Genomic DNA, 63,194 nt, shown 5'->3' with positions numbered 1-63,194 from the left:
TTATGCCATCAAACAGCCTCTGCCAAACAAAGTTATACTGTCAAGTTTTAAAAATCTTGTTTCCTAAGGAAAACTATACCTAGTTCTATTAAGATTATAAAAATAATAGGCCTTGTTAAGAGCTATGTAGTGTTCATTTAAACTTCACAACAGTCACACGTGGGTACATTTTATATATGAAGAAAATGAAAGCTAGACAAGCTAAGCAAATATTAAGTTTTCAAACCTAGATCAGGGCTCCAGAACCCTCACTCTTACTTTGCATGATACTCATTATCTATCCTAATAGAGAATAGCCAAAAAAGGCACATGGCAACATTTTGGGTTCATCCATTCTTGTTGATGTTTATTCAAAATCTTTTATTCTCAAATTTTAGGATCCATCAAAATCACTCATATTTAAATGCAGATTCCCAGGCCTCACCACTGACTTAGAGAATTAGAATCTCTGAGGGAAGGGCTCTGGACATGCTTATTCTAACCAGCACTTGGAATCACAGGCAGGTGACACTAAGGCAGGTGGCTGTAAGCATACTAACAAATGTACCTGTGATAGTTCGTGTTTTCCAAAGTTGGCCACAACCATATCTGCCATCACACACATACTGTGCTAGTTTCTAGAATCTCTCCACTCCCTTTTCAAGAGGTGGAGTCCATGCCACATACCTTGGAAACTGCGTGGGTTTTTGTGATTAGTCAACCAATAAATTATCATGGGAGATGCAATGTGACTCCCAGGGCTAGGTCAAAAAAGACGATTCAGCCTCTGTTTTTGCTAGCTAGAATAGTCACCCATGGAATCTAGCCACCATGTACTGAGAAAGGCAAAGCTGCCCCAGGGAGAGGCCCACTTGGAGAGAAACTAATAGTCCCATGAACTTGCCAGCTATGTGAGCCATCTTGGAAGTGGATCTGGGCCCATTCAGGCTGCCCAGGCTGACACAGCACAGCATGGGGCAGAGATGTGCCTTCCATGCCAAGCCCTGCCCGAATTGCAGATTCAAGAGCTAAGTAAATGATTGTTGTCGTTTTAAACAGTAAGGTTGAGCTGGTTTGTTAGGCAACAAGATAACTGGAAGAACACACTTCTAACCTAATAGTCATGCTGCTTTTCTTCCTATCAGGGTGAATTCTCCTGGGCCTTCTCTAAAATATTCTGAAAGTATCCTTGTCCGATGTCATTTACTATCCCAGATTCTTCTAATCACAGAACCACTCATTTCAGGCTTCTGGTTATGTGAAGTTCTCATTATTACCTCTGAGGCTTGGTTTCTCATCTAAAAAGCACTGGTAATAAGAGAACTTACCTTATGAACTTTATAGATGAGGTAATCCATGTAATAATTTTGCATTGTGCCCCACACGTTTTCTTATCATTTTTACTAGGTTTCTTGCACTCATAGTCTCCACTTCTTTAATGCTCTCTTTCTCTACATATAAATAGATGTAGATACAGACATAGATATACAATTATTTTCTTGTAGTCCAGTGCCATTTCACAGGCTATTTATTTACTATGCCTGACATGCTCTTCCCTACCAGGTCAGTTAGACTCTCATTTATCCTTGAAGTACTTCACTTCTTCGGGAAACCTTTTCTGACTTGTCAATCGATTAATGCCCCTGTGGGCTCAAACAGCGCCTTGGAGGAACCTCTATTATACCCCTTAACACACTGGGTTGTAATTAATTGTTTACTTGTCTCTCTACTCTATTGGACTCTAAGTTACTGGCAGGCAGTTAGGGTCTTTATATTCTCAACCCCCAACACAGTACCTGGCATTCTTTATTCACCATCTACTGTCTGTGCTGTGCTAGGAAAAACTGGTTAAGCAGTTTAGGGGTCCATGTTTTGGGAGACACGCCTCGGATCAAAACAGCTCCATTTTCTCCTGCATAACCTTGGAAAAAGTTAACGTTTCTGGACCACATTTGTAAAGTGGACATTGTAAAGTGGAGACAACATCTTAAGATTGCTGTGAAGATGAATTAAAATAAAACCCGTGAAAAAACTATAGCAAGCAAGCAACCACCAGGATGTCACAAAAATGCTTCCCGAACAATCCCATTTTCAGGTACCGCCACTCTAATCTTCCTTTAGAGCCTTGCGCTCCATGGGTAATCCCTCTTTTAGGGATTACTCTGGGCTCCCTAATCCTGTCCTTGGTCATTCTTCCAGCTAGCAACACTGCGTCTCAACCACGAGGTCCGGGCGTTCAGAAGCCACTTCCTTGCCCCCAACTCTCTCCAAACGCTTTCTTTCAGCTTTCTCTGGGTTTTAAGGGAACCGATTTATGTGAAATTTAAATATCAAAATTTAAATATCAAAATTCTCTGGCTAGGGTTTTCGCGGATAACTTCCGAAGCCCGCATTTACGAGTTTGGCTACTGAGTTCCCATCTTCCACCTCCCTTAAAGGAAGGGGCCCGCAGCTCAGCTTCCCCGCAGTCGTTCACCGCAGCGCCAACTGCGGCCGCGCGCAATGCAGGAACGTTGAATGAACCAAAAAACTAGCGGATGAATGAATGGGCTGCGTCCGCGCCCGGGCCTCTGTTACGTCGCCCACTGGTGCGGGCGGGGCGCCGGGCCCACAGTCCCACCACCGCGCGGCGAGCTCCGCCACGAGCGCCGGAGCTCCGCGCCGCCCGGCGCCGCCTCCCCCAACTCCCTGCCCCACCGGGACTCGTCACTTCCGCCATCCCCAGGCCGGGGTTGGGGCGGGGAACGCGGGGGAGGGGGCCAGGTCCGAGGGAAGCCCGCCCGCGCGCGAGCAGGGACTACATTTCCCGAGGGGCCTCGGCGGCGGCGGCGGCGGCGGCGGCGGCGGCGGCGGGCGCGGCAACGTCCCCCGGAAGTGGAGCCCTGGACTTCCACTCGTGCGTGAGGCGAGCGGAGCCAGAGTCGAGACCAGAGGCCGAACTCGGGATCTGACAAGATGGCCGGGCTGCCCCGCAGGATTATCAAGGTAACCGCCCAGGCCAACCCCCGGCTCTGTGCTCCGCTCTTGCCCGCTCGGCGGACCCGGCGGCGCGGCTCCTCGCTTCCTTCGGCCCGCGGCCGGCGCTGGGAGGCCCGAGGCCAGCGCGGAGAGGGTCTGGCCGCGGCGGCGAGGGAAGTCAGGCGCTGGGGAGGGGGCTCCGGGGAGACTTCCGGCCGCGGTGGGGCAGCCGGGCGGCTGAGACCGGGGGCTTCCAGGTGGCCGCCCCGCAGGCTGGGAAGGCCCGGCCTGCACATTGGCGGAGGGTGGGGCCGCTGGGTTGCGGGGCTCTGGTCTCGGGTGCGGGCCGGTGCGGGCCTCTGCAGTCTCTCAGACCACCTGGGAGGAGGCCGCGGGCGCGCGGGAATCGCGGCGGGGCCCGGACTTCGGGCGGGAGCTGTGGCCCGACACAGCTCCTCAGCCCTGGAGCCTTCTTTTGGGCCGGGCGGGAGCGCGGGGGTGCGGAAGCCCCGGATTCAGAATGAATGAACCAGGAGAATGAGGCCGGGCGGGGCCCTATGCCCCGGGAGGCGGCTCCGGGAGGGCCGCGCGTCCTGCAGCAGTAAGGCACATGTCCGCCGCTGGCTGCTGGGGTCCGGGGACGTGGGGCTCCGCGTCCCGCTCCCCTCGCTTTCGTGATCTCCTCCCTTTTAAATACGTTTCCGCCCGTTATCTCTGTGAAGTGATTTTACTCTGGTTGGCAAACTCTGAGAGCTGTTTTTGCTCAGAGGGAATAGTTTAACACAGCATTGGGGGAGGGGAGGGGCAGCGCAGGTATGGGAGACTGAAATCCTTTGCCTCTTGATTTTATGCACTTTTAATTTTAAAACATTCTTCGGCTCTGTATAAATACTACACTTTGACAAATGCATATGGAAGCATGGAAATCGACATATTTGTTTTGTAAATTCTTTACGTAATATCAGGTCCTCAGATGTGCAATATTTCTTGCAGTGCACAAAAACAAAACCTTGAACTTTCTTGTCATTTTTAATCAAAATTTTCGTTGAACCTCTATTGCTCAGAACCTCAGAACCTCTGTATGCGAGTTAAAGTGACTAACTTGCAGCATCGTTTCCTTGGCATAGCCTGGTTCTTCCAAAGTTTGCGGGGAGATTCATAGCAAGCCCAGGATCTTTTGAAGGATGATGTATTGTGTAGTGCTTGATGCAATTGCACTTAAATATATCTGAGATGGCGAGGATATCTCTAACCTAAAAGGTGTTTGATTTGGAGAAATAGGACGTTTTATGTGGTAGAAATTCTTAGAAATCAGGGAAGTAGCATAGATTGTCATGGTATGCTGGAGTTTAATAAAGTGAACCTTCATAGTGAGAAATCTATTGTATTATGGATTTGTCTCAGATTCTGCACAAGGCAGTTTAATTGCTGTGTGCACTGGATGGTTCTTAACGATGTAGTTTTGCTCACGTGGCCCCATGATGTTTATTGAGGCCCAGTTGAAAATGAGGGATAGAGGATCCCTCATTTAAATTTTTGTTTTCTGTATTCGGGTCATCAACTACATAATACAAATTGATATTCAAGATAATTCTGCAGAACACGTAATGAATTAAAGATTTAACTTTTTTCTTTTCCAGTTTGCTTGACTCTGGACATATTCTGCAGTAATACAAAAGCCTTGGATGGAAAAATAAATTCTGTGAAACTTTGTTTAATGAAGTTACAGAAATGACTTATGACAGTGAATTGAAGGCCTCATAATTTAGTTCATTTGGCACACAATAATTTAGTTTACACTAGGTATTTTCATTTTACTATTTAACTAAGACAGTGATAACTCATGATCATAATTTTACAGTATCTTGTGGATAGCACATCTCTATTAAGGGGCTTGATTTGAGTTTTATCTTGTAAAAGTTAAGTGGTTTAACTTCAATGCCTTTTATAGCTTATCTTAAAAGAACTGTTTTCTCCAATCCCTAGGAAAGATTACAAGCCTGTAATGTTTTTCCTAGTGCCTGTTGTTGTTATGTATATTTTCCTTTACTCAGTAAAAGTGTTTTTAATGAATTTATTTTTTAATTTTCTAAAATTTACTCACAAGTCAGTTAGCATATAGTGCAGTAATGATTCCAGGAGTAGAATCCAGTGATTCATCCCCTACATATAACAGCCAGTGCAAAAATATTTGTTTTTTAATTAAAAAATTTTTTTAAGTTTGCCTCCTCTATCAACCACAATACAAGGTTCCATATAGAATGTGATGGTGGTGGTGGTGGTGGACAGCTAATAATAGGATGCTGTTTACCTCCAACTGGTCATTGTTTACATTTGCAAAATTCTTTTTTTATTAAGTAATCTCTACACCCAGTGTGGGGCTTGAACCCACGACCCTGAGATCGAGAGTTGCATGTCCACTAACTGAGCCAGCCAGGCACCCCTACATTTGCAAAATTCTTGAACCTTTTGATACTTGCAGATCTTGATCTTGTGAAGTAGACTACCTTTTATAGTCTAGAAATCATTCAAATGACTTTCCTGGGGCCTTAAAACTGGCAAGAGGCAGAACTTGGATTTTCACCTGGTGTGACCTTCCCTTGCCTCTTATTATAATGAAATTACATAATGTATGTAAACATACCTTGACAACTGTAAATAACTATACAAATATAAGGTGATTTTTTGAATTACTCTTCACACATTTACTGTCCCACTCAGATTCCCCTATACAATCCACTAGCAAATTCTCTAGGCACTTAACTTTTTTTTTTTTTTTTTACTTTTTTTTTAACGTTTATTTATTTTTGAGACAGAGAGAGGCAGAGCATGAAGGGGGGAGGGTCAGAGAGAAGGAGACACAGAATCCGAAACAGGCTCCGGGCTCTGAGCGGTCAGCACAGAGCCCGACACAGGGCTCGAACTCATGGACCACGAGATTATGACCTGAGCCGAAGTCGGCCGCTTAACCGACTGAGCCACCCAGGCGCCCCTTAACTTTCAAAATATATTCTTTTTTTTAAGTTTGTTTATTAAAATTTTTTTTCTTATGTTTATTTTATTTTTGAGAGAGAGAGTGACAGCGTGAGCAGGTGAGGGGCAGAGAGGGAGACACAGAATCTGAAGCAGTCTCCAGGCTCTGAGCTGTCAGCACAGAGCCCAACGCCGGGCTTGGCTCAAACCAAGAGATCATGACCTGAGCTGAAGTCAAGGGTTTAACCCACTGAGCCACCCAGGCGCCCCTAAATTTTATTTTGAGAGAGAGAATGTGCATGCACGCCCTGCGTGAACACACATGGGAAGGGCAGAGAGAGAATCCCGAGCAGGCTTTGCACTATCAGTGCAGAGCCAGATAATGGGGCTTAAACTCACAAATTGTAGATCAAGACCTGAGCTGAAATCAGGAGTCAGACAGACGCTTAACCTACTGATCCACCCAGACATATTTTATCAGACACATTTACTCTTCTCTCTGAAACCACTTTTCAGTTCTATCATTTGCTGCCTAGTCTACTGTATTAGCCTCCTAAGCAGCAGCTAGTGTTACCTTTTAAAATACAGATCATGTCACTCCCCTTCTCAGAACTCTACAAAGGTTCGCCATCACATTTAGAATAAAATCTTGACTCCCCCCACCCCCGCTTAGTTTCAAGGTCTGCCTTACATCTTCCTACCTCGGAGGTCATCTCCTGCGTGTCTCTCCTTGGGTCACTCCACTGCATCCACACTGTTGCTTTGCTGTACACTGAACAATAAGAGACTAAGTTTGTTCCAGTCACAGGGCTTTCCTTCTGTTTACTGCATTGCTTGCTTTGGCTTATTGTTCAGTTCTTGACTCACGTGTCATCTCAAAACACAGCTTTCCTCTCCCCCTCCTCTGTAGTTCCTCTTTATTCCCTTTATTTCCCTCTCTGTGTAGCAGTTATCACTATTTGAAGTTATATTTTATACCATTTATCTCTGTTCCTACTAAATCTCCATGAAGACAGGGATTCTTAGAAGACTTGGGCATTGCTCTAATATCTAAAGGATGTGGTAGACATTGAACTGTTGGTTGAATGAATGAATGTGCTTTAATTTCTGGAAGACGTTTTAGGAGAGTTATGCTATATCATAACTTGACATTGTTATTGCTTAGTAGATTCTATCTAAACCAGGGTCTGAGCCAAAAGTCAATCTCTGAGCTAAAAGTTAATCTCTACTTCATTGAAAAGTAAGTCAATTTTTTATTCTAATTGGGAATACATACATAGAGCACAGCACTTGAAAGGTTCTAAAGGGTATATGGAGAAAATTAATACTCTCCTCTGTCCTTCAGCATTGAAGTTCTCCTGCCCAGACAACCATTATTTTTATTGTGTTCTTCCAGAAAGACAGACTTAGTATGTATATAGTAGGTTTGTTCCCCTCCTCCTGTTGCTAATACCTTACTTAGTCTATTCCCTCCAAACCAATACATCTTTGAAGTGACCCATTTTTTTTTAATGTTTATTTTTGAGACAGAGAGTGAGCAGGGGAGGGGCAGAGAGAGAGGGAGACACGGAATCCGAAACAGCCTCCACGCTCTGAGCGGTCAGCACAGAACCTGATGCTGTGCTCGAACCCACAAACCATGAGATCGTGACCCGAGCTGAAGTCCGATGCCTAACCGACTGAGCCACCCAGGCACCCCCGGGTGACTCCTTTTTTAAAGGGGTTCTTTGTGGAACCGTATGGTTAGACCTTATTGCTGACTTTTAGATTGTCCTCCAACAAATTTGCATGCAAACAGTGCTGTAATAGTCTCATAGTTAGAGGTATTTTGTACACACGTGAGTTACAGTGAATCTTGGCAGTTTCATGTTTTGCTAGAATTTTTAGAATTTGCTTTTTTCTCTTTTCCTGGGCCAGAGCTTTTTTAGTCTCTCAAAGTGACTGAGCAATTAAAGCTTGAAATCACATTAAAAGACACCTAAAATAAAAGGTCCTCCCTAACCTACTTGTCATAAAGAATTACAGTTACTTGGGGGGCAGATAAATGAGATCTGTCGTTGTGGCCTTGGTCAAAAATTTATTTCAGATTTACATGTTACGTTAAGAGTGATGTTCTTTTGGGGTGCCTGGGTGGCTCCGTTGGTTGAGTGTCTAACTTCGGCTCAGGTCGTGATCTTGTGGCTTGTGGGTTTGAGCCCTGTGTCGGGCACTGTGCTGACAGCTCAGAGCCTGGAGCCTGCTTCAGATTCTGTGTCTCTCTCTTTCTCTGCTCATCCTCCACTCAAGCCCTGTCTTTGTCTCTCTCTCTCACTCTCAAAAATAAAAAAAATAGAGTGATGTTCTTTTGTTTTCTCAAAATAAATCATGAAAACTAAAATATAGCCTTAAGAAACAGTAAGTTAACAGTAGTTAACTTACTCAAGGAGTTGACTTATTTGATTAAAACCTGGCAAACCAACCTGCTTAGATTAGATTTTTATTCTTCTGTTGGTGAGGTTTGGTTCCAGATTTTTAAAAACCTGATGTGATCTGACTCTGCATTTAGGCTTGAGTTGTGTATACTTTTTACTTTAATAATTTTGATTTTTAAAAATACAGATGTCACTTTTTCCCTATCACTGTTTATTTTCCTTATTTATTTTTTGAGAGAGGAGGGGGGGGGGGACAGACAGAACACGTGCTTGTGTGTGTGTGTGAGCAGGGGAGGGGCAGAGGAAGAAGGAGAGAGAATCTTTTAAAAAAATTTTTTTTTTCAACGTTTTATTATTTATTTTTGGGACAGAGAGAGACAGAGCTTGAATGGGGGAGGGGCAGAGAGAGAGGGAGACACAGAATCGGAAACAGGCTCCAGGCTCCGAGCCATCAGCCCAGAGCCTAATGCTGGGCTCGAACTCCCGGACCGCGAGATCGTGACCTGGCTGAAGTCGGACGCTTAACCGACTGAGCCACCCAGGTGCCCTGAAGGAGAGAGAGAATCTTAAGCAGGCTCCATGCCTAGCCCAGCCTGAGCTGAAATCAAGAGTATGGTGCTTAACCAACTGAGCCACCCAGGACCCCCCTCCCCCAGCACTATTTAAAAGCCACTCATTTGATCATTGGATATCTATTCTAGTATATAAGGTAGTTTTTACTAAGAAAAATTATTTAGGAAACTGGCCCTTTTTTTAAGCCTTGAAAGTTCAATAATGTTTTTTTCCCATTAAAAAAAAAGCCATGAAATCTTACGTGATGAGGATGGACTTGTTATATGTAATTAAAACATCCTTAGGAAACTGATAAATTTTTATAGTAAAAATTTGACCAGAAACAGTGTGATTCTTGGCTCTTTTGGTTGTTGTCCCAATTTAAGAATTTTCTGACCATCCTAGGAAAATAAGCCTTACTTTTGCGGGTGACTTCTGGGGATTCAGATTTTTTTTTTTTTTTAAGTTCGTTTATTTTTAGAGAGTGTGCACATTCTAGTGCTGGAGAGGGGCAGAGACAAAGAATCCCAAGCAGGCTCTGCCCCGTAGAGTATGCCAAAATCGAGTCAGGACGTTAAACCAGCTGAGCCAACCAGGTGCGTTGGGATTCAGATTCTTGACAAGCTTATTTGTAAATCATCTTGGTCTCCATGGATTCCAGGTTAAGAATCCCTGGACTACTTTTGGTAGTGATTAAACTTTCAGGTTATAAGGATATTGTTTAATATACTGCCTAATGTTTTGATTATGAAATGTGGGCATAATTGAAAGTAAATTAAAAATACTTATTTATTTTTTAAGTTTATTTTGAGAGAGCATGAGCAGGGGAAGGACAGAGAGAGGGAGAATCTGAAGTGGGCTCTGTGCTGTCCGTGCAGAGCCCGATGCAGGCTCAAACCTATGAAACTGTAAGATCATGACCTGAGCCAAAATCTAGAGCCTAATGCTTAACTGACTGAGCCATCCAGGTGCCTCTGTGGTGTTATTTAAGCTTCTCTCTGTCAAGCACTTTCTTCAGTCCAGGTTGATCAGCTCTCCCACAGTAGAAACTGAGTTTTGTCAGATTATCAAGCATTGCCTGAGTATCCACCATGCTGACTAATTATGGCATCAGAAATATGCATTTGGTTAGCAGAAGTTCATAATTTTTTCCACACTTGTGACCACTTCACAGGCATAGAGTTTTACACGTTAGAATGCCGATTGTTTTCATTCTCTGATGAGTCTGTAGGCAAAGAAGTTGGATAACTAGGATTCTGCTTACAAGTTGATATCTTTGCTTTTCCCCTCTATACCTTATAGGATGGTTTACTTGTGTGTAAGTGGTTTTAAGAAGAAAATAAGTTGTGCTACAGATTCAGGTAGTATGGATTGTGAACATAACATTTAAATCTGTTATCATGAGTTACAGATACGTATGCACTAGAGAAATACAGAAACAAGGAGATGAGGATAGCATCCACCAGGGCTTTGGGCATTACAGTTGTAGTAATCACAGTTTTGATGCAGGTGCCTAATTACTATATAATTTCATTTTCCAAAAACAAAATAGATCTGAAAGGCATATGTAGTAATTTTATATCAAGAATACTCCTGTATGAAAGATGAGTTGGACTTGTATCTTATTATATAGTTAAAAATTTCTTTGCAAATTTAGGGTATGAAGGACATCAGCATGAATATATAAATTAAGAGGTGGAATAATAGGGAATCAGTTAACTTCACCTGAAGTCTTAGCAATTTCTAAAAATGCTTCCTAAGTGAACTTTTTTTTTTTAATGTTAAATAGTTCTCTTTAATTTGTGGATTAGATATGATGTAACATCACCATAGTCTGAGAACTGGTCCTAGCATCTCTGGTGGCAGAAACTATTATGTGATTGGATGAGCCCTCAGAGAATCAACAGAAAGACTTCTTTGTCTTTCAGAGCTGTACCACACTATTCAGGGTATTGTATATTTGCTAAAGTCCTGGTTGTAGCTATTCTAAAATCCCCTGAGAATACTTAGAGATCAAAATTTTTATAATTCTGACTTGGCCTACAACTCAGATGTTTCTAAATTATTAGGATTCAGCTATAAAAGTCCTCCTATGTTATTTATTATAAATAAATAAGTGTAATCTCTGTGCCCAACTTCAGACTCGAACTCATGACCTTGAGATCAAGAGTCATATGCTCTGTTGACTGAGCCAGCCAAGTGTCTCTAAAGTGCTTTTAAAATTTTTTTTTTTTTCAACGTTTATTTATTTTTGGGACAGAGAGAGACAGAGCATGAATGGGGGAGGGGCAGAGAGAGAGGGAGACACAGAATTGGAAACAGGCTCCAGGCTCTGAGCCGTCAGCCCAGAGCCTGACGCGGGGCTCGAACTCCCGGACCGCGAGATCGTGACCTGGCTGAAGTCGGACGCTTAACCGACTGCGCCACCCAGGCGCCCCTCTAAAGTGCTTTTAGACATTGGTTTCAGAATCTAATGTTGACATATTTTGCTTTTTGGCTATTTCCTGTTGAGATTTTAAACTCTTAGTTTTCAGTATGTGTCTCTCAGTAATTTGGTCTGTTTTGGGCAAATCTGTTTTTTATTTTCAAAGTCTTTACAATCTAGTAACTGAAGGCATTGTACAATATCAGGAAAATACTAGAAGGAAGCATAACATGTTCTTTTTATGTTTTGAGACTATGGGTGCCTTTATTTCTTCACAACTTTTAAAGATGTTTTAATTTATTCTAAGGAAAATGTCCCCATAAAGTCTGTGTTTTTATGACCCTTAAGGACATTACCATCCACTTCACCCCTTAAAATAGGGCAGGGACAAAAGTGACTTTAGTAAGCTATTTAAGAGCCCAATGCCGAATTTCATTTTTCCATAACATTGCAATTTGTCTGCCTTTTTATTATCCTTTTAAAAAAATCCATTCTTAAGGCATGTTTCAGTTCAATTAAATGGGCATTTATTGAAATGCATAATGCATATTTAGCTCTAAGCTAGGTGAACAAGAAAGACATTCCTGTCTAAAGACAATCCTGTCTAAGAAACACGTCATGAAACAAGAAATTAGGTGAGGTGAGTTGTGAGAGAAGATATACATGAGACTTACCCTAGTTTGAGGGTCAAGGAAAGTAAGGATGAGAGAATGTTATTAAAGTTGAAGAGAAGGAGGGAGTGAGTTTGGGTAGATGGAATAGCAGGTAGGAAAGCTGGAAGGAGAAAGGGAGAGGGAGAAAGTGCATAAAAGTATAGCATATTCCAGAAATCCAGTATGTGTGATGGATAGGGTCTTATATATAATTATCAAGTTCCCACAAGAACTATTAGTGTCCAAATACTACGTGTAGAGAGTTGACATCAAGAACTGTTGGGCAAAGAAAGCATTGTTAAGTTTTGAATTGTTAAATTCAGACTTAGGGTATGAATCATTCACCAGAATGCCGTGTGACAACTGTTCTTGAAGTGAGATTGGTCATACGGTTTTTATTATGTAAGGAAGACATCTTTTATTGAGCACTTACTATGTATGATGCATTGTTCTAAGCATGTTACATGCATTAATTTATTTAATTCCAACAGCAATCCTATGATATGGATGTTAGTATTAGTCCTGCATTACAGATATAGAAGCCTGCACAGAGGTGTTAAATGGTTGGTGGAGCTGTGATACGAACCTCTGCAGTGTAAATCTATAGACTGCAGGTGCTGTAGATGGAAGGCGCCAGAGCTTATCTGCCCCTCGATAATAACTGGCACTGTATGTATTTGTATATTTTATCATTTGGACAGATGAAGTGGAAAAACATGTTCATGTGCAGAGTCTGAGTGCTTAGCTTTCTTCTTTTTCATCAGAAGTCTCCTTATTGCAGTTTAATTAGAGGCTTTTGCACAAGTGAGTCCCTGTTTAGTAATAGTTTCACATAGGATGGAATGCCTCTGGTCTGGGGCGGTATATTCCTCTCCTGCCCTTCTGAATCCTTGCATTTGGCGAAGTTTGGGGTTCTGGTGAGAAGGAACTAAAGAGCAGCTATTCCCTTTTTTCTTGCTATTTCTTACTAGCAAAATACATTTGAGGTATCACTGCATCAGAGCATAGCGTCTCTAATGTTAATTTTAAACAATATTTTCACCCAGGGGCACCTGGGTGGCTTAGTTGGTTAAATATGCAACTCCTGATCTCAGCTCATCTCGGGGTCATGAGTTCAAGCTCTGCGTTGGGCTCCATGCTGGAAGTGGAGCCTACTTAAAAAAAATTTTTTTTTTTCACTCATTAAGCCTAAAAATAGATTAGAATTATTACACTCATTTATACATTAAATTGAATTTTGTGTTTTCAACCCACGGTGGATATTTGTGTCTGACTGTTTTCCTCACTCTCATTTGGAGAGAGTAGGGAAAAGTGCTGTTCCAGTAGAATTTTCCCTACACACCTGCATATACTAGAATTCTTGTTTTGGCTTTTTAGAAAAGTCATTTTTTACAGTTGGAGGCACAGTGATTTACAGCTGTAAAGCTTGCAGTTTCTTGCCTTTACATTTTTTCAGATAAAGCACTCTGTCCACCCTGTCTTTATTGGTGCCCTTCAGGAAAGGGTTAGGCTGAAAGTGCTGCAAGCTCCATTCAGGTTCCTACCACTGATACGATTGGGGATCAGTGAATACTTGGCCAAACCTCGCCTGTTTCCTGTCAGAATCTTCTCCCAGTTTCATTGGGAAGGCTGCTGGTGTATGGGTGTAGAAACTAGAAGATATTTTCTGTGAACACTTGTTTATGATCTGAGTTCATGGTTGTACATCAGAATTATCCGGGGCATTCATAAATTTGACATATACATGTCAGCCTAGCATGGTTTGTTGTTGTTGTTGTTATGCTTTAAGATCTCCAGATGGTTTTTATGGGCATTTGCAGGAACAATGGCCTTGTGTGTGCTCCACTTCAATGTAAAGATGGGTAGAATGTGGGGGATACAGGATATAAGTAAAGTCACATAGCCAGGACCTTCTCATTTGTAGAAAGCACGGCATCAGTGGAAACGCCAAAGACATGACAGTTTGGGGGTGGGGAAACCTTCAAGACTGGTTTAGGGAAACAGTTTTTAGAATGACATTTGAGTTCACATTTGAAGGCTAAGTAGAAAAGTGAGGTGGGGGTGTGTGTGTGTGTGGAGACTAGAATGTCATTTCAGGTTAGGCATCTCAAAATCTCCAGGAAGATACTTGAGCAGTGCTAAAGCTGTAATGTGAGTCAGCACTTCTTTGCTTGGACCACAGACATTTTAAATGCAGTCTTAATTTGAAAAAATTTTTTCTCCAGAAGTCTAGTTTATGAATGTATATTCATTATAAACATTCAATTAATATACTAAGTATGTTCTATAATAAAATAATACAGAATTATTTCCTCCTCATTTTCTTTTGCTATTTTAGTCTTTAGTTCATAGGTTGAATGACTAAAATCTTACTGAATATGGAAGGAAAAACCTAAATGCTCCATTTATTTTTTTGAGATATAACTTGTGTTCCATAAAATTCATCCATTTGAAATGTACACTTCAGTGATTTTAATAATTGACAAAGTTGTGCAGCCATAACCACTAATTCCAGAACATTTTCATCACCCCGAAAAGAAACCCTGCACCCATTAGCAGTTAACATTCACCCCTTCTCCTTCAACCTCTGAGAACTGTTTATCTACTTTCTGTCTCTCTGGTTTCATCTGTTTCTGGACATTTCATATAAATGGAATCATAATACATGGCATTTTGTGTCTGGCTTCTTTCACTTAGCATGTTTTCAAAGTTCATATTGCAGTGTATGTCAGTACTTCATTCCCTTTCAAAATTTTTAGCTGAAGTTTCCTAAGTTAATAACTTTTAAGAAATGACAGTGCTGAATGAAACAAAGCAGTACTTTCAGCAGGTAGGTAATCTGTATTTATTCCCCCAAACTAGTCACATTTGAAACCTGCATTGCTTTAGAACATTTAAGAAATATTCTTGAGCCTTCTAAGCCATTATTGTTTTTTTAAATTGTCAAAGGTAGTAAATCTTTATCTTTAAAGATTAGATTTGATTGCTGGGCATTGAGAAAATTAAGCCAATGCTGGTGAACAATGGTTAGGGATCAGCACTGACTTTTATTCTTATCTCAAGGATTAAGAAACTTTGTGACCTTGGCCAAGTCACTTACTTTCCCTGAGAAAACAAGCAAGGGAGGGAGGGAGAGAGGGAGAGGGAGAGGGAAAGGGAGAGGGGGAGAGAGAGAGAGAGAGAGAGAGAGAGAGAGAGAGAGAGAGAATTTTAAGCAGGCTCCATGCCCAATGAGGGGATCGATTCCATAACCCTGGGATCATGAACTGAGCCGAAATCAAGATTTGGATGCTCAACTGACTAGTCACTCAGGCGCCCCTCAAATTCCTGTTTTAAAACTTGGTGATTATTTGATCCCTTTGGGCAGAATTTGAAACAGTGAGAAAAGGCCATGATCGCATAGTCCTGGAACTGATTTTCCCTTTTGGCTTTTAAACTGGATCTTAGGCAATCCCTCCCCCCGCCCCATGTTAAAATGCTGAGTAGTAAGCAGTATTCTGAAATAAATGTATAGTTTTCTAGTATAACTAATGTGCAGGCCTGTATCCTATCAGCTTTGAAAGTTTTAAAGCCTCTTTAAATGTTTATGTTCTCTTGGGGTCTCCTTGGACCTTTTCTCATTATATATTCCTTTGAACACATTTATTTGCTTAACTTGGTTTCAGTCCACATCGATCAATTATTCCAAAATCTAGTGCAGAGTTTCAGGTCTTTCCAACTGCCTACTTTTTATCTCCACTTAGATGTCTTGCAGACATTTTTTTTTTCCCTTTTTTTTTTTTTTTAATTTTAGTTAAATAACATACAGTGCAGTATTCGTTTAAGGAGTATAATTCAGTGATCACTTGCATTGAAGTGCTCATCACAGCAAGTGCCCTCCTTAATACCCATCACCCATCTAGCCCATCCCCCACCCATGTCCCTCCATCAGCCCTCAGAGTTCTCTTATTATCTCTTGTGGTTTGTTTCCCTCTCCTTTTTCTTTTCTTCCTCCTTTCCGTATGTTCATCTGTTTTTCTTAAATTTTACATATGAATGAAATCATTTGATATTTGTCTTTCTCTGACTTATTTTGCTTAGCATGATACATTCTAGCTCCATCCACATTGTTGCCAATGGCAAGATTTCATTCTTTTTGATGGCTGAGTAATATTCTGTATATATATACCACATCTTTTTTTTTTTTTATGTTTATTCATTTTTTGAAAGACAGACACAGAGCACAAGCAGGGGTGGGGCAGAGAGAGAGGGGGACACAGAATCCGAAGTAGGCTCCAGGCTCTGAGCTGTCAGCACACAGCCTGATGTGGGGCTCGAACTCATGAACTGCGAGATCATGACCTGAGCCGAAGTCGGACGCCTAACTGTTTGAGCCACCCAGGCGTCCCTATACCACATCTTCTTTATCCATTCATCAGTCAGTGGGCAATTTGGGCTCTTCCATAGTTTGGCTATTGGCTGTTGTTGATAATGTTGCAGACATTTTAAAATCACGTTTTTTTTTGTTTTTTTTTTTTTTTTACAATGAAATGTATTCATATTGCTGTCTCCCCTCATGTGAGTCAGCATTTCTAGTGTTTCTTCTCTTTATTATGTCACCATTAACCCAGTTGCCTGAGGTTTACTCCTTCTCTTTCCTCCCCTTGTTTCTCTTCCATATGCAGATTGATTCAGCCTGACAAATGTATCTGGCATCTGTTAACCCATTCCTGTCTTCTCTCTTTCCAGTTGTCTTTGTTTGTGGGCCCTTATTCATCCTTTCCTGATTGTTTTTGCAATCTCAGAACTCCTCTCTCTGTCTTCACTCACTGCCAACCCTCTCTCCCCATTTTCCACACCATTATTCTGAAATCATTGATGTGATATGGCTGTCCACTGTATATAGGATGGAGTTCAAACTTTTCAACTTGGCATATACGACTTTTTGACCAGCTGGCCTTTTCATCTTATTTCTTTGGCATCTCCTTCCTGTCTCCTCTTTCTTATACAACCTCCGATAGTGATGTTGTTTACCAGCCAAAATGATGTATTTTCTGGCTTCTGGATTATGCCATGTTTGCAAGGAAGCCTCCCTCATCAAATGTGACTGCCCAGCATTCTGTGTTGTTTGGGTTTGTTCCTCTGCTCTCCTGGGAATGTTCTTAATAACAAGTAGATTGTGGTTTAGAACTAGAAATACTATTTTCTGTTATTTCTATAAGTTCCATGAAAAGAAAATCAGGGATCAAATTTAAGTTCTTTGCTTTGTTTTCTGGGATCCTGTTGAGGCACTCTGGGAAACCCATTGTTGGTCCTGTTGTTGAGTCATTAATTACAGTGAAAAAATATGTTAAAAAATTTTTTTTTACAAATTGTATACACTGAAGGTGTACAGCATGGTGTTTTGATATGTGTATGTATACCTTTTGAAATGATTACTACAAACATGTAAACGTAGGTCTTCCCATAGTTATTTTTTTGTTGTTGTGGTCAGAACACTTGAGATCTATTCTCAGCAAATTCCAAGTGTGCAATACGGTACTATTGTTACATGTGATAAATTAGGTCTCCAGAATTTATTCATCTTATAACTGAAAATTTTTACTTTTTGTTTTTTTCTTATTTTGAAAAATTTTATTCTTTGATTCATACCATCTTCCCTTTTCCTCCACCTTCTAACCTCTGTGGTAACTTCTATTCTACTTAGGGTTTGTTTGTTTCTTTTCTTTTTAAAGATTCCACACATAAGTGAGATCATGCATATTTGTCTTTTGGCTTAGCATAATTTTATTGTTGCAAATGGAAGGATTTACTTATTTTTTTAAAGCTGATGAAAAAATATTTTAATTTGCTCTTTGTAACCATTGGAAAAATAAAATATTTGGCACTCCCTGGGTCAAAGTTTTAAGCACCATATATACTTTTTAAAAAGCCTATATAGATCCTTGCTCTGATGGTTCACACACATACATACTAGCCTTTTTGTTTTCTGCTGTTTAATTGATAATAATTGATTAGTCATAACAGGACAATAAACAAAGGTGTTGGAGAATTCTGATGCTAGCCCCTCATTGTAGGGATTACCTTAGCAGGTTTTCCTGTATTAGAATGCAGTGGGACCCTGACTGCCAAGAACCAAGTCCTAGTCAGTGAGCAGGCTTTCGTTCCCTGTGTCCTACAGGTATGTATTTAAAAAATGCAGCTCTTTTAGTCTACTGTCAGTGAAAAAAGAAAGTAAAACTAGCATACGTTCCATCTTATGAGTAATCAAGTTATAGCAATTTTAATATTCTTAGCGTGCACACACATACTTCTTTACTCCAAAGTAGTCCTTTATCCTTGAGTTGAATCATCAGGCCAGTTATGGTTATGATTTATGTATGTTAGTTTTCTAAACATTACAAGTATTATTATGCTGAGTATGTTTGTTCTTTGTACTGATTATAGTTAGTTTTCTCTGTTTATGGCACTGAAAATATTTAATTCTTTCTGCTTGGTATATGTCAGCCACTTCATTTTGCCAATAGCTGGCATATGTAGTCAGAGAATAATTTAATATTTGATTTTACTAAAATGAAAGCAAATGTATGGCTGGAGCGGGGGGCGGGTAGAAACACAATAAATTTAAGAAAAAGGGGAAGAAAGAAGGTTATTTTTTTTCTAAGACCCCAAACAGGTTGTATTCCAAGTCCAAAGATTCACTTTAAAATGATAAAATTATGAGGTATCTTGGTGGGGTACCTTGGTATTTCAGTTGGTTAGGCATCTGATTCTTGATTTCTGCTCAGGTCATGATCTCACTAACCAAGAGACCTTGCAGTGCAGAGCTTGCTTGGAATTCTCTCCTTTTCTCTGCCCCTGCCCCCAGATTCTCAAATAAATAAACATTAAAAAAAACTATAAAATTGTGCATGTTTCACATTATCATGCTGCCTCTTATAGCGTAGAATCAATCCCACAACCTTGGTTGGAAAACAAGTATCTTGAAAAAATGTGATTAATTGCAAAGTACAGAAATGTTGCCCATTTCACTCAGTATTAAGAGTCTTGTTTTTATCTGTAATGAAAAAGCTTTATAATGGAACTGAGAAAGACTGAGAAGGGATATTTATTTATATCCTCTGGCAGGGAGATCCCAAGGATTGTTCTCTTAATCTTGTTATCTGCAGTTTACCTTTTTCTGTAGATTCATTTGACTCCCATAGATGTGAAGGTGTTGCCTCAGAGTATTGCTGGACTCTAAATCTTCTGTCAGGGGTATTGGAGAAGTGTGACTGGGGAGAAGTTGGTCGTATAGGGGTTGGGAATCTCAGAAATCTTGCCAGATTATGAAAGTGGGTTGTTCACATTTGGGTATGGCTTGCATTGAGCTCGTATCATCAGATTGTTCTCTGAAGGGCATCTAGCTGTGGTCTGCTGCTTTAAAAAGTGAGGAATGGGGGCGCCTGGGTGGCGCAGTCGGTTAAGCGTCCGACTGCAGCCAGGTCACGATCTCGCGGTCCGTGAGTTCGAGCCCCGCGTCAGGCTCTGGGCTGATGGCTCAGAGCCTGGAGCCCGTTTCCGATTCTGTGTCTCCCTCTCTCTCTGCCTCTCCCCCGTTCATGCTCTGTCTCTCTCTCTGTCCCAAAAATAAAAAAAAAAAAAAAGTGAGGAATGGTGGATCTTAGTTGGTATAGTGTTGGTCTTGACCTCTGTGAAACCTATACATTGTTACCAGTAAACCACATTTTTAAAATGTTGAATTGCGGAGTGCCTGGGTGGCTCAGTCGGTTAAGTGTCCGACTTCGGCTCAGGTCACGATCTCGCGGTCCGTGAGTTCAAGCCCCGCGTCCGGCTCTGTGCTGACTGCTCAGAGCCTGGACCCTGTTTCAGATTCTGTCTCCCTCTCTCTCTGACCCTGCCCCGTTCATGCTCTGTCTCTCTCTGTCTCAAAAATAAATAAACGTTAAAAAAAAAAATTAAAGGGGCGCCTGGGTGGCGCAGTCGGTTAAGCGTCCGTTCAGCCAGGTCACGATCTCGCGGTCCGGGAGTTTGAGCCCCGCGTCGGGCTCTGGGCTGATGGCTCAGAGCCTGGAGCCTGTTTCCGATTCTGTGTCTCCCTCTCTCTCTGACCCTCCCCCGTTCATGCTCTGTCTCTCTCTGTCCCCCCCAAAATAAATAAACGTTGAAAAAAAATATTAAAAAAAAAATTAAAAAATGTTGAGTTGCATTTGACACACAATGTACCATTCGTTTAAGGTGTTACCACATAGTGACTAGGACAAGTTTATACCTTATGCTGTGCTCACCACAAGTGTAACTAGAGTGTGTAACCATGGAAAGCTATTACATTACCATTGACTATATTCCCTGTGCTGTACCTTTTATTCCCATGACTTATTCCATTACTGGAAGCCTGTGTCTCTCACTCCCCTTCACCCATTTTGCTCAATCCCCGCACCTTCCTCCCCTCTGGCAACCATCAGTTTATTCTCTGTATTTGTCTGTTAGTGCCTTTTGTTTGTTGTGTTTTTTTAATTCCAAATATGAGTGAAATTATGGTATTTGTCTGTATCTGATTTATTTCAGTTACATTATACTCTCTAGGTCCATCCATGATTGTCTCAAATGGCAAGATCTCATTCCCTTTTTTTATAGCTGAGTAATATTCCATCCCCCCCCCCCCCCCACATGTTCTATATCCATTCATCTGTTGATGGACACTGGGGCTCCTTTCATATTTTGGCTATTGTATATAATGCTGCAATAAACAGGGATGCATATATTTTCAAATAAGTGTTTTTGAGTAAACCACCCTTTGAATACTGAATTTGATTATTTGATTCTAGTTGTTAGATATGGTATTGTGGCTTCTACCCATGTCCAGTGGAAGGGCTCCCAAACATGTAGGGGCCTGAAGTACTTGCATGGGCACCCTCTAGGATTGGCATTTCCTTAACTGGCATAACTGCCCTTCTACTTCCCAGCTGTCCTTTTATCCTTTGGAGAGTGGAGGGCAGGAGTGGGAGGTTGGGGTGGTACTAAGTGGTGTGCAGGCAGCTGGACTAATCCTTACTCTGGCAGTTCTGTGAACATGTGGGAACTATCACAGATAAAATGTGTTACCAGGGGGCACCTGGGTGGTTCAGTTGGTCAAGTGTCAGACTTCAGGTCAGGTCATGATCTCATGGTTTGTGAGTTCAAGCCTGGAGTTGGGCTCTCTGCTGTTAGTGCAGAGCCTGCTTTGGATCCTCTCCCCCGTCTCCTTCTCTGTCCCTCCCCTGTGCGTGCACGTGTGTGCTCTATCAAAAATAATAATTAAAAAGTGTTACTTGACTGAAAGGGTGAAAAGAGAGCTTTAAGGTATTGTGGTGGTAGAATAGGAAGCAGGTACCACTCACAAATCTGGGAAGAAAACAGAGAAAAGATTGAAATTGTTAAAATTTAGAAACTTGGGTTGAGGGGCCCCAGCTGGGATGTAGACATCTGAAGGGAGATAGGACAATTACACTTAGGGTAAGGGGGCCCCTGCTGCAACTCCCCTCCCCCAACATACACACCATTTGACAGTCAGGATTTTTAAAAAGCAACATATAGGGGTGCCTGGGTGGCTCAGTCGGTTAAGCGTCTGATTCTTGATTTCGGCTCAGGTCATGATCTCATTGTTCGTGAGGTTGAGCCCTGCATTGGGCACCACGCTAACAGCACAGAGCCCAGAGCCTGCCTGGGTTTTTTTCTCTCCCTCTCTCTGCCTGTCCCTTGCACGTGCACACGTGCTCTCTCTCTCAAAATAAATAAATAACCTTAAAAAAGTAAGCAACATATACTATAGAGAAGTGCCTTTGTTCCAAATCAGTTGAATCTTTTCTCCTGTATTTTGGACCAACCTTCAAATCTCAGGAAAGACCAGAACTGCGTGTCTTCAAGCTAGGATGTTAGAGAAGAAAGCAGGGTTAGAGAGAGAAAAATGCCAAAGCAAATGGTACTTCCGCAGTTTATCCTTGGTGACTCTCTGCATCAGCTCTAAGGACATTTCATATATTATGAGAACAAATGAAGAAACATTTTGTATTTTTACCTCTGATACACCTTATAGTTCTGACTCTGTCGTTCACCTAACATGAGTGTGTGGATGTGAGTGAAGCACTCCTGGATGCTGAGGATTCGAAGTTCTAACTGTTGAGTGTAAAGAGAGCCCTTGACCGGAAGTGGGCTTCTATCCATGTTCTGTCACTTGTGTACATTTCCAGAGGTGGTTCTGGGGCTTAAATGAAACAACATGTGTGAACAACCAGGTCAGTTTTAAGGATTAATTCTTGTGTCAATCTCTACACCTTGGAGTTCTAACTAAATTTATCTAGCTTCCTAATTCATTAGCTTCTGAAAAGCTAGTATCCTTCCTAAAGTTTGGCCATTTATCAAGTAGTTGAAGGTCTTGAGGTTTCCTTTTGCCTGCTGTTAACTCAGACACACGGCTCAGCCCTTTCAACAATTTCCATAAAAGAATCCACTGTGTGATTGCAAGCATTTTGCAAGTTGAGTGATTTTTATTGGAGAGTTAGGAGTTTAAGCAGCCAATGGTCATAAGCCATGTCCTTGGCTCTTGGTGTTTTTCCTCTAGTTTCTTTCTTCCTGTGTTGCTCCGCTGCTCAAATTCATAACTGCTTGATCAGTGTAACTCCTGCCTCTAAGTCTCAACAAATAGGTGAATAAAGAGCCCTGTCTACCCAAATTAAGACCCAATTGCTGCCCTCAATATGCTCGAGACACACACTACACTTTCTTTTTCCTTTTATATAAACTTTATTGAGGTAGAATTTACATACAAGTGATGCATCCATTTTAAGTGTACAAATTTAAGTTTTGACAACAGCTGTAAAACCAACATCTCATTAAGATTTGGAATATTCCACCCCAGCACAACACTTAATTAAAAGATTATACTGTTTTGAAGTGTGGTTTCACTTTATATAGGGGGTATATTTCTTTGGTGTTACACATTACCTTTAACAACATCTTTTTCTCATAGGTTTTGGTGTGGTCATTTCTGGAGGTGTACTTTTGAACACATCCACAGGTTTCCTTATGATAAATTCCAAGTTGTGAAATTTTAAAGATTGGGTTAGCTTGTAATCCATCCCACAAGTGATGTATGTGAGAGCCAGTTTTCTCCACAACACTAAATAACTTAAAAAGTTTGTCTATTCTGAGTTTTAAGGGTTTTCTTGATAATGAGACATTGCCACTTTCAGAATAGGGTTACTTAAAATGCTTATTCAATTTCCTTGGGTGATTTTATTTTAAAAACATTTTTTCTTGCTGTTTTTGGTAAGTAGCACTTGCATGTGTTACAAAATCAAAAGGATACTCACTGAAGTGTCTCCCACCTCTGTGTCTCAGTCATCTAATTACTTTCCTCAAGGAAACCACTATTGGACCACATAAATCAATTATTTTATAATTTTGTAAGCTTTTGTTATTTTTGTTTGAAATTTTGTTGTTGTTTAGGTGCAGTTTTACATGATATATTCACACTGCTAGCAAACCCTAAGTCCAGCATTCATATTGCATTATTGCAGAGACTAGCTGTCCACATGAAGTGGGTGAATCTGACCCAGTATTATACACAGATACTTTGTCATATATAATATGTCTGCCTCGGTATGTAAATTTGTGGTTATTTCAGTTACATTAAAATCTGAGTTGTCTGGGTGATTTCCTTCTCTGGCTCAGTAGCACAGGACAAAATAATCATCTGAAATCACAGAAGAATAAAATGTCTACTGAGTTATATACTCCAGCTGGATCTTTTGAGATTATTTAACTTTCAAACCAGATTGATAATGTGTGAAACATTAAAATTTCTAACCTTGGTTTCTTGAGAAGTTTCATTTCAAATTGTTCCAAAAACCTTGAGGTAGAAAACTGAATCTTTAATACATCAGCCAGTTGGTATTGAGCAAATGATCATTATTAAACTCGACAAAAATGATTATTAGATCATCAAAGCTGCTAATGGGGCAAAAGAAACTTAAGCCCGATACTCTGGTGCTTAGTGTTTGGTCCTTTAAGTGCACAACTTGTAAGGAAGATATCAAGGCCATGATTTTTTTATTTCTTTTTTTGTTTTTAATGTTTATTTTTGAGAGGAAGAGCGTGAGCGGGGGAGGGGCAGAGAGTGAGGAGGACAGAGGATCTGAAGTGGGCTCTGCATTGACAGCAGCGAGTCTGATGTGGGGCTTGAACTTATGAACCATGAGATCATGACCTGAGCTGAAGTCTGACGTTCAACCCACCGAGCCACCCAAGTGCTCCTCCAGGCCAAGGCTTTTAAGCAAAAGTATGAATTAGTTCATAAAGATTAGGTTTAAAGCCTTAAAAAGTCCTTTTTTCTGCATACTTCTGGCCATTTATGGCCACTGTCTGGCTCCTTAAAGCCTTGGGCCTACCATTTTTGGAAGTTCTTGAATCCCCCTTTACCTGTCAATATATGTATATTTTTCCTCTCTAGGGCTTACTTCAGTAGTAGATATGTTCATTCAGCCAGTATGGAACATGAGACACTGTGTGGTGCTCATTATTAGGGATGCAAATGCTACACCTTGGCCTTGACCTATAGGGACTAGTGTAGCTGGGGAGTCAGATGGGGCAAGTGCATGAGGGATAGCTTTTTGCAGAAAGTGCACTCCTACTGCCCAATAAGACTCTTGCTTTTTTAATTAGCATCTGGGTAATTGCTTACCTCTTAAGTGACAATTGATTTTCAAAATGGTAGAAATGCTTCTTTGTGGGCAAAATAATGGTTAGTGTCTTAAATGTCTTAGATCTATTTGCTAATTCTCCATAGCAGAAGGATTTTGGGTATGTGGAACTAGATGTGTAGGATATATGTGGTAGGAGCACAGGATGGGGGGTTGGGCTTTCTGGGCTTGACTTACAGCTGTGCCAAGTACTAGCTTGTACAGCCTACTTCTACTTCTTTATCTCTTTAATACATTAGTCTAGCTCTAGGGTGGTTGAGAGGGTTAGAGTGCAGAGGAGAGCCTATCGTAATGCTGAGCATTATAGTGTTATTACTGCTTTCTGATTTGCAAAGATGCTGCTTCACTGTGAATTGGGAAAGAATGAGTATCTCCTCAGTGTGGGTAAACTTCATTATTTATGTATTAGTTCCATAAAATAGATGACCTTAAACATAATCCCCTGAAATGGGACAAAGATCTTTATAAAGCACAGTCAATGCCCATTTGTCAACAGTGGGTAGGGAAATGGTATATTTGAGGTAAATAATACATTGTGATTTTATTAGAATTGTTTTGATTTTAGTATAATCAATTTTCCCTGAGTTAGATAATAATAAAGCTGATTTGTACAGCTGCTAAACTGGTTTTATTCTTTAATCCAAAGTATTTAGGATCTTGCCCTGCACAGCTTCAGGGGGTGCTATTCATACAGATTGTGATGTGAATGGTCCTCTCTTGGAGTTGTGCAGTGTGGCAGGCTTCTTAAGGGATGCTTGTTTTGGGGGGAGACAGAAATCCTAATATCTGATCGCTTCCTAATTTATCTCAGAATTAGTATGCAGTATGTGAAAAAAATAATTTTTTCTTCCTGTGGTTTGGATTTTGGACAAAATTATGTCAGCACAATTGAATTAAGAATGCAAATCTGGACCAACTATAACTTGTTTTTGTTTGCCTCATTGAAAATTCAAACTGCTTTTGCTTCTGTCCATCTTCTTGTCTGTTAATGTAAGTGTAGGACTTTTAGTGGAGACCTAAGGCATTTAGCAGTTAAATTTTGTTGTGATTACCACATTTGAAACCTGATGTAACTAGTGATCAGGGATTAGGTAAGTAATATATGGTAGCTGTACAAGTGTAGCCACTAGCTTCTAGGCTAGTAAAAGTGCCTATTTATGCCATACAGTTGGCAAAGATTATTGTTTAATTTACCTGTAAAGCAACCAGGAAAACATTGGGGCGCGTGGGTGGCGCAGTCGATTAAGCGTCCGACTTCAGCCAGGTCACGATCTCGTGGCCCGTGAGTTCGAGCCCCTCGTCGGGCTCTGGGCTGATGGCTCAGAGCCTGGAGCCTGTTTCCGATTCTGTGTCTCCCTCTCTCTCTGCCCCTCCCCCGTTCATGCTGTGTCTCTCTCTGTCCCAAAAATAAATAAACGTTGAAAAAAAAAATTAAAAAAAAAATTAAAAAAAAAAAAAAGAAAACAGGATGCAGTGACACAGTAAACGAAAAAGTGTAAAAATATTAAACTGTTTTTAAGGGCTTTTATTTTTATCAGGATAAAATATAAACATACTAAAATGTTAATTAGATTTTGGCTATTAGGAGTGTGGCCTATTTAAGTTGATACTGTATTTTTCTTTAGTAAGCAGGTGAAAAATAATTTGGAAAAAAGCAGGTCTCATTAGCAACAAACTTCTTCTTTATTTAGTTAGATATTGGGCATTGGTGTAGATGTTGGGGATACAGTCCATAATACCTCTTCCCTCAACAGGGAGGTCAAAATATTGAACAGTAATTGTAAGGTTAAAGAGTATTATAAAAGGGACCTTCTACTGGAAGGAGGTATATAGCAGTAAGATTTAACCCATTCCAGTAATAAAATTTCCAATCAATTTTAGTGCTAGAGAGAACCTTTGAAATGTTCAAGGAACTTCATTTTTAGAAGGCTAGGGAGGTAAGTGAGTTTGTATGGTTGGGTAACAAATTGGTACAGTTAGAATTGGGATTTAATTTAGGTGTCCTAGCTCCAAGTTTTTTCCCCAGTAGATGTACCAGACTGCCTAGTTGAAGTTGGCTCTCTTAATGTGAAATTAGCTCCCTCTTTAAAGGCTGTTATACTAGGTAGAAGTTCTTTGATAAAGAGATTAGCCGACTTGGGTGCTCTCCTTTGATCTCATTTAATCCCAAAGAGATATTTCACTTCTTAACCTCTTCATCCACACCCCACCCCCTAGTCTATTAATTCTTACCTTCTCTTCACTTTCTTCTCTGTCTAGCTTAGACTTTGTATTTTTAGCAAGCAGTGGAGGTCAACTTTGGCTAGGTTGAATGGAAATAGTATTTATTGAGTTATTGGGTACCTCACATGATCTTCAAAGGTGCCAATGAGGCATTCAGGAAACAAGGCTCAGAATCCCATCATGGTGGAGACTTCACTGCCAGCATTGTATGCATCACACTCTGCAGTTTGATTGCAGATGCCAAGTACAGCATGCTACTCTAGAACCCCTTCCGTTGCTGTCTGAAGGTAACTACTCCACAGTGGGTCTTTCTTGTGTATTTTAGCTTTGATACACAGGTTTTGACTGAGCCTAGGTCTTAGATGCTGGGCAGACAGCTAGGAAATCTTATGAGACTAAAGCTGCTGTTGAGGGATCTGGGAATCCATAAAGGCTAGGGGATTATTTCACAACAAGGCTCTTGTCAGGTTGTTAAAGGAATGATGAAGGTCCATTATGAACCTCATTTTGCCTCATGCTGCCAGGCATTCCTTATACGTGACTATAGATAAGTTTTTCTATTTTCAAACTTCCACATTCTTAAGCTCCCAGTTTCAGCATTACACTCAGGAAGGGGAGGGAAGATATGAATGAATGGGGGGATTTTACTATTGCTTAATAGATGAGTTTGTAGACAAATGGCTACAATTACACATAAAGGCCTTAAAATGAATTATCAACTTCAAGTAACCAGTTAAAAGTTTAAGAAAGAAACCCACAATTGAGGTAATTTCTAACTTAAATGCTGAATTTTTTAAAAAGTACATGTTCACTGGTTTTTGCTAATACATCACTCATAATTTTGGTTTTCACTATATAGAAACAGGCATTTAAAAATTTTCCTATTTTCATTCAGGATGAATACAGAAGACCTTTCCTCCTCTGCCTACTAAGTTACATACATCTTTCCCAAACCTAAAATATGCAAATATTTTAAAGATGCTTTTGATGGGTTTGTTAATGGTGCCTTAGGGACCTTGTTCAACAGCCCCAATCTCAGTGAAGTGTTACTAAGCCAGATCCTCTGTTCAGAGTTCTAAGACATCATTCCTAAGACACAGAATTCATTAAGACAGAAGGACAGTTATATTATTCAGATCATTAAAGACATATTTACAGATTTTGAGCTGGTGCTAAAGAAAGTCTAGGCAATGAAGTGTTTATATTATCCATCAAATCAGAAATCAAGAAAAAAATGGAGATGTTAACTTTCATGAGTCTAATTATAGTGCTGGGTATCCAAAGGACAGTTTTACCATTAAGAATTTCATGAGTGTTTTATGAAGGAGTAGTTGGCATGTCTTTAACTGTGATGCTGATATTTAGAAATCTTTCAAAAACAGAAAAAAAAGAAAGATGGAGATGTAAAGTTATCTTTCCAGAAAACATTTATTTATTTATATTTATATTTATTTTTAATGTTTATTGTTGAGAGACAGAGAGAGAGACAGAACATGAGCATGGGGGGACGGAGAGAGAGAGACAGAGACAGAGACAGAGACTGAGAATCTGAAGCAGGCTCCAAGCTGTCAGCACAGAGCCCAACGCGGGGCTTGAACCCACGAACCGTGAGATTGTGACCTGAATTGAAGTTGGACGCTTAACTGACTGAGCCACCCAGGCGCCCCCAGAAAACTTCTAAAATGTCTTTAGAAACAAGCAGGGACATAATGTGCTTCTAGTGTAGTGCTGTTTTTCGTGTTGTTAGTATTCCTAATCACATCTGTACCACCTTCTCTAAGACCTTGACATACCCTACTCTAAAATGCATCTTTCAAAAATTGACTAGGGGAACCTGCGTGGCCCAGTTGGTTGAGCATCCAACTCTTGGTTTCAGCTCAGGACACAATCTTTTGGTTGTGGGTTCAAGCCTTGCATCAGGCTCCACGCTGTCATCGAGGAGCCTGCTTTGGGATTCATTCTCATTCTGTCTCCCTCTCCGTGTCTCTCTGTCTCTCCCCATCCCTCTCCCCTGCTTCTCCCTCTGCCTCTTCCCCTCCTCTACCTCTCCTCCTCCCCCTCCCCCTCCGTGGACCCCTCCCTTTCTCTCTGCCCCTCCCCCGCTCGTGTGCTCTCTCAAAATAAACAAACTTAAAAAAAATTGAAAATTGACTTTTATGTGTACTTCATACTCAACATGAAATAACTTCTTGAGGGGCAAGGTCTTTGTTTTTTTCTTCCTTTGAATTAGTTGATACCGTAATGTCATGTACAAAGTAAACAATAAACATTTGTTAGTAAATCCATATTTCAAAGTCATAACATTTCAGAGCATAGTGGTTTCATGTAATATAAGAGATAGGCAAAGTGGCTTATGTAATAGATAATTCCAGGTCAAAATGGCATACACCCAAATTTTCCATCAAAATAAAGCAGATTTATTCTATTTCATTTATGTTAATAAGACTGTACTTCTTCAATTGCCAGTCCCAAAGGAAAAAAAAAATGACATTATGGCTTAAATTAATTTACCTCTTTCATGAAGCATTTCTTCATGATTATGAACTACTGAAAATAGCCCTTGACTTCTGTGTTATTTACTATCCTGCCAAACATTTGACATTTACTGTATATTGTTAATTGTCTTTCTGTATACCATTGAGATTAAGCAGTCAGGCTCTGAAGCCAGACTGAATAAACCCAGTAATCTGGATTTTAATCTTGGCTCTGCCACTTGCTAGCTTTGGTTATAATGTAAGTGGTCACTCTTAGTTTCTCATTTCCCTCGTTTGTAAAATGGGTATGAAGATTAAATGTTAATAATACATGTAGAGCACTTAAGTCACTATTTGCCACAGTTAGTTTTTATTGTTACTTGATCTTTTATTGATTCTCTGCCTATCTGGGCATAGTGCTTGATAACTGCATAGAGTTCCTGCCCTTGAGGAATTTACAGACTAGTGGGGGGAGGAAAAGAAACCGACTATAGTATAACCTGGTGTACTTATTAGTGGGACAAAAGAATTGGGAGGTGCTGGACAAGGAATTCAGGCTAGTGGTTTTCCTTATTGTAGGCACACTCTGTTAGTAGGATTTTCAGATTTTTGTCTGTTGTCAATGATTGGAATAATTTTAAATGCCGTTCCTGGGGTGGAAGTTACCAACTAACACAGTAAGTATAGTAATTCTCAGCTCCATGTGGTACCTAATCATGCAAGTATGTATTCACTGAACAAGCATTCGCTTAGCACTTCATTCACCACCATTTGGTAGCTGGAGTTCCTATCTTCAGACAATTTAGGGCCTGACTAGTCAGCTAACAGTTATTGTCCTAGCTATAGTAAGAGGAATGGTATAAATGCCCAGGAAACTGAAGTACAGGGAAGAGGCTTCCAGACTAATTCAAACCAGAGAAACAAGTTGGTTGACTGTACTTAGTTTTTCAGAAATCCTTCTCTGGCTTCCACATCTCTGTTCCTTTTTGCTGAATTTAACAGAATTTTGATAAAGTCAAATTATTGATATAGTCTTGGGGAGAAAAAACTAGAGCTTCTAGCCCAGGTCATTCCGTCCCATCTTTTGGTTATTACTCCAAGTTGAATACAGAGTACAGTTGACCCTTAACATAGGTTTGAACTGTGCTGGTCCACTGACACGTGAGTCCACTCATACGTGGGTCTTTTTGTTTTGATAAATTCAGTACAGTACTATAAATGTACTCTCTCTTCCTTATGATTTTCTTAACATTTTCTTTTCTCTAGCTTGATTTAATGTAAGAATGCAGCATATAATACGTAAAATTTGTGTTAATTTACTGTTACGGGTAAGGCTTCTGGTCAACAGCAGGCTGTTAGTAGTTAAGTTTTGGGGGAGTCACAAGTTAAATGTGGATTTTCAACCATGCTGGGGGCTGATGCCCCTAACTCCTGTGTTGTTCACGGGTTAACTGCACTTTCTGCTACTTACCAGTCCAACTGGAAAAAAAACTTTTCATTAAAGGGGTACCTTGGTCTGAACTCTAAGATGTAGTCCTTGATACCTAGAGCCTTCGAAACAGCTTCTACCAGTTTTTCCTTCTTTTCAGAGAAGGAAATTGTGAGGTTGATGTGTGTGTGGGAGTAGAGGGAGAAAAAGAGGAAGGTGGAGGGTATGCCTTGAGAATCTTTATTCTCATCTGACTTTAGGATAAGCATTTTTTAAAAACTTAGTGAATTACAGTAAAATAATTTATGAGCCATTTGTGAAGGAAAAGGTGTTGGAATAGGTAAGTGAGGTCTTTCATCCACTAGGGGGTAGTGTGGACTGTAAAAATTAAAATTATTTCTCAGGGATTGACCCTTAATTTCCTCATGCAGTTACCTTGTTTGAATTAATTTTTATGCATTTAGGTTTTTTCGAAATTGCTGCAAATCATTATTTTCAAGCACAATCTTGTGACTGTAACAAACTAACACCCACATTCTTGTTATTAGTGATTCCAATGGTCTGACATTACTTTTTGTGTAGAATTTTTGGAGGGGAAAAAGTGATGCTTTTCTCTACCAGATTTTACTCACTGTATGAAATAAAATTAGTTTAATAACCTGTAAGTAACATCATTCTAACAGGACTGTCTTGTGTTTTCAGTTTCCTGTTCAGTAGCCCCATGTGACTATTGAGCAGTTGAACTGTGACTAGTTTGAATTGATATGTATTACAAATCTAAATTACTGGATTTTGAAGACATTGTATGAAAAAGATTGTAAAATATTAATTATATATATATCTTAAAGTTTATTTATTTAGAGAGAGACAGAGAGTGCGCGCACGGTGGAGGGGCAGAGAGAGAGATGGAGACAGAGCCCCAGGCAGGCTCTGCACCTTCAGTGCAAAGCCCAATGTGGGGGTCAAACCCATGAACCATGAGATTGTGACCTGAGCCGAAACCAAGAGTCACGCTTAACCGACTGAGCCACCCAGGCGCCCCAATTATTTTTATGTTGATTATGTGTTGAAATAATGCTATTTGGATATATTGTTAACTACAATATTAATTTTACCTGTTTCTTTTTACTTTTTTTTTTTTTAATTTTTTTTTTTCAACGTTTATTTATTTTTGGGACAGAGAGAGACAGAGTATGAACGGGGGAGGGGCAGAGAGAGAGGGAGACACAGAATCGGAAACAGGCTCCAGGCTCTGAGCCATCAGCCCAGAGCCCGACGCGGGGCTCGAACTCCCGGACCGCGAGATCGTGACCTGGCTGAAGTTGGTCGCTTAACCAACTGCGCCACCCAGGCGCCCCTCTTTTTACTTTTTAAAGTGACTAGTGGAGAATTTAATTTAGTATTATATTTGCAGCTCATATTTCTGTTGGGCAGCACTGCTGTAGGGAAAATATTCATCGACCATTCTTTTCATGCTGTACATACCTCTAGCTGACTTTAGGATTTGTAGGGAAGTGTAGTAGGGAAATTGAGCACAACTTTGGCTCTGTTTATAATCCCCGCCAGAATAAACACAGTCAATTCTACTATAAGGAGATAGTTTGCATTCCTAAAATTCATTGTGTTAACCAAAATTGTCAGTAAAAACCACCTGGCTCATGTATAAAATGTTAGGGGCATGACATTCAAAAATGTTGGTAACGTTTTTTTAAATGCCCACTTGTAGGGGGTGATGTTGTAAATACCCTTAAGTAGTTTACAATTGTGTATATAATGATAAGTTGGCTTTTGCTTTATCAGTAATCCCAAAAAAGGAGCCCTTGTTTGTTAATACTTTAGAATTGCTTAAAGATGTAGTTAACAGAGGTTGGAATAGACAGTAGGTATCACTGAGGCATCTGTCAGTTTTTCTAAGACTAATTGTGATAACAAAATTGATAATATTGTCCAGAATAGTCAGATGGTTCTTGGGTGAGATGATCTAAAATGTCTACAATTGGCATTATGAGTAATACATTGCATTTTGTGTTTCAGAGAATATTCTAAATAGGGGAAAACCTGAGTGCTGTAGATGTATGTTGGAAGTGTATAGAGAAAGTTAACTTTTCTCATATGCACATTACCACTCTTTTTCTAAGAACTCTGTTTATTATCTAGAATTTTACTGTATATTATTCAATCATTGCCTTAAAAAACGTAGGAGACCTTCCATTGCTATAGTGAGCACAAGCGTTACTGAACTTTAAAGGGGGGAAAAAACCTAGTTCGTGGATTTAGTTGACAGACTGTCAAGTGTTACAGTTTACTGTGGTGTATAATTCTGGGATTTGCTCTTCAAGTCCCAGTAGATCTATTGATGATCAGATCAATTTGATGTTACTTAATTCCTTCTTAAAGTATTTATTGGTGAAAAAAATATTTACAGCATGAATTATTATACTTCCTCTGTTAAATGAGTTTCCTTGAGACTTAATCATACTGTCACTTAAATTCATACTCTACTTTTATGTACTTCCTTTTCTACTTTTTAGTAACTAATTCCCTAAATAGTCTAGGGTACTTTTTGTTCTGTATGACCTAAACTCAGTTGCTACCTAGGATTGGGTCCTAGGATTGCTTTTAAACAAGTAGGTCACAGTGCAACTAATGGTTATTCTATTTTCTTTAGAAACAAACTTATTTAATAAATCTTAAGATTTGTTATTGTGCTTTGCTCTTAACATTCTTTTTCAGTTGGTTGTATAGGGCTATGGCCGCCTTATGGGATCTCGTTTAAGTCTTTCTGCAGTATTATATTTTTTGACCTTCATAGCAACTGCATGAGAGGTAATCTTAATTATATAGATAAGGCAGCTGAGGCTCAGAGCAGTGTAAATTATTTGCTTAGAAATCGTAGTTAAGTAAGCAGTGTGGTAGGAATTTGAACCCATTACTTACAGACTTGAAGAAATCACAGTGTACTTCACTGTCTTTCTACCAAAAAAATAATATAAAACTAGGAGGTGTTTTATAGCTTACCATGTGTGAATAGTAAGTAATATGAAGGATTTTATTTCTTACCCAATTTTGCCTTTTTTGGGGAAAACAATGGACTCCAACTTCTGTGGGTGAGACTTGTTCCATTTGGTTTGGATTTTATTTGTTTTTCCTCCTATAATTTATGCTGTGGGTTTGGGAAATCAGTGCCATACAGTCAAATAATTACGCATCTGTTCATTATATCAAAATCTATGAGAACTTGAGAGCATATAAAAACTATTTGAAAAAGTCTTCCACACCTAAAAGCTTATTCTAGATTGTGCCCTGATGAAGTCTTGTAATTGACCAGGCCGTGTGATATGTTTACATGTACATTCTTTAGAAAGCCTCTGATTTTGCGGAGGAACTGAAGATGAGGAAGGAATGCAGTCTCTGACAGTGTGTTCTAAGAGTGATTTTGAGGCTATTTTGGGATATGATCTTGGAGGCCCTTCGGGAGCTTTTTATAGTCTTGAATAGAGCTGCTACTACTTTGTGTAACCAGGGAGTGGGGTTTGGGGCTCTTGGACCCCAGCCTTTTCTTTTTTTTACCAATCTCTCTCTTAATGGGTTTCTAAAAATACGAAGACCTGGGACAAAACGAAAGGAGGAGGGAGGTGAGGAGAGGCCAGAATTCATCCGTTTTTTTTTTTTTCTCATTCTTTTATTTACTCTTACTCTTCATCCTTAGTATCTTCACTCTTTTGCAAAAAATGAAGACTGGCCTCTTGTTCTGATTCCATGTTGGAGGACTTCCCGCAGTGGGAGGCTTCATTATTGTATCTTGAGATGTTTTTAATGCTCTAAACATGTTTTACTTTGAACCTTAGTTTACAGCATTTCGGCTTCCCATTTGCCCTTGCATTGCCATGATTAAAACAAAGCAAAAAACAAAAAAACAAACCAAAAACCTAGTCTCTAATTAGAGACTAGGGTGTTTTTGGGTTAAGGCATTACTTTAAATGGCTATGAGTTTATTAACACAATTTGGGAAAGGGTTTAATTTTTTATCTGGATCTTATGATTATGAAAGGTAAATCTTTTTTAGTATGTGCACTGTAGGCTTAGAGTGAAATGGTATTAAGGTGTATGGGTTTTCTGAAGTGAAGGCAGCATAAATACAGTATTCTCATTTTTTATATCTAAAACTGTTGATATGGCAGTGTTCTGAAACTTCTGATTGCACATGCTTATTCAAAATGTTGAAAATATATTACTAATATATGAAATTGTACTCAGTATTGTCCATTTCCGTTATTGCATGTTAACATTTTTTGGCTGTTTGTAAGTTGTTTATAAATAGAAGTTAGATTATTTCTTCCTATGCCTGAATGGATCCTTTTGTTTTCCTCCTCTGATGTGCACATCCTGCTTTGAATAACCCTGCTTTAATGTTAAAGATGAAATTCTGATAGTTGATGTGCACATCCTGCTTTGAATAACCCTGCTTTAATGTTAAAGATGAAATTCTGATAGTTTATCTCCCTGTTCTTTGTGACATCAAATAGATTCATAATTCAGCAAGTATTTATTGAACATCTGTGGTGTCAGGCACTGTTCCAGATGTTGAGGATATAGCAGTAAATAAAACAGGCACAAATCTCCTTTTATGGCACTTCCAGTCTGAACAAAATAAGTTAGATATGTAATATGTTAGTAGTGCTGTGGAGATAAAATAGGGGAACAGGGATAGAGGGAGGGTAGAGGTTAGGGTGGAATGGGGTTTTGCAGTTTCAGTTATGGAGGCTTCACTGAGAAAACACATTTGCATGAAGATCTTCAGAGCTGAGAGACAAACCAGATAGAAATTTGGGGGAAAAGAGCAAGTGCAGAGCTGTTTGAGGGAGGAGTATGGCAGGTTGGAGAGCTACAAAGAAGCTAATCTGGGTGAAACAAAGTGCCAGGGTGGAAGCAGGTTGGGGGAAACATAACTGAAGATGAGTTAAGAGTAGGCTGAGTGAGGGGATCACGTAAAACCTCTTCTTGGGGGTGCATTATAAGGAATTTGAAAAGTCTGTGAAATACAGACCCAGGAGGGAGTGGGGAGCACGGTCAGAAGCAGGAAGTACAAAGTTAGGCTATTGCAGTATGCTAGGTGAGAGCTTGATGGTGGCTTGGGTCAGAAGTGTGGCCGTGGGGTGGTAAGAAGTAGTCCAGTCATGGATATATTTTCATGTTTAAGCCAACAAAATCTGCCAATCAGGTTAGATGTGGTGGGTTATGAAGGACAATGTTTGATCCTGTTGGAAGGATGGATTTATGGTTAACTGATAAAAAGAAGGCATTGAGGGAGGAGCAGGTTGAGGGTGGGGAATGCTAAGTTTGGTGCTTATCAGATATTCAAGAGGAGCTGTTGAACAGGTCTTTATGGATGGAGGAAGTGTGATCCAGGGGAGAGATCTGTGCCGGATATGAATTTGGCAAAGCATCATACAGAGTGTATTTATTATTTAGATTTATTGGACTACATGGGGTCACTATGGAAGTGTGTAGTAGAGAAGCCCTAAGACAGGGTCCTGGGGCACTTCAATGTTGGGCAGATAAGAACCAACATGGAGGTTGCTGCCAGACTAATAGGAAGACAGGAGAACATGGCTAATGGCAGCTGGGTGAGGAGCAAGGAACAAGGAGGAGGGCAGACCAGCTAGAAAAGATGTTCCATTTAGGTCAAGTAAGATGAAGATTAAGCATTGTCCATTTGATTTAACTGTTCGGGAATCACTGCTGACCTCAACAAGCAGGTTAGTGGCTAGACCCTGATTGGAGAGTTGTGTTCAAGATAGGAGGGGAGGAGAGAAATTGGAGACAAGCAAGCATAGATAACTTTCAACAAGCAGCTGAGCAGTGGGGCATTAGCTGGTCTGGGGGGAGTGAGGTCAAGGTCATTTGCCCCTCTTATTGGGCGAAATTATAGCAAGTTTGTACAGTTTGGGAAAAATCCAATAAAGAAGGGAAGATGATTCAGGAGAGGAAAGAGATGCTAGAGCAATGTCCTTGAATAGGCAAAAAGGAGATAAGATCTAGTGCTTTCTTTAGAGGAGAGGTTAGTCTTAGCCAAGAGTGATGGCCATTTTATCGACAGTGACAAGAGGACAGGCAGAACACGTGGGCACGCAGTTGAAGGTGGGTATACAGATGCTACAGTGGGAACTTAAGGAGGTGTCTTTTTTTGTGAAATAGAAAGCAGAGTTCTCAGCCAAAAGTGAGGGTGAGAATGAAGATGCTGGAGGCTTGAAGAGAGAGAACGTTCGAGTACTTTAGGAGAGAGGGAGAAAGATGGAAAAGAGAACTAAAGATTGATTGTTGGGGAGCAGTGTAAGGGTTCGTCGTCAGGGTTGTACATATTTCTCTAGCTCTTTTGAGGTGCCTAGGCACTTGTCCCTACTACATTCCCTTCTGTTTTTCAGGGGAAAGATTTTTAGTGACTTTTAGTACTAATTTTACTTTTTATTTATTTATTAAAAAGATTTTATTTTTGAGTCATCACCACACCCAGTGTGGGGCTTGAACTTACAACCTCGAGATCAAGAGTTTGCTTGTTCCATTGACTGAGCCAGCCAGGCGCCCCAAATTTTACTTTTTAAACAGCTTGGTTTTAGTGGAGTTTAAAGAGAGCAAGTTGCCTTTACTTATGTGATAATTCCAGTGTTATTTTCTTTTTTCTCCTCCCTCTCCCCTCTCCTCACTTCTCAACTTAATATAAAATCAGTTTCATTAGCCTAATTTTTATTATCAACATATTTTCAGATATTTGTAGCTACAGAGTATATGTGTCATCAGTATTCATTTGCTTTTGCATTCAGCTGATTGGGATGATTTAAATAGTCTTATAAAATGAATAAAAACCCATCAGGAGATTGGAGAGGTTCTGTTAAGTCCAATTCCAAGAGGTGAACTTCTTAATTTTTAATTTGGTGTTCAGCAAAGTGACATTTGTTTGACGAATGCATTGTCTTTCTATTGTAGGAAACCCAGCGTTTGCTGGCGGAACCAGTTCCTGGCATTAAAGCAGAACCAGATGAGAGCAACGCCCGTTATTTTCATGTGGTCATTGCTGGCCCCCAGGATTCCCCCTTTGAGGGAGGGACTTTTAAACTTGAACTATTCCTTCCAGAAGAATACCCGATGGCAGCCCCTAAAGTACGTTTCATGACCAAAATTTATCATCCTAATGTAGACAAGTTGGGAAGAATATGTTTAGATATTTTGAAAGGTAAGTGTTACCTTTATTAATATATGCTATTAAGTAAGATTTCTCCTTTTTCTCTTAAGCATTCCATGTTGAGAATCTGAACATTGTAATCTTGCCTATTATATAAAGACCACAAAGGTCTGTGGGAATGAAATGCAGTAGTTCTGTGGCTGTTGTTTCATGCTTGATCATTCTGGGCCTGTTGCCTTCATAGATAAGTGGTCCCCAGCACTGCAGATTCGCACAGTTCTGCTATCGATCCAGGCATTGTTAAGTGCTCCCAATCCAGATGATCCATTAGCAAATGATGTAGCGGAGCAGTGGAAGACCAACGAAGCCCAAGCCATAGAAACAGGTATTTAATATCCATTCTCCTTCACACCACTTCCACTTTTTAAAACAAATACACACTACCTTTTAAAAAACTTCTTTTAGAGTCTTAGCAAAAAGAAAAAAATACATATCGAGAGGAGTAAGTCAGATCCCGCTTCTAGTATATGAGCACCTCTTAACGGATGTTTAAGCTCCAACTTCCGGCCTGCTTCATGACCCCCAAATTAAAGACAGCCTGTAATTGGGGGAGCTCTTCAACTCTTGTATAACCTATACCTGGTGTATCAAATACTGTGTGTGTGCTATTTATCTAGCAGTACATAGAGAAAACGGAAAGCTTTTTATAACTCCTTGAGCTGCTTTTGTATTTCATCTGATTAATAAAACTGTGTGTCACTTTAGAGCTAGGGAGTTTGAAATCAGTGAGCTTCTTCCTGCTACAGATTTTAAACAATTAGTGGAGAGCATTATATATCTAGAAATGAAGGAGACAAAAGGAGACAAGTCTTTTCATTCTGTTGAATTCTGTAGAACTTCTGGATTCCATTGTAGTGTTTTGTAATTAGACATATATAGGCTTTGTCTGATCCAGATGACAGAAAAATGGCATGAATTTAACTTAATACTAATTAATTTTTATAGTTTGGAAAGTAACATGAAGCTAAGTAAAATAATAATTGCATGTTTGTTTTTGTCTACAGCTAGAGCATGGACTAGGCTATATGCCATGAATAATATTTAAAATCGATCTGATCATCAAGTGTGCATCACTTCTCCTGTTCTGCCAAGACTTCTTCCTTTTTTGTTTGCATTTAATGGACACAGTCTTAGAAACATTACAGAATAAAAGCCCAGACATCTTCAGTCCTTTGGTGATTAAATGCACATTAGCAAATCTATGTCTTGTCCTGATTCACTGTTGTAAAGCATGAGCAGAGGCTAGAAGTACCATCTGGATTGTTGTGAAACGTTTAAAAGCAGTGGCCCCTCTCTGCTTTTATTCATTTCCCCAATGATGGTTAAAGTATAAAGCACTGTGAATGAAGGTAGTTGTCAGGGTTAGCTGCAGGGGTGTGGGTGTTTTCTCTTTATTATTTTTTTTGAGGGGGTGAGAGGTAGTTTTAATTTTATGGGCTCCTTTCCCCCTTTTTATGGTGATCTAATTGCATTGGGTAAAAGCAGCTAACCAGTTCTTTAGAATATGCTCTCTAGCCAAGTCTAACTTTATTTAGACGCTGTAGATGGACAAGCTTGATTGTTTGAACCAAAATGGGAACATTAAACAGACATCACAGCCCTCACTAATAACATTGTGACTTTGCTGTCAAGTGTAGAATCCTTCCTTCAAAAAAAGCTTGTGACCATTTTGTATGGCTTGTCTGGAAACTTCTGTAAATCTTATGTTTTAGTAAAATATTTTTTGTTATTCTACTTTGCCTTTGTACAGTTTATTTTACTGTGTTTCATTTTCCCAATGTGACAATCGTATTTAAAAATTAAAACTGATGGAACATTCTGTTTTGGTCTTCACCATCTGACAAGTCGAATGACAAGAGGTGGATTTTGCCAGTTTCTTTTCACTAATACAAACTTGTGTTAAGATATCACTGAATGGAGTATTTATAAGCTGGCCCTGAGCATGCATAAAGCATTGGTATCTGATATTTTTTTTACCTCCTAGAAATTTGAAATAAATGTGTTTGTGTTGTCTGATTAGTTAGATGATCATTGGTGTCTTGCCATGATGTTTGAAAATTACTGTACAGGAGAGTCACAGCAAAGCAGCCGTTGTGACTGGCTTTGTGTAGGACTCACATGTGCCACATTTGTTTGTCTGGCATTTCGGTTATGACCTTTTTCTTAGTTTTTGTCTGAAAACTTCATGTGTAATCACTGGTGTATGATACTATTAGGAAACACCAATCTGATAATCATTTGGGGTTTGCTGAGGCATTTATGAGTCTTCCTTGTAGACCTGACGAGCAGATCTCAAGCAACAGCTTGCATAAGTGTCATCCGAAAGGTTTCTTCCTTTGTGAGCATCAAATCCTCAGTTCATGATTCTTACTTTCATCCTTCAGTATTTGCTCTGGGAGCTATTGTTTGATATTAAGTAATTTTTTCTGCATTGACAGAGTTCCTCCCCTCAGAAAAACTGTTCTTTCCCACCCGTTTCCATATCTAATTTCTGATCCTTGTTATTTTTAAGTCATCAGTGTAGCCAGTCCTAAGTATGTAAATGTTAACCTGCGGGTTGGAACCTTTGTCTCTTGCAATTTAAGGTAATGGATATTGTAGCCCATCTGAATTTCCCCTACTCTTTATTCTCATAACTTCTGGAGTTTCTTCAGAATGTGGTGTATTTTATTGTGCTCCTATGTAAGATGAAGAATTATCTATTAAAATTACATTTTCAACATAACAAAAGGTTTTGATGACTGGTAACTGGTATCCTTCCAAATAAAATGCATTGCTTGGAAACAAATGTTAGTTTAATTCAGAATAAAATTGTTCGTAACCTTAATGTTGTAAATTTAAAGCTCTTAGGAGCAGTTATCATTTATCACAATTCTTGTGCTTGTACAGAGGGTGTCTTGCAACTAAGGAAACTGAATCTCATTCTGGGGCCGAAACCAACACTCAGGCAGTTCAGTAGAGAGCAGCTTTATTTTAATGCAGGTGACCCTGCTCGTGATGATAGCTAGTATCACATAGTGATTTGTATGTCATAAAATTCCAAATTTAAAGCCATTGTACCATAAAAATATGTCTAGAATAGGACTCTGATGTCTGCTGAATTAGAGTTATAGAAGCACTGAAATGGAATAATTCTGTTTTTGTTTCTAACATATGAATTCCTGATTTCATGGCATCATGTTTTTTCCCTTTGTAATTTTGCTAAGAGTCCCCATTGTTTTGATAAGACTTAAGCAGTGAGATGAAAGGAGACAGTTTGTTGATTGAACTTGCTTAGGATTAAAAAGGCTTGGGAAGGCCAGGGTAGATTTCAAAAACTGGCACCTACATCTGGCTTTTGGGCCTGTTTTCCTTGGCCCACACAACGTGTTTGGTTAAAATATTTTGAATTCAGTGCTAACGTTTTTAAAAGTCAGGAGATGCACGTGAAAACCCAGAGTTTTGGTGACCTGAATGATCTGAACATCTGGCTACTGCAGACATGACCAGCCTTTGTGCACAGCACCGTCTGGGAGGAGCTGAGCAGCAGCCGCCCTAACAAAGAGCTTGTCATTCTTTTCTCATCCAGTGACTCTCCAGTTGGTTAGAGTCCCCTTCCAGCCCGCTTGCCCCTTCATGTAGTCTTCTTCCTCTTCCCTTGTAAGCCTTTCATTTTGTGACTCCTAAGCTTAAGGAAACCGTTAATTTGACAGAAGCTTAATATGCATCCAACACTGTACTACTTGGGGATGATTAGGTGAATGAGATAGGCATGGGGCTTTCCCTTTTGGACCTTCTGATGGGGCAGGGGCACGGACAAACAGCAGTTCCAACTTTGCCTGGAGAAGGGAAAGGAAGTACTGGGGAAGGTCTGCTCTTCTGGATTCAAGCCAGATGAACACCTCCAGGCAGGAGGAACAGCATGTGCAAAGTCCTGGGGGAGAAGAAAAGAATCTGAATATGTAAGTGGCTTCTTAAAAATCGATTTTGCCTGTTAGGAGGAGCTTTTCTGAAATCCTGAGGCATTCATAAGAGCTTTTATGTTTTTTTATTTGATTTTTTGTTTTGTTGTACTGCTTTGTTGTTTCCACACTGGTTATTCTTGGTCCTGCCTGATAAGATCTTAGATCTGAAGTGTATAGAACTTAAACCCTGCTCTAGACCAAGAACATACTGCAATACAAAATTGCAGAAGCATTTTATTTTATTCCCTGCCCTGCCCCCTACAGAAGTAATTTAAAATAAGCTTAAATACAAGCCAGGATAGCTACAGGTGCTGTATAGTTTAGCACTGTTCAAGGAGAATAGGGGAGGAAATCTGGTATTCTGCAAGACATCATAAACAATTTTAGCGAAATGGAACTATTGGTGTCCTAAGAATCGGCATTATTTTTCTATTTGATGATTCAGGAATCTCTTGGCTATGCTAGCCATATCGATTTTTGTTAGTTGCAGCAGCAAAGGTTTAGAAAAGTAGCCTTATCTCGCAAAGCTGGCCAAAAAACAATTGAAATGCCATGATTATAGGGCAGCTAATTCATCAGCCTATTTAAGGAAAATGTAATATTTCATTGGAATAATGTATTTTTGGGCTGGGGGTAATAACATTTAGCTATTTAGCATGCTGCTTAGTTTAAGGAATTATATCGGGGGTTTATTTTTTAAATGATTTGATGATCACAAAAGCAAAACTTGTTGAATGTAATAACTTGAAAAAAATGTAAAGAATAAAAACCTGTAATCTTCCACCCAGACTGATGATACTTTGTTTGATACTTTGGCCATACTCCCATGTGTTAATTCCATTTCTCATTGATGTTGGAAATTGGGAGAATTTGTTCCAAGGGTTAGCTTTGCTACAGCTTACTACAAATTGGGTAAATTTCCCCTGGCTGCAAAACTAGAAGTTGGGCTACAGTTTTCCTGTTAAGTGTAGAGCTCAGCGTGAAGAGTTCAGGTCTTCCTTCCCAGTTACAACTTTGGCCTCCTTCAGCTGGTCTTATTTCATCTGTGCCTTTGGGTGTGGTGTTTCAGTTGTCTGAATGTAGACTTGCTACACTGCCAAGCCTCTCCTGATTTGATGTAATTGTTTCGAGGGTCTGATAGGTTGTCATAGACTAATTGCTTGAATATTTAGACCTTGCTTATTGTCTCTTGTAGCAGAGCAGCAACTGAGTCTCATTTTCATTTAAAAGTTCATTTCATCGTGTTCATTAAGGAGCTTTTAACACTTCTCCCTTGCTAATCATTTGTATCTATGGGGTAAAACAGGTCTTAGAAATCAGAAAAGATTGATAACCTCACCTCATCTTCCTGCCATGTAGAGTAACTAGCAGGTTTCCTTTTTGCATACTCTGATCCATTCTCACCCGCCATATTCCATGAAATGGTTCCATGATTGGGGCACCTGGGGAGCTCAGTCAATCAAATGTCCAACTCTTGGTTTTGGTTCAGGTCATGGTTGCACGGATTCTGAGACTGAGCCCCACGTCAGGCTCTGCACTGACAGCCCAGAGCCTGCTTGGGATTTTCTCTCTCTCCCCCTTCCCTTTTTTGTGCCCCCACCCCCACCCCCATAAGTAAACAAAGTATTCTGGCTTGAATTCAAGAGTAGACTACTCAAGACCTGAGAAAAGCAGTTTAGACATGGTAGATTGGTTGCACTAGATTTGAACTTGGTGCTGTTTTCCTTGTTTTGGCAGAAAGCATTAGGACTGTGAGTAACCAAGGGAATGAAGAAGGACCAGAGTCTTACAATCCGTTTTTTCCTTCTACAAGAAAATATTGGGGGCTTTGTGGCTATAGGTCTGTCCAACCAAATTACTCACCTCTGCCATTGTTGTGAGAAAGCATCCATAGACCATTTTAAATGATTGGACATGCTATATGCTGTGATATAACGTTAATTTTCACATGTCACAAAATATTTTCAACTACTGAAATTGTGGGAAACAACAAAAAAACCGAGTTTGCAAGCTGTACCAAAATAGGTGGGGGCTAGGTTTGGCCTGTAGGCCGAGTTACTCCCGCCTCACACTAGGCAGTGACTGATTATTCACTGCTCTTGTATTAGAACCAAATGTTGTGTCTCTCCAACCCCCTCCTCCTCTAAAAAGTGATACATTACTGTTGTTCCAGTAACAAAGATGGTACAGGTTTCTTTTTCCCCTTTTGCTGTTAATATGTACATATTTTGATAAAATTTATATACAGATTGAGCATTTATCAAACCTAGTTTTTTCATGCAAGATTATTGAACATTTTCACATTTAAAATTTCTTGGAATGCTAATTTTAAAATTAAAATTCTACTGGTTTTGAAATAAATCTGGGTTTTTAAAACAGTGACCTTTAGCAGGTAATGCTGCATAGTTGTGCTTTTTGAAATGTGTTCTTGAATGTTTACACTGTGGCATTGTATTTCCTTGGTATCCGTATAGTATCTGTTGATCCTAATTTAATCCCATTTGCACATTAAAATTTTTTTAATGGTTATTTTTGAGGGAGAGGGAGAATGAGTGGGGGAGGGGCAGAGAGAGAGAGAGAGAGAGAAAGAGAAAGAATCCAAAGAAGGCTCCAAGCTCTGAGCTTGTCAGCCCAGAGTCCGACGTAGGGCTCGAACTCAGACCACGAGATCATGACCTGAGCTGAAGTTGGACATTTAACTGAACCACCTAGGAGCCCCCCCATTTGCACATTTAAATTGATGTCAGTTTTACAAAGTCTGCAATATGCATCTTTAATCATATTTTGTGCATCTTGTCTATTTCTGTTGACTAGATTCCCAGAAGTGGAGCTGTTGGGTGAAAGGTTCATATGCATTTAAAATTTTGATAGGTACTACTCAGCTGTTCTCCAGAAGGCTATACTGATTTACATGCACAGATCCTTACCTGACCCGCATTGTCATTTATGTCTGCATAATATTTCATTACATAGACATATTACTTATTAGTTAACCATTGCCCCTTTAGGCATGAGTATGTTATTTCCATGTCTCACTTTAGTTGCCTAATCTTGGTACAGAAATCTTTGTCGACATTTTTGGACAGAAGTTGGATTCCTAGTGTAATAATTTGATCAGGAGATATGTTTTTAAGGTTCTTGATACACATTAATGGTCGAAGTATTCTTTTAACTTCATTTTAATTCTTTAAAGGAATGAGTTTTATTAAAAATTGAGAAAAACGCACCTGGGTGACTCAGTTAAGTGCCTGACTCTTGATTTCAGCTCAGGTCATGGTCTCTGGATTCTGCTTGGGATTCTCTTCCTCCCTTCTCTGCCCTTTTCCCTGCTCTCCTCTCTCAAACATTAAGAAAATTTTTGAGAACACCAGGTTTACAATACTGGCATTGGTGTTTTAATAACCAGGAAGTATCTCCAGGGGGTAGTTAGTATTCCATATACTGGTAAGAGTAGCTTTGGGGCTCATAATTAGTTGGAATCATAGCGAAGTAGACAAATTAAGACTGGCATCTGGCAAAAAGACAATTGAGCCTTTGAATAAATTTGGGTCTTTGTATAATGCAATAAGACAGGCCTTAGGGGCCTTCTCACCTTACTGCTGTTTAGCCAATGGCACTAGTCAGGAAGGTATTAAAAGTCAGGGGGGAAGGTAGCACCAGGGAGATCATTTTCAACCAGTTTTTTTGTATTTTTTTATTTTATAGCTCCACATAAAATGTTGCTAAGTACTGGGGGGGGGGTTGCATTATTAAATAAAATGTTGCTTAGGTAACACCTTGAAAGACGTTTTAGGAACTTATGTAAACACCTAGATAAGTCACTTATCTCTACTCCACTGGACTATAAGCTTCTTGAGGGCAAACTTACTCTGTGCTATATAAGTAACAATGCTGGGAATAAAGCAGATGCTGATTATTGCACAGCTTCTGATAAACACCAAGAACTTAGACAAAGTGTTAGCTGGAAACTTCATTTGAGACAGAATCCACTGTAGGGCATTCCCGCTTTCAACCACTTTGTGGAGAGTAATAAACTCGACTAGGGTTTAGGGTTTGTCTACGAAGTTCAGCTTAGAGGTACCTGCAGAGAATTCTTGTATCCCAGTGTGAAGACAGTATTGGAAGATGCCAGGCTTCCCCCCCCCCCCCCCCCCCCCCCGCAATAGTCCTAGTCAAAAGCCAAATGAGGTTTGAATGGAACTTTTACATGAGGATTCTTAAGTTGGTCTTGGGCAAACAGTATTTTGGGGAAATACAATGGCGGACAAGGTGACTAGCCATTTACCTTTCTAAAACAGCTAAGTGATGGTAGTATATAAAGTTATCTGCAGCATGTTATAGCAGAGTACTTAACGGAATAAAGTCTAGAAGAACTTGAAAATTATTAAAATCTACAGAGGAACAGAAGTGGCAATAAATAAGACAACCATAGCATGACACCATGAGAATGGTATCTAGTAAGACAAATATCCATTTGGGAGAGTAATGGCAGGTAACACCTGACTGGCAGGAAGTTCCTTTAAACCCAGTTAGGAAGTGGGAAGTGTATAAAATATAAACAGAGATGACCTTCCCGACCCATCAACGAGAGAACAGTAAAATTTTTACAATGGAATGACAAACAAGTTTTCCACTTGGACGATGTTCAGTTATGTTAAAAAAAAAAAAAAAAAGATAATTTATTTCCATTTTTATTTGGTTTCCAAATATAAAAAAAGTCAAGATTCTTACACCAATTAACTCAAATGAGACCATGCAAGGCAATTTAGAGTGTATACAACAGTCATCTCCACGCCCCCCACCCCTTCAGTTTTGCTACTTTATACAACTGTGATTGACAGAAAATTGAATGGCATGTGCCTGTTTGGAATATTTCACCTGTTTATTTTAAAAAAAAAAAAAAAGCCACACACACAAAACTCCCCAACAACAATTATTCAGGATAGTTGCTACTTTGTGTCTGCAAGTCAACTTGTAACCTAGTTATTTCTTTTATTTAGGAGGCACATGGGACTGAAAAATTTAGCTGCCAATTTTATCCAACTACCCCACAGAAAGCACAAATGATTCCCAACAGTGTAAACTTTGGAGGGTTGAGATAGTAGACACTATTTGTTATGTGTAGTAGATTCAACTGTTGAGCCTGAAAATGTAGGCTTTTTCTCTTAACAGAAATCTTAGGGCCTTTCCTCTAGTTTTGCTAGACTGGGTTCCAGAAGAATAGTAAAGAATCCCTCATGTGAAATTCGAAGTGTAACAACTGTATGCTGTTGTGTCATACCAATTTTTGCTAGTTGCATAGACTAAAGACAGTTGGTTTGCTAAATGGCACTGAAGAAAATCCTGACCCGAGTGGCACTACTGAGTCCAAATGCTTTTGACCAAAGAAAATTATACAACAATATTTATAGGCTCACTTTTAAGAGGTGGCAGACATTAATACTGTACATATTTTACATGTCAAATACATAGTCCAAGAGTTTATAAAAGAAGTTCATGCATTATTACCTCTAAGAATATCATGTACAAGAAACCTCCTTCCCCCAGTACTTGTGACAGCATTTCAGGTGGACAGTTTTATATACAAAATCCAGTTTCTCTGCTGTGTTAAGGTATGTAATTTAAAGAAATTTCAGATTACTGAAAAAAAATCCTAGTCCATTGAAGAGTGATAGAAAGTGTCAATCTGTGGATTTAAAATGCTTCTTTTAAAAACACCCAGAATGGATAACCTCTGTACAAAGAAAAATATAAAAACTCTGGATGATCATGTTTGATCACACTACATAATTTCAAATGAAATGTCATTGGTTAAAAGTTTTTCTACTTTGCTCATTCCTCTGACAGCATTAATTTGTGAACTAATGCTTATATTTAGTTCAGCTGCATTTATGGCACAAGATCTTTTTCGGAACAATGGCACTGATTTTTCTTGAGTGTAACAGCACTATTTAGCAGCAATTATAAAGGTTAACAATTTGTGGAACAAATGTACAACCATACTTACTTTCTACTCTATACTCACCAGTTACAATATTTACAAGGCTAATGTCTACATAGAGAAAGATCTTTCACTCGCTCCCGAACCCCATGTCTTATTCAAAGTTTGTTTTCCTCCCATCTCATTTGTGACTTGGCGGTCGGCGAGTACAGGAGTTTCAGACAGGGTACCTTATGTGTTTTTCAATGGGATTCTTGATGGTAAGTGAGTATAAAGACAAGTGTTAAGACGAAATTCTTAGCTCAGGTATGTTCCAGTGCCCCAAAAGTTAGTTACAGGATAAACAGTACTTATTGGCAATCTATAAAAGATGAGACATTCTGAGGTGTCCTAATATCTAAGTGTGTAACAGCTGAACAGTAAGAAGGCCATTTTACTCAATTGTGATGCAGTCACCACTGATCAGCATTTGAGGTTAGACTCTAATCCTGTGGTTAGTAGTACCAGCAAGTTTAACTGAAGAGGGGTCAGTAAGTTCAAAAACTGGAAATATATCTTTAAAAGGAATTTACATCAAGGGTATTCTGGTTCTCAATCAAGTATTCTGTGTAAAGAGATTATAGATAAAAGGAATTGGCAACCTAGCATGCTAACTCAAGTTCCATGAACACAGTTTTTCATGATAAGATGTATTTACTGCGTGCATTTTTCTTACAACACCTCTCTAAAAACCACTCTATATAGTTAAACTTTGTGTTAAAGGACTATTGAGTTATGGGGCGGGGCGGGGGGGGGGGGGGGGCAGGAATTGGCCATATCGGGTAGCTAGTGACATAATACCAGTTGTGAAAACAAATGAGTTAAATTTCTGAAAATAGTAAATTAAGTCCTTTGTCAAAACAGTTATTGAACCATAAAGTCCAAGTCTGGAATTTATGAATTAAAACTGTGATCCTATGAAACAAGTTTACGGACCAGTAGATTCATTTAATATCAAGAATTATTTTCATAAATCTCCACAACAGAATTTGTTGAATACCTTAATGCTGTGAATGAGAAAATAACTTAGAGGGAAAATATACCCACAAGTAAGGTGATCTGGCAAAAACCACAGACTGACATCAAATGGACAAAAAAACTGAACAAAATGCTGTGAAAAAATGACAACTAAAATGGGGGGTGGGGTGGGGCCGGGGGCATAGTTAAGGCATCTAAAAAAAATTACACATGGCTTTGGCTTATTAAAATATTTTACACTTTTTTTTTTTTTTAAAAGAAGATTTGAAAACATCTGAAAAACATGCAAATTGTTTGAAAATCCTGCATGGCAAATCCAGACAGTTTGCAGGCGTCATTCAGATGTTTGCCAAGGAAAATACAGACCTCTCCCCGTGAGACTGCACATGGGAGGCCCTCCCCATTCTATCTTACACTGGATGGCAACCCAGAGGTCTGTGCAGCAGTCACAAACAAGGTGTTGTTATCTGGAAGGGAAGGGACCGTGGAATTTCCATTGGTTGGAGAACAACCCTTTAGTTTTTCCAGATACTCTGCATGTACAGGCTTATGACACTGGAGAACTTTGATGGCATCTTCTACTTTGAACCATTCTCTCTTCCTTCCTAGAAAACAGTATGACATTGGTCAGTATATAGTAAAATCACTTAAAAAAACTAATAAGCCACATCCTTTGACAATGCCCCTCACTCCCCTCCTACAAATAACAGCTTTATTGTTTTTTGGAATGGCTTAGACAATAAATAATATGTTGGGGGAAGAATTTTGATGTAATTCAAATGTGGACATACTGATCTTATTAAAAAAAGGTAACCCAAAATAATTTAAGACGAAACTCTACAAGAGTGTAGTAGCAGAATTAAGACTCTGGATGGCAAAAGGAAAGGGAACTTACCTATATTAACAGAATCTTCCCAATCTTCTAATATTTCAGTGACAGTAAGAACATACACATACGTTCTGTGCTTTCGGTCTTGGTTCTGCTTGAATATAAAAAGAAAAGCATTTTAATCTACAGGAACTAGCCATTACACATTTCCAAGGAGAAAAATTCAGTTGTGGCATACTGCTGACTAGCACATAGTCAAGCATACACGGTTGTCTAACCCAGTACAGAAGGGAGTTTTCTGTAACACAAAACATTTAAAATGCTGAAATTAGCTCCCCACAGGAAACATTTAGCACCTTTGATTTCAATGTATGTGTTTTTTAAGAGACTAATTCAATTAAGTATTGGCAGTTTAAAAGCTGCCAGGTGAACTATGCACAACCAGGGTTGAGAATGGGCTAGTCATTTCTGGAATGTTTTAGTCCTATATGCTGAAACTCAATTTTTTACCCATATTAAAACTGCCACCTTGTGAAAATTAAACATGAGTTGGTCTTAAAATGAAGGGGCTCACTACTTTCATCTCGATTTAAGTTATCCTTGTTTACTATAGTCTAGGACTTCAGATTGTTGCCTGAGTTTTTTAATTTCCTTTTTTAATGTTTATTTATTTTGAGGGGGGAGAGCCAGGAGGGGCAGAGATAGAGGGAGAGAGAATCCCAAGCAGGCTCCTGGCTGTCAGTGCAGAGGCTGACGCGTGCTCCATCTTACAAGCTGCAAGATCATGACCTGAGCTCAAATCAAGAGTTAGACCTTAACCAACTGAACCACACAGGTACCCCCCCCACCGCCTTTTTTTAAAGTAAACTTTCTACATCCTACGTGGGGCTTGAACTCATGGCCCTGAGATCAAGAGTCATGTGCTCTACTGACAGGCAGCCAGGCTGCCTGATAATTGCCCCGATTTTTTCCACCACAGACAACCTGAGTAATAGACTCAATTCAAATAGCGTATTAGGTCTTTGGGAAGGAATAGGAACAGCAAAAAATGAGAGGCATCTCTCACATAAAACATTACTAGTCGGGGCGCCCGTGTGGCTCAGTCGGTTAAGCGTCCGACTTTGGCTCAGGTCGTGATCTCTTGGTCCGTGAATTTGAGCCCCGTGTCGGGCTCTGTGCTGACAGCTCAGAGCCTGGAGCCTGTTTCAGATTCTGTGTCTCCCTCTCTCTCTGACCCTCCCCCATTCATGCTCTGTTTCTCTCTGTCAAAAATAAAGAAAAACGTTAACAAAAAATTAATAGTCATTATTATTAAGAACCCATTGTCTTATCTCTGTATCTGGAAAGTAAATACATTTATTATTCTATGTTCAAAAATTCACTGAAATCACCAGAGTGAATAGGCAGGACAATTCTAATTTTCCCTTATATCTTCTAAGGAGAAAGGTACGTTGGTTACTATTTTCTGTTCAGATTCTATGAAATGTAAATAGCACTTGTAAAGCAGTTAATACTATTATCTTTCTATGTTATATAAGCTTTATTTATAACGTGAGACGTTTTCTCCAAAAATCTTACCAGCATATTGACAATGTGCTATTTGTACCATGGCTATTCTGAATTACAGAAAACCTTCAATGTATTTTTCACTTCAACCAGGAGATGGTGCTGTTCAATTGGGTAAGGCAAGTGCTGAATTCTGGGAAAGTCTGAATATTAAGAACTTCACTACTAACATTGTATTCTGGGAGTCATCAATTCTACCAAGTGCTCCACAATCTGAATTTATGAATTCTGTAAAAAGCCTTAAAAATCAAATTTATATGGTTCTACCAGAAGGACTGAACGAACCCTTAAATATTATCTTGAAAAAATATGTCACGATGTGTCAGGTATACAGGTATACCATGTATCTATGTCTGACTCTTGGAAGAAAATACATTTGAGAATAGTTTGGGTCTCATGACCTGACTACATTTCTCCTTACCTTCCACAGAATACCTGCCAATTCCAAATTCCGTCCACAAATTCCATTCTGCCTTCAGTAATAATAGATTATACAGGAGAATTCTATGCTGTTAGCGTCTATTCTTTGTATCTTGAGTTTTTTACCTTCATACAGTCCTCTAAGGATTAAGTCATTATTTGTGTATCATCTACATGTTATGCACTAAAGGCACAGGGTACATTTCCAGACAGTATCCACAAGAGACCTAAGTCCTTTGGTGATACTGAGGACACTGTACCTCCTAAAAGTTTATACCTAAACAGTATACAGTGAACCAAGAGATCTGTCTTTCTCTATCAGCTCCACTGTATTGTCATATATAAAAGTAATTGTAATGCTGCATAAAACTGATGGCACATGAAAGTTAGGTAACTTTTACTTCCCTTCCCCCTAATCCTTATAACTTACTTGCTTACTGATAAAAGGAATGTCTAACTTGGGCTGCTGCCAGATTATCTGGCCAGTTAGGAAAGAATCATTAATTCTGTTATCAGCAAGGATTACTTTTGTAACTCACCTCAAATATGCCCAGGAGTCTGCCTAATTTTCCTTTAACTCCAGCCTATTATAAAAAAGATGCAATGTAAAACTGTTAGCTTTCATAAGAAAGGTTACACGAACATTATTTTCTACCTATTTCAACTCAAGGATATAAACACAATAGGCCCTTCCATACCAACCCTGCATCTGTGAAGGTTTTTTGGCTATGCCAAGATTCATGACCTATGGTTTGCTATACAACATGGTTTAATTTATTCCATATACAAGTTCAGACTGATCAAATTTGTTGTCATTTATTTTGTAAGAAATGACAGGGATTGACCAAAAATTAGACTTTCTACCAATCTGGGACAAGCTTCACGAATGAAAACAGACTTTTTTTCTGAACCAACTGATCAATCCCCTTCTTACTTAAAGGACTGTCTTTCTTGCTTGCTTTTTTCACATGGCTTAGGAGGTACAATTCTTCCTATAGGTTACTCTCCTACTGCAGTCCCTTTACCGGGACTGGGACAGGTAACAGACTGACGGGAACTGCAGTGTGAGCCCATGCCGATCCACACTGCATCAGTGCCCGCTGCCGCCTCTATCTAGGGACGCGCTCTTCCCTCAGAAAGCTGCTCATCCTTCGAGACCCATCTCTCTGAAACCTCTCCAGCTACACACCAAGACCCAACGGGAGCATTAGCATGTGCTTCCCATATACACCCTCACTGCTGTTCAGTAACTCTTATGGCACTTAATATGCTGTTTTGTCTCTGAGTAGAAAGCAAGTTCTATCATCAACTGTAAGAAGACAAGCAGGCCGTGTGCGCTTTCGTGCATGTGCGTGCGCACCACTTTTTACTGAACTTTAAGACAAAACGACTAGAATAAAAGCAATTTGCTTCTTACTCATTTGAAAAAATTACAGCACACGATTAATGTCTCTGAGCATTCTTGCAGTGCATTGCAGTGTAATATTTATTAACCTTGCTCTGAGACAGGGCCATCTTGTTCTACATTGATCACTGATCAGGCTTATTGCCTGTTACACAATTGCATGTTACACAATTCTGGGGGACTTCTACATTCATTTTTAGCTCTCTTTTACCAGGCTTAACAAATACCTGCTTAACAAAATGCTAGCTATGGTCACCCGCTTAAAAATCTTCAGTCAGACAACAAAAAGAGCACTCATGTGACCTGCCTTGCCTTCTTCTCAGTGCACGTAGCCAAAGTGCCACAGGGAACACACCGTAAAATCTCAAAATACGGTGTGTGTGAAAGGAGAGCAAATAAGCTGCTACTACTCGTCTCACCTCTTCGTAAACTTCCCTGACGGCAGCACCACCAGGTTCCTCCTCTGGCTCCATTCCTCCTCCCGGGACAATCCATTGGTCTGGATACCGACTGCTGCTCACCAACAGCACCTGCAAGACCAACCGCGAGTGTAGGCCCCACAGCCTGCGAAGCACTACGGACATAACATTCTCAACCCTTTACAAGGCTGGAAAGCCCTTCCTGATTAGCCCATTTGTAATTTCATTAAAATTAGTAGGTGTACACATTATACCACAAGAAAGCGCAGTTGACAGCCTTTGTAAACACTCTTGGAATTCCGAATTCAACAGTAATGTAATCACACCACGAAATCATTCTGAACCTAATGAAATCACTTCAACTACCAGATTCAGTTAGTAAAATTCCCTAAATCATGGATACCAATGAAAGATAAAAGTGGATACTTGGGTTTACTAGCCCCAGAACTGCGTGCACTTAGGTTTGTGGTCATATCTGCTATTCGTGAGTTACAGAATCTTATTCTTCCACTCCAAATTTAAGGATATGTGACCCTAGGCAGGTCACCCTGTTCTTACCTATAGAGTAAGGATACTTAAAAGATAACAGATACTGTGAAAAAGGAATAGGGGAATTCATTAAGTCAATGCTTGGTAGATAGAGAGTTCTTGTTATTTTTACACTTATGATTAGGTGGGAAGAAGTACCCTTCATATTCCAAACTTCTATAAATGGGTAAGAGTCACTTCTTTTGATATCAGGCAGCTATAATTTATGATCTAGAGACGGAAAGCTACAGTTGAGTGCATTGCTTGTTTTGTACAGTCTGTGAGCTAAAAATGGTTTTTATTTTTAATTATATGAAATTCAAATTCCACTGTTCATAGATAAAATTTTATGAGAATCCAGCCACACTCATTCATTTTTCACATGTTGCCTATGGCTGCTTTGATGCTGTAACAGCAGAGTTAGGTAGCTGTGACAGAGGCTGCATGGTCCACAAAGCCTAAAATACTATCTGGCCCTTTATAAGAAAAGTCTGCAGACCCCAATCGAGAATAGCATTAACCTTTAAATTTGCAAATGCTTTTTAAAAAACAAACATTACCACAGAGTATCCTAGAGGTTCACTACTTAAACAGTACCTGAAACAAGTATTATATACCCATCTTCTACATGAAAATTTTTGGGCTAGGTTAGGTTGAAATGCACCCAACTTAAAACAGCAACAAAGGCTTGGCTACTATGATAAATAAGCAAAGGATGTTTATATGAAGTAACAGGTGTCTTAACCAACTTGAACAAAAACTGGTTACAAAATTCCCTTAGTATATTATCTCTAAGTAAACACAGAACATTCTTTCCAGATAAATCAATCAATTCAGAGCAAAGTATGATCCCTGATGTGTACTGGTCTTCTGACACGCCGGTGGTCCTATCTGCCCAGCTCCCACTCTACTGCCGCAGGAACTGCTGGCACTTGAGAGTTCATAGCCAGCACAAGGATTCACCTCCCACCTGAGGAGGCTGCCAGAAACTCAGCCTTCCCCAACGGAAAAGTTCCAGGATGACAGTAACTCCCGGAGTTCAGCAACTCCCACCTTTCCCCCAGCCTTGAACACACTGAGTTGGAAGATAAGGGAACGTCTATTCAGGCCCCTATCCCCTCAATCTGAAAACAAAGCAGCACACTTTTGCCTATGGACACACCATCATCGTAGAGCAGTGATCAATTAATGCTCAAGGGGTCTGAGTGTTGTTTCTCTCATCCTTTACCTGAATAGGACTCCATTGCTTCTGCCAGCTTCATTCCTTCAAACGAATAACTGGCAAAACAATGCAAATCCAGAGAAAGCACTGTAAATTAACAACAGCTGATAAAGCCTTAGCTAAAATATGAATGGCTGTGAGGGTATCACCAAGTCCAAATATAGCAATTTTGGTCAAATGAAACATAAAACAGCTTTAAATTTAAAGTATTAGCAAACAGGGCTTACATATCAAAATTAGAAACTAAAGAGCCAGAATAAACAAATCTAACAAGAATTAGAAAATACTGGTTTAAACTCAAAGATGTTTTGCAACTGTACAGATCATACCCAAGATGTATTTCATTCCTTGATGCACCCAATGATGGGCTGATAATCTACCATTCAGTACCCCAGTTTCCTCCAAGCACCTATCCTTGTAGAATTACTGAGTGTTTATGACACTTAAATACCTTATATCCTGGCCTAAGCACTCGATGTTGGCCATTACGACCTCTTCTGCTTTCCTACTAATTGAATTGCATCAGCTTACCAAGAACAAGGCTTTCCCCCCAAATTTTGCCAGTTGCATTAGTTTTATAATTATTGAGAATTAGTGATGAAATGAGGGCAAAAAGGAATTATCAAAAAAGACTTTGCAAAGATTAAAGGTAGGTTATTATTAAAAACTGCTACCAAATTAAATATGGATGAGACTACTGTAAAAAGGAAATTTAAAAATCCAGAAAGAGCCTGCAAGTCTTCAAAGTTCAATTAAAATTCTTTAAACAAAGTGAGACTGCGAATCAGATTTCATCTTTTGTTTTACTCAAAAAGGAAGCTTACCAAATATCTATGGTATTCCAAGGCTTTGGCCTATATATTGAGATTGGCAAGTGTAAGTTTTTAAGTTAAAATAAAAAATGCTTAAGGTATAAAAGCATATGTCTTGCATCAAGGGAAAAGTAAACTGTAACTACTGTTTCTGACTGCAGAGTTGGAGGCTTCTTTTCCTGGTCACTAGGTGTGGGTTACGGACAATCTAGTTTTTATTGCCTGGGTGAAATTCTTATTATTTTTTTTTTAAATATAATTTCTTGTCAAGTTAGCTAACATACAGTGTATATAGTGTGCTCTTGACTTCGAGAGTAGATTCCCATGATTCATTACTTACATACAACAACCGGTGCTCATCCCAACAAGTGCCCTCCTCAATGCCCCTCACCCATTCTCCCTCTCCCCATCCCCCCATCAACCCTGTTTGCTCTCTGTATTTAAGAGTTTCTTATGGTTTGACTCCCTCAGTTTGTAATTTTTTTTCCTTTCCTTTTCTTCCCTCTGTTAAGTTTCTCAAATTCCACATATGAGAACATGTATCTGTTTTTCTCTGACTTATTTCACTTAGCATAGTTCCATCCATGTTGTTGCAAATGGCAAGATTTCATTCTCTTTCATTGCCGAGTAGGTTGGATGAAATTCTTAACTACCCAATTCCAACTTCCTTGATTACCTTCATAATGGGACACGACACTGCAGGGGCTTGCTAACTGGAAAACTACATTCTTATTTATTTAGTAAACAAGGAATTTCAAAACCATCAATATTCATAATGTTGGAGTCCTGAAAAAATGAAATTCAGTGTCATATATCTAGGTCAATGATAATTCCCATCTGTCCCAAGATAGTATTTAAGAGATAAATTATATAAGGTTAATAATGTTGAATACCCATTAGTATAGTCTGTGCCTGCTTTTCTGAACACTTATGCTTCTAATTGAAATCAAATCTTTAATCTGCAGTCTACAGGACATAATTCACATATGACTGAACCTGTCTTCCAAAAGTCAGTGACAGGAAATACCTACATGCTTCCACAGTTCCCTTCATAAATTACTTTTTCTAAAGCCTCATGAAAACAGATCTGTATGGTTTTGGACAAACGATTTAGCAGAAACTGAGACCTTATCGTGCAAGAATCCCCTGACATTCCAAAATGATTAAATTTGATCAAACCATTAACTTCAAATGTATCTTTCCAAAATAAATGAGTAATTAATACCTGTGGTATAGAATGATCAGCATCTAAACTACTAGTTTAAAACATTTGATAATGAGCCTTTGGTAATGAAACAGATTTGAAAACCAGTATGTTTCATTATGAATTTGCCTACTCATCTAGAGTACTTCATTCGAAGTTCAAGTGAGGTCAAGGCCACATTATGTTTGTTGTTTGTTTATGGAGTGGGGAGTGGTGGTGATTACCTAGCAGGGTAGAAGAAATGAATTTGAATAGCATAAGCAAAGACCATTAAAATCCCTACTACATGTTAGAAGAACTGTAAAGAACTGTATCACAAATCATTATTATTCCATATCCTCGGGGAGGGGGGGGAAGCCATCTAAACATTTCTACAACATCCCCAATCTACTAGATCTGTACTGTAGCATGCTTGGTAATGCTCTAAAAACATTATTTAGGTTATAAAATCTTAGTAAGGGGATACACCAATAGCTGACAAATCCAGACCTGGTTGTTCATAGGTTTTAAATTCCTTTTCAACTACCTTTGTAGGTATATTACATTTTGTGTATTCAACAAGATGACAGTCTGCCACATTAGTGACAAGGTGATGGAGAGGAAAGCAGGCATTCAACTTTCCAGGTAGGCCAGAGCTGAGTCCAAAGGAAAGATTTATAAAAAGGTTAGTCAATCCACCAGGCTGGAGAATTAGACTTGAATCACAGTCAACCTCAAAGGCAGTGCTGTTGCCCACCTTCATATAAGCATTCCTGCTACTATACTATCTGACCTCAACCTTCCTTCCATGTGTATCCAACATTCAACATAAAACACATTCACCTGTCATTGTTAAGAAGCCATTTCCCACACTTGTCTTTTTCTTTGATTCCTAATGTTTTAAGCATTTGTTATATAAGTACTTCTCACTTTAAGTAGCAGTAGTGTAGTGATAATGGTCTACTTGGAACCAGCCCTGAGTCTTACTAGACAACAGCTTGTCTATGAATTGGAATAATCTACAGTATAGATTCAAAACCCTACTATCACCTAGTAAGTCCTCCTCACTGGAGGTGTGTAAGAGCTTGTAAACTAAAAAAATGCTGTTCAAGATTTGAGCATGGAGGTAAATGAAATTCTTAGCTGTATACACCAAGTGGCCCCCAAATGCCATTTGTGTTTCAGCTTTCACTCTTATAACTGTTCTTGGTCACAGCTTGCTTCTGGGAACAACTAGTCACTACAAATGACTATTTCTTTCCCAGGGGAAAAAAAAAAAAAAAAAAAAAGGCTATCTGGAAAACCCCTCAAGTGATCCCTAAATTAGGAATGAAGAGTTTTAAACTGTAGCTATTTAGAAGCTGTATTGCGGTTTTTGTTCTTTCTTCACATGTTATCATGAACCAGGATGCATGAATGGTTTAAAACTACTTTACCACAGTTAACTGTATTAGGGGCTCTTAATCAAAATTAGGCCAGCAAGCAGTATATTATTAGGAACACCCAGTATGCACACAGACATTTTAAAAGATCTTAAGTTACGGCAGTGGTTACTGTATCCATTAACCAGCTACCTACTGCTACTATTAAACAAGTTAATAGTCCTACTTTTTGGACTATTGAGGCACAGTTGTATAGGAGGGTCAGAAATAACAGCTCATTTTGGGAAAATGTGTTTAACTCAGATTATTGCTAGACAAGAAAAGATCAAAATTCCAAATTCGAGTAGTTTCTCTTGAATGCGTATTGCTTTTATACCATCATAAAGTTGAAAAATCGCAAGTTGAATCGTTGTAAATCAGGGACCATCCTTATGGGATTGGTAGATAGAAGAATGCTAAATTGCACTGATCATGACATTTTCTTGTAGCACATCAATGTTTTGAAATGATGGGCTTAGCTTTTACACACACTGGAGAAAGCCTTCGTGATATATACCAAGAGCCTAAAACAGATGCAAATTGTACAAAAATGCCTTCCCTTGAAGGAAGTGGCTGCTTAAGTGGCCCAAGAAGCCCTTTATGTCTAGGAGAGCTGCAGGCATAGATGTTATTTCCCTCCGTTTAGAAAAGATTGCCTTCAGATAGTTATTTAATTTTCATTAGAAAGTGGTCTCCACTTGAAGCAAGTATCTTCAGAGCCTTAAATCTAAAAGGACTTCTGCAGAAGTATGAGCCCCAGAGTGTTTATCTGAAAAGGCAGACTGCCTGTTGACCCCAAGCATACAAATGTTAGTACATATACACATATGTACAAATACTGTACTAGCATTTCTTATTAAGATTGTTTTTATTAGAGCTCTGGTTTTAGAGTCCCACAGGTTTTAAGACCGCTTTTCCCAACCAAGTCTTAGTGCATGATTTTGTAGAATTCAGACATTTTAGTTAATACACATTTGGCATTTGGCAGGTGGTAGAATGCAGTCCCTGGCTCAAGGGGCTTAAAAGCTAATTAGGGCAGTAAGTCCAAGTGGAAGAGTAATAGGCAGTTCTTAAGACAGTTTTGTTAGTGTTTCTCACAACTGTGCCTGGATTCCACCCAGAATCAAAGTCACTTCTGTTTCTCTTTTCAGCACTCTATCTTATATTGCTGCTAGATCATCCTCAAGCTTGAATACATTTAAAATGTAAATGTTCCTGTCTTGCCTAGCAACTCCTTAGCCTTATATATTAAGGTGCTCTTTTTCAACCATTATTTGTTCAATGCCATCCCAAGTTGCAGTTCAACTAGTCCACAGCCCCAAGTCTTGCTCTGTTTGTGATGCTTGGTCCTTCCTCTCTCACTCACTGAAATCCAGCTCCAGTGATCTTAACCCTGCTGTCAGTACCTGATGGTACTCTTCCCCTACTTGATTTCCCTTTATGTCAGCTTCTGTCGGTCCAAACACTACAGAATGTTTCTCCTATGTTTACTCCTACGTTTCTTAGGAGCTGATACTTTTCATCTCTGCATCCCTGTTCAGTTATATGCAAATGTGTTGAACAGAATCCATTTCTGGCTACCTTTTGTGAATGTACTGTCCTCTTTCACTGTACAAACACAGTATCCCAGCTACTCTATGGGATGCTTGTTTGTGGGCTTGTGTGGAAGCCCAACCACCAAAACTAAGGGTGGCTCCCTACAGAACCAGAGAGAGGATCAAATGAACAGGAGATTTAGAAATAAAGGACCTGGGCTCAAAAAGATCTGCCAGCTTCCATGATCTTGGGACAAGTTAACTCTGCTGCCTAATTTCTTACTATACAAATCCTAATGCTTATTTACCTCGCGGGGAAGATAAAATGGGCAAATAATAAAACCACCCCCAATAGAACATAGACTGCTGTTTCTTCCCTAAAACAATCTGTTCTCAACTAAGGGCTACTGAGAAATCCTTCAGTACAAGGAGAGCCATCCTGGAGCACTGCATAACTTTTTGTGGTCAAACAGCAATTCTTATTTTATTTCAATTTATACTTTATAAACATTTCGCCCTTAAATAAAGCATACATTTAAATCTCCCAACAGGGATCTAGGTGTTATTAACCCAGGAGGGGGAAAAAGTCTCATCTATTAGCTAAAGAGGTGGATTCAGGCTGTTTTGTATCTTATCCTTGGAAGGCTACCAACGTAATTTCAAAAGAGTGAAATCAAATTCACAGCAAAATAGCAAGATGTTCAGGAAAGCTAACAGGTTCATCTTTGTCACTATTATATAATAGAAGGAGCCTCAACTATATACAACTACAAAAATGAAGATCCTAGACCACACATTAAAGTTGGCTGTTGCATTTTACTTAGAGAATTCCAGAGCCTTCCCTCACAGCGTATTCTCTAACCAACTGACTTGGTTTCTCAACCTGCACGGTACCAGATTTATTTACATAACAGATTTCTCTAACAAATGCTCCAGAGCTTGCTCCTTACTTCATTTTATCTAATGGCACTAGTCTGTGGACTCAACTCGAGGCTAGGAGTTTAGCATTTATTACAGTAGGAACAATTTCCAAGCACAGAAATAACTCCTTTATCTGCTACAGGAATTTCTGAAGTGTTCTTCAGGCTTTGCTTTACCATTCACACAATGCAGATCATTTCAATTTCCTATTTCCTATATCTTCCCCTGGGAACCGTTTTTAAAGCCTGAATTCCAAGTTCAGGTTATGGCAAGACTTCAAAGTCATCACTTCCAGAAAGGCTTCCAAGCTCAGCCTCACAAAATCTCTCATTCAGCAAACAGTGTGCACCCAATTGCCATGGAGCCCTGTGCCAAGAGCCCAGCATCAGAAACAGGGACTGGATCCTGAATTCCAACTCTACCACTTCCTAATTATGTCATTTGGGCAAAGTACTTAGGCCCTGCAACCCTCTCCTCACCTACAGACCAGCACAAAGAGGATTAAATGCAGCAAACTTAAAAGGTCTTCAGGCAAGTCCCACACAGTAAAAACACTCAACTAAGAATGTGATTACACAATAGTGAGCAAATTAGACAAGATCCTTGACCTATCTTGATCACTCTGGGCTATTATATGCTTCTATATTCAAAGTTTGTTTTTTCCTAACGGGGCCTCGATGCACTTAATGCTTATTGACTGTTACTCTGTAAATGTTAAAAACAAAACAAAACAACCCCACAAAAACCTATCTCCTTCTAGTTTCTAGCTCTCCTAAGTGGCCTCAGGTCATAGAGTAAGAACGACTACACCACTGAGTGTATACACTATGTCATATTCATCCTAACTGCAGCGATTAGCAATAAGGAAGCGATTAAATTCCTGTCTCCAGTTTTAGCCTGGTATTTTATTGGACACAGTTGGTTATGGAAGCAGAATTCAGATTAATTTTTTCCCGGTCTAATCATTTTAGGAGTGGCAATGCTTTAAAAAATGAAAAAAAAAATTTTTTTTAAGTTTATCCATTTATTTTTGAGACAGAGGCAGGGGAGGGGCAGAGAGAGAGAGAGAGAGAGAGAGAGAGAGAATCCCAAGCAGGCTCCACACTGCCATCACGGACCCCAATGTGGGGCTTGAACCCATAAACTGTTGGGTCATGACCTGAGCCGAAACCAAGACTCTGACACTTAACTAAGCCACCCAGACACCCCTAAAACAAATTTAATGTTTATGGGGGGGGGAGGGGCAGAGCATGAGCAGGGGATGGGCAGAGAGAGAGGGAGACACAGAATCCGAAGCAGGCTCCAGGCTCTGAGCTGTCAGCACAGAGCCAAATGTGGGGCTCAAACCCACCAACCGTGAGTCGAAGTCAGATGCTTATCCGATTGAGAGGAGTGGCAATGCTTTATAAAATATTTTCTTGGCCACCTTGCTTTAAGTAAATTTAAAACAGTGAACCATTTTAAATTAAATGGAACTGAAACAAGGAAAAACTGTTCTCCAGGAAAACCTTGAGAGCCTCACTATCAACCCAATGAAGAAAGGTAAATTAAAGACTGGCTGCTTACTCTCAGAAAAAGAAAGGCTGCTCGTCTCCAGATGTCAAGCCAAATACAGCAAAGTTAAGAAGCCTTGATAAATATGCTCAGAGCTAGAGGTTATGGTCTGAAAATGGCAACTCTGCCCACCTCTAGTCCATCTTCTTCCTCAGGCATTATTCCACATTTTTCACTAGCCATCTTTCTACAGTCAGAAAACTTTAAAAAGAGGCCTTTAAATATATATATATATATATATATATATATATATATATATATATGTGTGTGTGTGTGTGTATATATGTGTGTGTGTATGTGTATATATATATATACATATATATATACATATATAAATAAATTATGCCAAGTGCTTGCGAGTTAAAAGGTCCACTTAAGAGTGGGATTGAGAAAACTAGACCGAATGGGGTTTTATTTTAAAGCACGGGGATTGCCTGGCTA

The 63,194-nt window shown here is 39.5% G+C and overlaps 2 protein-coding genes across 3 annotated transcripts in view; one reads left to right on the top strand and one right to left on the bottom strand.

Moving 5' to 3' along the window:
* Positions 1-2,603: 2,603 nt before the first annotated feature.
* On the top strand, positions 2,604-39,770 carry UBE2N (ubiquitin conjugating enzyme E2 N). The gene is made up of 4 exons (XM_047867973.1): positions 2,604-2,964; positions 37,781-38,027; positions 38,221-38,361; positions 39,041-39,770. Exons 1-4 carry the CDS (start codon positions 2,935-2,937, stop codon positions 39,079-39,081), a joined length of 459 nt encoding a protein of 152 aa, XP_047723929.1. The 5' UTR covers positions 2,604-2,934; the 3' UTR covers positions 39,082-39,770.
* A 6,885-nt stretch (positions 39,771-46,655) lies between these two features.
* The window catches only part of NUDT4 (nudix hydrolase 4), a 17,554-nt gene continuing 1,015 nt past the window's right edge, over positions 46,656-63,194 (bottom strand). The window contains exons 2-5 of one of the 2 annotated variants that reach the window (XM_047867253.1): positions 53,578-53,688; positions 52,293-52,337; positions 49,834-49,921; positions 46,656-49,543 (exon numbers count right to left, since the gene is read on the bottom strand). In XM_047867253.1, the coding sequence (XP_047723209.1) occupies positions 49,344-49,543; positions 49,834-49,921; positions 52,293-52,337; positions 53,578-53,688 (444 nt within the window). In that variant the 3' untranslated portion in view covers positions 46,656-49,343. The remainder of the gene's footprint in view (positions 49,544-49,833; positions 49,922-52,292; positions 52,338-53,577; positions 53,689-63,194) is intronic. The other variant, XM_047867254.1, reaches the window with a different exon arrangement.

The sequence above is a fragment of the Prionailurus viverrinus genome, chromosome B4 (genome assembly GCF_022837055.1).
Source record: "Prionailurus viverrinus isolate Anna chromosome B4, UM_Priviv_1.0, whole genome shotgun sequence".
In the NCBI taxonomy this organism is placed as follows: Eukaryota; Metazoa; Chordata; class Mammalia; order Carnivora; family Felidae; genus Prionailurus; species Prionailurus viverrinus.
This window is presented reverse-complemented; position numbering and strand designations above follow the sequence as displayed.

Excerpts from the sequence above, each read along its gene's own strand:
- UBE2N (XM_047867973.1), top strand. The coding sequence starts at position 2,935 with ATGGCCGGGCTGCCCCGCAGGATTATCAAG. Across the intron at positions 38,028-38,220 it reads ATGTTTAGATATTTTGAAAG|ATAAGTGGTCCCCAGCACTG; the intron begins GTAAGTGTTACC and ends TTGCCTTCATAG. Across the intron at positions 38,362-39,040 it reads AGCCCAAGCCATAGAAACAG|CTAGAGCATGGACTAGGCTA; the intron begins GTATTTAATATC and ends TTTTGTCTACAG.